Raw genomic sequence first — 66694 nt, forward strand, 5'->3', positions numbered from 1 at the left:
AAACGTGGTCTGCCTGAATTTAGATTTGTTAATTTCTAAGGAGGTTTTGGCTTTATGTCCCTCTAATTTGTTTCCTGTTTTCTCTTCTATATATAATATTTCGGTAGTCTAGCACTTTGCTAGCTACTCTTTTGGTTAAAAAGAAATTGAAAAATAATAACACATGAGATGCTAGCTCAACAATAAGAACTTATCTTTATAGCCTTTAAGGCTGAAGTTTAAACCCCATATACGAAAATTTTCAATGGATATTACAATCACCACTTTCAATTGGAATTATATTTTTACAAAAGTACTATATTTTCTATTTTATAGTACTTTCAAAACTATTAATCTTTACATTCCCAAAAAAAAAGTATTAATCTTTACATGATGAGAAACTACAAAAAAATATATCGCAGTGATTATAATATTAACTAACAATATCCTTCCAGATCACCAAACAATGAATTAATAAGAGAGATATCACAACCCGTCTATCTTCGATGATTAAATGATATACTATAACTAACAAGATTAATATGACAAAAGTAAAAACAAATGCCACATCAATCAACATCATAATAGATCTAAATCAATTTTTTTTCATTGAGCATAATAAAATATTCACATATTTTCATTTTGAATACATTAGTTAAAATATTTTAAAACTACAATCATAATTTGACTATAAATTAAGGTTTATATTTAAAGGTTTTCACAATTTTTAAATTTATTCATTTTATTCTTATCTAAAAAGAAAATTTACTTTTGTGTGAGTATTTAATTTTGAATAATTAATCAATGAGATTTCATATAAGTGGAAATAACTTGACTTTCAAGCTTCAAGTGAGGATTAAGATTTAAAATATGATACAGTCGAACAATGGTGATTTGTGGCACGGTCACTAATATGAATTTCCCGTTCTTCGGTTTAAAAGAATTCGAGAAAAAATAGTGCTTTCTTTAATAACATATAATGAGTATCAATTTCTTGTCAAAAAAAAAAAAGAAAAAATATAATGAGTATCAATTTATTGTTTTTAAACGATTATTACTTTTTTGTATGAATTATTCATACCCTTGTGTAGTTGTTAACGGTGCATAGTAATCTACTAATTTTATTAACGTTTGAAGAATGAGGGAACATGAGTATGAGAATAAATAAATTACTTTTAAAAGAATTTTGAGTACATTATCTTCTTACAATTTTTTATAGTTATACTTGATTGTCTTAATTATAAGTTTGACTATGAATATTGAAGGTAAAAACATTTCCTATTTATGTAAGAATAAAAAGGAATAAAATATGAAATCACCAACTAGACTTTTTTAACATTAAAAATTAATTAAAAAACGTAAAGAGTCACCCAAAAAATCGTAACAAGTTTTGCATATAAATTAAGCCATACTTGCAAAGACCAATCATTCTAAATATCCACAAAAACATCACACACGTACACATATTTAAATAAAAATGTTGAGGATGAAAATTATCTCTCTTTCTATGCTTGTGATGGTTTTAGGCATGTTCGTAACAACATTGGATGCAAGCCAAATTGATGACGTGAGCTGCTCTTCGGCTCTTTTTTCCTTGTTGCCATGTCTGCCTTTTTTGCAGGGAGTTGGCCCTGCTACACCAACTAGTTATTGTTGTGCAGGAGCAAATGATTTAAATCAAAAGGCTAACACCACTCAGATTCGTAGGGATGTGTGCAATTGTCTCAAACCCGCTGCATCAAGATTCGGAGTTAACCCTGATAGATCAAAACAACTACCACAACTTTGCAACATTACTCTAAGTGTTCCATTTGATCCAAGCATCGATTGCAACACGTAAGTTTTGCTTTCAAACTCACACATATGAATAAATTGTTTTTTACAATGTTTAAAGTTAGTTAATAATTGTTTTTAAATGGAACAAATTAAAACGATGAACTCCTTATAATCCAACCTGACATCTCTCCATGGAACGCAAAAAGGCTGATTATTATTTAATTGCTAGCACATTTGTATTTTGTTCTAATATTTTTTTTTCATTTTTGTGCAGGGTTCAATGATTCGACAAAATGGGACTTGAAGACCATAAAGAAACATTGAAGATTTACCAAGATAACAATAATTGTATCAATAAGCAACGCGACAAATTGTACCAACCATATAATGTTGGTTGAGTTTTATGAGTTTTATTATTAATTGAAAAAAATTATTGCCATAAGTTTCATTGTTTTTAAGTATAATACGTTGTTTCAGAGATTAAATCGTACAGAAAAAACTACGAACATATAATTATAAATATTTTATAAAATTGAACGATAACGATTTAATAAAAAAAGATTAAATTAACATTTACACTACTTATCTGAAGAGTTTTTACATTGTTCTCAATCCTATTCGTTACATCATTAAAAACATTTTTTTTTATAAGCAAGGAGAGAGGACAGGCATCAAGTGGCATCATTAAAAACATTTGTCATTAATTATAACTACTACTAAAGTCACATATATGATTTCTATGTGATTGACAATCTTAAAATTTATACACCGATAATAATGGTTAAAAGTTCTTGTTTAGTAGATTTTATTTAAATAAACTTAAATAAAATTATTATTTTTCTAACACTTTATCATGTCATTTTATTTTAACGTTTTATATGAGACTTAAAATATAGGTCAAGTTGTCTTCCCAAACAACATGGACATAAATATTTGAATCATCTATATGTTATAGATATGATCATTAAGATAACAGAAATGTTGATAAATGTTCGGACTATAAATTGAAAATTAAAACCATTATTAGAAGTATCATCATACTATTTATAACTCTTTGTTTAAACAAATCATGATCTTATATATAATTAAAATGATGAAATATCAATGAGACAAAACAATGTTTCTTTTTTTTGTAGAAGCTAAATTAGCCCACTCAAATTGGCGCCAGAGAGAATCGATCCTGAGACCTTGAGGAGGAGCACACTCCCAAAGCCTAAGCCAATACCACTAGGCCAACCCATGTGGGTTCAATACAATCTTTCCTAATATTAGATCAATTCAACAAGTTAAAATAACTGTTAACATGTAACACCCATACTAGACGTATCTAGAAAGTCTAGCACGTGCGTTGAATTTAGTATTGGATACATTAAGATATACAACATAAAAAAAAAAACTTCGAATGAATTTATATACAACAAAACACGTTCGTACAATAACAATACATCATATCTTATTTAAAATAAATACATCCTTGAGATCTATATTCTTCATGCTTCAGGTACGAACGAGCTCTTGCTGAAATATCCATCCGGCTACTACCTTTACGTCCATCCTGATATCTGAAACAAATAAGGATTGGGATGAGACATATTGTCTCAGTGAGTTCCACCTAATCCTAGGCTATAGGCAACCACGGGGGAAAACCTACGGTCACCACGTGTCTAATTTACAACCTGACGGTTGATTATACGTGTGTGGGGACTTGCATACTTAGACGGTAGTGCATACTAGAGCCGTCATAATCATAACTTAACTTGTTATAGGCTTCACTTCCTATACGTGTCGTGGCGGTTAAGGGGGAAACTAAAACCGCATTGCCAAGAATACACTCTATGTATCGAGGCCTAACCATATCATAATCATGGCACGATACTAAACCGGACGATTAGGGGAAACCTAAGATCGTCATCGGTATCATGTTCTTTAGTTACTCTAATCCATGCCTTGTACTTGTCATGTAACATCTAATGCTCTTATTCTTAATCATAAACTTGCATGGATTCACTCTTGCATACTCATGAACATAACGTAATCATAATCATATCATACATAAACGTATCTAAGTTCATTCATTATTATGTTAGCGTTGAACAAACAATTATCTTGGTTCATTTTACGGATAGTCCCGGGTTGAGTAACCCCGAGTACAATCCCATACATGACCGATGTACGTACATCGGACTCCCTCGGTGTCGTGCGGGTCCCTTGTGGCTTAAACCGTTCCCCTTAGGTCGAGAACCTCCCGTATCCCCCTAGCGTGGATAACAAGAGACACGAGCACCTACGTCTTGCTTATTTCGGTGACATGCGGGTCCCTTACGGCTTGAATCGTTCCCCTTAAATCGAGAACCTCTTGTATCCCCCTGATGTGGATAGCAAGAGACATGCCACCTACTTATATTAGTCATAGTCTTGTCGTTCATATAAAATAAACTTATACATACATACTTGCTTATTACCTCGGACCCTTGAGTCGATCCGATTAACGGTAAACTTATACTTGTTCATGCTTAAACTTAGTGGAGAGATTAACTAATCAAACCACAACTTAACTTGCTTGCTATCTTATTCTTAATCGTGTGCGAAGAGAATAACTTTGCGTCTTAACATTCTAAGAATTCATGCTAACTAGCTAGTTCTCGACAACTATGTCGAGGCTCTAGTTTTCCCTTGCTTAATGAGTAACTTACTACCCGATTTCTAACATGATTCTCTTGTATACCATGCCTTACTAACATGCATAATACTTGCCTCTTTAAAATAAGAATCTTGCTTTCCTTGATCATCATTTAGGACCTTGGTTTGAGGGGTTTACATTCGTTAAAAGACACCACAGAGAAAACTGCGTCGCGAATCCCCACGCCTGCCTGAAGCGAGCAAAACAATGGGATTTCTCCCTGTCTTACTCGCCTAGGCGAGTAGATTTGCTGGGGAGGCGAGCAGCAGCTCGCAGCTGCGAGTTGGGGGCGAGCAAAACCCCCCATTCGCAGTTCTAGCTCGCCGTGGCGAGTAATAGCTCGCCGTGGCGAGTTAGGACAGTCCAGAACACATAAAAATGATATTTTGAGCCCAACAACCTCAAATCAAGTGTCCCTAAGTGTTTTGAAACATAATTGATCATTGGAAACTTATAAAACATTCATTTGGCAAGTATAACATGTTTTGCATGCATGGCAAGAAAAGGGCAACTAAACCTTCACTTGAAAACCCTAGAAATATTCATGTTATTCATAATAATCTAACAAGTCATAAACATACTCCCAAAAGGTGGGAAAACTAACTATGGAACTCACCCAAACATGTTCTTGAAGCATCGTAAAGTTCCAATAAGCCCATTCAAGCCAAAACCCTAGCTTTTCTCCCTTTTTGCTTCCTTGCTCAAACCATTCAAACTTGTCATCCTTTTCTTGCAAACCAAGACACCATTCCAAGTTCAAAACCATACTCCAACATTACCATCAAACACATATTCAAAACTTGAAATCAAAAGGAATTCTTGGTAAGGAAGGATAGAGATATTAATCCACTCAAACTTAATATTATTACCTTGATCATGTGGAGGCCATACCTTGTACCAATTTAGAAACCATCTTCACCATACATCAAACCCTAGTTTTCCAATCTCTTCTTCAAAAGGAGAAAATAGAAGAATCAAACACAATACACACTTCCTTAATCTTAAGTGACCATAAAGGAACAAGTTGGGAACTTACCATGTGAGGATGGAGTGTCATGAAAGATTGGTGAAGAGAGAAAGAGATTCCAACAAAACTATAGCTTCTTGAGAGGTGATAGGGAAGAAATCAAGCATAATACAAGCTTCCCTTAACTTATAATATTCATGGAGGGACATACTTTAGAAGCTTGCCATGGGAGGAAGAAGATTTGAAAAGGATGATGGAGAGAAGGAGAGGATGTTGGCGTAAAAGAAGAGAGGGAAGGGAGAGAAGTTCCCAACTTCAACCCTAGAGAGAGAAAGAAAAAGGATTATGAAGATATTTTTGGTTCCAAAACATATAAATATCCTTTTCCGTGAAATTACCATTATGCCCTTGCCTTGAACGTGTTTAAATCCGACACTGATACTTAATCCGTATTATGCTGACATGTCATAAAATATTTTCCAGTAACTTACTTTTCCATAATTTAATTCCTCTGGCACGATTGACTGGTAATATACCGATGCTGACAGGCGGGATATTACATTCTACCCCCCTTAAAAAATTTCGTCCTCGAAATTTAGAGACTGACTACCAATCATCATGACAAAAACTTACCATTTATGGTCTGGGCCATACATTTCTTATTCATACATATCCAAAAAGTTCATCATTGTTTGTTTTTCGTCCTGTTTCTCGATTCACATACATAAGCATATAGCTTCCTTGTTATTAATACCACTCTTACATAGGGTTATCTTAGTACATCATGATTCAGAACTTACCTTGCTACACATAGATGTATTATTATATCGGACTCGTATCTTACCCGATTAGCATGAACCATTCATAAAGATATCTTATCATAAACATGAACACTCAGGATTTTCCTTTTAACTGGAATCCTACCGAAAACCAGGTTTGCCCTGCAATGCTTACTTGTAACTTTGAATCATCTTTCCATGCATACATAATCTTATCGGGTGAACGTATATTTCCTACATCAGTTTACTTACTGTACTTCTAGACACATGCTTCTTACTTGTATTACTCATGCAAATGATTTCATGAATCTTTTATCTCTTTTCAGAACCTTAGGAAATTTTTCGACTTCATTGCAATCTCATTGCATTCTTATCGTATCCAAACTAATGGGTAACTCATATTGCCTGACCTGAAAAAAAAATGAAATCAACTAGCCACTTCACTTGACAATCTAATAACCAACGTTGCGGTTCACATGCTTTTGAAACTTTCTAACATATCCACTTGCACATACATCGTATACTCTTAATACACTTCCGCGTATCCTACATGATATTGACTTCATACAAATATTGTCGTTCCAATAGCCTGGGCATTCTTTCAAGTGACGTCTCTTGTTAAATGATAACGATACGTGTTCTAAAATCTTTCTTAAAGAAATTTTTCTTAAACTTTGGTATTCGGGTTCTTGGAACGAATGTACACATGACTAAAAATAAAGTTTTATCATTTCCAAAACTGATTGTGTAATGGTACCACAGAACCACCAGACGAGTTTCTGTATTTTGAAAAAGATTTAACAATTCGCCCCAAACTTGTCCACGACAAGTTGGTTCTGAAGCTTGTACGTCTTAAGTGAGATTACTTACGACGTATCTTATCAGTTTTGAAAATGTAAAATTTCATGAGTTAAAAATAAGTATCGTTCCCAAGTTCCTAAATACCAATCTTAACTTTAAAAGTTATGAAATCATGGCTTGAAATGTCTTAACAAGTATCGTTTCCACTCAACAAGCATTTCGTACAAGAGTATGAATCTCATTGCACATCACTTAAAAGTTGCTTCTCTCTCATGATAACTTGCTTACATATCCGTAGGAAATCCTTGAACCTCTTCTTCGGAACACTAAACTTGATTCTTTACTTGAGTCGCAAGTCAAACCTTCTGAATCTTACAAGTTTTTCATATTTCATGATTACCGATTAACTTTCTTGGCGCTACTCTGATTCCCTCCGGTTGGCTTAAACAAATACTATAATCCATTAAAGCAATTAAGACTTCAATTCATGCTTATCACTTGATTACTTACTTCTTGAGAACTTCCATGTTGCATCCAACATCACCACCTTACACTTGCCTTGTAAATTCAAAACTTGTGATAACTTATCTTATGCTCATAATTCTTGACTTGGGGGTAAACCTTACGTTCTGTTGGTTGCATTTACCATACATATCATAATTGAACCTGTTTCCAAGCAACTCGAATTCCTTTGACAAACTCATATAACACTTGAACATATCCTTCATGAACATCTAATCCTTGTACCTTCGTATCCTCGCATACTATATTTTGCTGAACCATACCATTGCTTGCTCGTTAATTTTTTTTCCTTAAAGAAAACTTCATAAAATAGCGCATGGGTCATTGACGTTGATGATTTTCTACTTTATAAATATATATCAAGTTTAGGCCCCGGCCATTGCTTCGGGAATCATAGAACGAGTTGATAACACATACGTGTCACCAAACCTAGACTCTAATGAGTCTAGCCCGCTCTACAAGTGTCGTAGCAACCCGGTTCCTAGAAAATTTCCTATGAATTTTTCAAATGTCAACTTCAATCACCCATAGGCACAAATCTTTCTAAAATTATTTAATCTTTATATTTCAACATCATATCGAGCCTTAGCAAGTCTATTAAGAAAAACATAGATTCGAGAGATACGTCATAATTCTGAGAACCTTGTGTTTTCCATAACTTGCACCGCTTTAACTTCTTTCTTCATACCTTCACATCTATGACTTCCGTATCAATGCCGGAACTTCCAATCTCTTGGTCTGAGCTCTTTCTTGACTCTTGACACATTAACTTCCAAAGCTACCCTAAACCGTATCGATTTCGTTCATCGTTGCCTATGTCTTTTTCCTTGAAAATCTTAGAAGATGATATGCATTCGTTACTTGATGTCATAAAAGATTTTCATCACATAAAAGATTATTGTGAGGACATCTCACCAATAGTCGTTGCAAACCTTTGGAACGAACGGGTAAATTTCATAAAAATGGAAAATTTCGTTCCAAGTTCGCTATGGATGAGTTTCTCCAACTATATTTTTTTTTAAGTAACCAATGCACATCATTCATTCCTAGCATCGTAAAACATTCTATAACATTTGCATGGCAACATCACCCTTTTCAATACAATTCTTGGCACGTCGGAAATCAATGCCTTAATCCTGATTACATAAAACTTTCTCTTGAATCCTTAATTTCCTCCACTACGAATAGCTTACTTCTTTACGTTGCCACTTACGCAACTTGACAAACCTTCATGTTCTTAACTTCATTTACATATTGCTATTCCTGAGAGCCTGCTGACTCCGTCAACATATGTCGACCTCTTACTACCTTGTAGTCTTGTACTGACATTTCAAAATATCATAAACCCGTTCTAACAACAACTCTTACCGAAACTTCCGGTCATGGTTAGATACATATATCCAACTTCTTCTCTTTCAGGTACATGGAGTATTACTATCATCTTACCCGACATTGTCGGAACATTCCTTCTTAACATACCTTACATTCCCGGAGGATTCACACTTCTACTTGATTAGTTCACCGGCCACCTTTTGGCACGATCAACTACTTCATCCCATACTTCGTTCCTCCTGGGTCCTATTCAGCTCTCAGGCATCCATTCTAATCGTTGAATGCTAATTTGAGTTGATCAGGCTCAACTAACAACAACAACTAGAACATTTACCCGGAACCCAATGGTCCCACTACCTTAGTTGTAATTTAATGACCCAAGGCACGGTCTGAATCGACCTGCTCTGATACCAAACGTAACACCCATACTAGACGTATCTAGAAAGTCTAGCACGTGCGTTGAATTTAGTATTGGATACATTAAGATATACAACATAAAAAAAAACTTCGAATGAATTTATATACAACAAAACACGTTCGTACAATAACAATACATAATATCTTATTTAAAATAAATACATCCTTGAGATCCATATTCTTCATGCTTCAGGTACGAACGAGCTCTTGCTGAAATATCCATCCGGCTACTACCTTTACGTCCATCCTGATATCTGAAACAAATAAGGATTGGGATGAGACATATTGTCGCAGTGAGTTCCACCTAATCCTAGGCTATAGGCAACCACGGGGGAAAACCTACGGTCACCACGTGTCTAATTTACAACCTGACGGTTGATTATACGTGTGTGGGGACTTGCATACTTAGACGGTAGTGCATACTAGAGCCGTCATAATCATAACTTAACTTGTTATAGGCTTCACTTCCTATACGTGTCATGGCGGTTAAGGGGGAAACTAAAACCGCATTGCCAAGAATACACTCTATGTATCGAGGCCTAACCATATCATAATCATGGCACGATACTAAACCGGACGATTAGGGGAAACCTAAGATCGTCATCAGTATCATGTTCTTTAGTTACTCTAATCCATGCCTTGTACTTGTCATGTAGCATCTAATGCTCTTATTCTTAATCATAAACTTGCATGGATTCACTCTTGCATACTCATGAACATAACGTATTCATAATCATATCATACATAAACGTATCTAAGTTCATTCATTATTATGTTAGCGTTGAACAAAAAATTATCTTGGTTTATTTTACGGATAGTCCCGGGTGGAGTAACCCCGAGTACAATCCCATACATAACCGATGTACGTACATCGGACTCCCTCGGTGTCGTGCGGGTCCCTTGCGGCTTAAACCATTCCCCTTAGGTCGAGAACCTCCCGTATCCCCCTAGCGTGGATAACAAGAGACACGAGCACCTACGTCTTACTTATTTCGGTGACATGCGGGTCCCTTACGGCTTGAATCGTTCCCCTTAGATCGAGAACCTCTTGTATCCCCCTGATGTGGATAGCAAGAGACATGCCACCTACTTATATTAGTCATAGTCTTGTCGTTCATATAAAATAAACTTATACATACATACTTGCTTATTACCTCGGACCCTTGAGTCGATCCGATTAACGGTAAACTTATACTTGTTCATGCTTAAACTTAGTGGAGAGATTAACTAATCAAACCACAACTTAACTTGCTTGCTATCTTATTCTTAATCGTGTGCGAAGAGAATAACTTCACGTCTTAACATTCTAAGAATTCATGCTAACTAGCTAGTTCTCGACAACTATGTCGAGGCACTAGTTTTCCCTTGCTTAATGAGTAACTTACTACCCGATTTCTAACATGATTATCTTGTATACCATGCCTTACTAACATGCATAATACTTGCCTCTTTAACATAAGAATCTTTCTTTCCTTGATCATCATTTAGGACCTTGGTTTGAGGGGTTTACATTCGTTAAAAGACACCACAGAGAAAACTGCGTCGCGAATCCCCACGCCTGCCTGAAGCGAGCAAAACAATGGGATTTCTCCCTGTCTTACTCGCCTAGGCGAGTAGATTTGCTGGGGAGGTGAGCAGCAGCTCGCAGCTGCGAGTTGGGGGCGAGCAAAACCCCCCATTCGCAGTTCTAGCTCGCCGTGGCGAGTAATAGCTCGCCGTGGCGAGTTAGGACAGTCCAGAACACATAAAAAATGATATTTTGAGCCCAAAAACCTCAAATCAAGTGTCCCTAAGTGTTTTGAAACATAATTGATCATTGGAAACTTATAAAACATTCATTTGGCAAGTATAACATGTTTTGCATGCATGGCAAGAAAAGGGCAACTAAACCTTCACTTGAAAACCCTAGAAATATTCATGTTATTCATAATAATCTAACAAGTCATAAACATACTCCCAAAAGGTGGGAAAACTAACTATGGAACTCACCCAAACATGTTCTTGAAGCATCGTAAAGTTCCAATAAGCCCATTCAAGCCAAAACCCTAGCTTTTCTCCCTTTTTGCTTCCTTGCTCAAACCATTCAAACTTGTCATCCTTTTCTTGCAAACCAAGACACCATTCCAAGTTCAAAACCATACTCCAACATTACCATCAAACACATATTCAAAACTTGAAATCAAAAGGAATTCTTGGTAAGGAAGGATAGAGATATTAATCCACTCAAACTTAATATTATTACCTTGATCATGTGGAGGCCATACCTTGTACCAATTTAGAAACCATCTTCACCATACATCAAACCCTAGTTTTCCAATCTCTTCTTCAAAAGGAGAAAATAGAAGAATCAAACACAATACACACTTCCTTAATCTTAAGTGACCATAAAGGAACAAGTTGGGAACTTACCATGTGAGGATGGAGTGTCATGAAAGATTGGTGAAGAGAGAAAGAGATTCCAACAAAACTATAGCTTCTTGAGAGGTGATAGGGAAGAAATCAAGCATAATACAAGCTTCCCTTAACTTATAATATTCATGGAGGGACATACTTTAGAAGCTTGCCATGGGAGGAAGAAGATTTGAAAAGGATGATGGAGAGAAGGAGAGGATGTTGGCGTAAAAGAAGAGAGGGAAGGGAGAGAAGTTCCCAACTTCAACCCTAGAGAGAGAGAAAGAAAAAGGATTATGAAGATATTTTTGGTTCCAAAACATATAAATATCCTTTTCCGTGAAATTACCATTATGCCCTTGCCTTGAACGTGTTTAAATCCGACACTGATACTTAATCCGTATTATGCTGACATGTCATAAAATATTTTCCAGTAACTTACTTTTCCATAATTTAATTCCTCTGGCACGATTGACTGGTAATATACCGATGCTGACAGGCGGGATATTACATAACACATATTCATGAATGACATTAATTAGATTTGAGGTACTAGCTGAGTTTGTAAGAGTCAGTCTTGTAACCTTAAGGTGCTGAGTTCCAACCCCCTCGAGGACATTTGTAATGACCATAATTTCCATTGTAATTAATGAAATGTACATGTCCGTAATTTAAGATATTAGTTTCAAATCAAATATTTTTTTTATCTATAATTGGTTTTATTAGTTAAATGTTTTTTTAAATAATTAATTAATTTAAAAAAGAAAAAAATTTCATTTAAAATTTCAACTCATAAATTTATTTTAGCAATTTATATACTCTAATTTGATTCAATTCTTTTTTCTTCAAAATATATTTTTTAATAAGTGTGTGTGCGACAAATAATATTACTATAAAATGATTTTTATTTTAGGAAGGACATAAAACGTACCCAAGAAAAAAAAATAATTTTAGATTATTAGGAGGACCGGCCCACACCGTAGAGAGAGTGATTTAAAAAACCTAACGCAATGATTTCAGAAAATTTTAATTTTAAACTTACACAGGATATAAAACAATGTCTATTTCTCGAAAATATTTCAAAACACGCTGTAACACCCACAACGTGGCACAGTAACAGCGGCGGAGCCAGGCCGGCCCCGGACTTAAGCTGGATGAGTCGGACCACCGGGCTATTACAGGATGACCCCACGTTGATAGGAGGAACTGAATCACATCGGAATGAGAGGGATCCGGAGGCCGTGTAGGTATGGGACTACATCGTTGAAGGAAGGCTTATAAGAATTGTTAGGTACTACCCATATCAACAAGATGCATCTTCTTTTCGGGAGCTCAATCCATAGGAACTCCACAGTTAAGCGTGCTTGGCTTGGAGTAGTACTAGGATTGGTGACCTACCGGGAAGTTTCCCGGTAAGCATGTGAGTGACGACAAAGCATGCTGAAAAGACTCGTGTTGGTTTGTGGGGTTAGTCGGCAATCCTGTAAGCAGTCTGGGATGTTACACTTGGTATCAGAGCAGACCTCTCCCAGTACGGTGTGGTTCGGGGATGAACCAGGCGGAAGCTGGTGGGCATGTAACACCCACAACGTGGCACAATAACAGTGGCGGAGCCAGACCGGCCCCGGACTTAAGCGGGATGAGTTGGACCACAGGGCTGTTACAGGATGACCCCACGTTGATAGGAGGAACCGAATCACATCGGAATGAGAGGGATCCGGAGGCCGTGTAGGTATGGGACTACATGGTTGAAGGAAGACTTATAAGAATTGTTAGGTACTACCCATATCAACAAGATGCATCTTCTTTTCGGGAGCTCAATCCATAGGAACTCCACAGTTAAGCGTGCTTGGCTTGGAGTAGTACTAGGATGGGTGACCTACCGGGAAGTTTCCCGGTAAGCATGTGAGTGAGGACAAAGCTTGCTGAAAAGACTCGTGTTGGTTTGTGGGGTTAGTCGGCAATCCTGTAAGCAGTCTGGGATGTTACACACGTATACCAATGGAAAAATTTGAGTTAAGTATTTGACAAGTAGGAATTTAAATATCTTATTCACTAATTCCTTATATAACATCATCACGTAGAGAAAAATATTTTTTTGTTTGAAATTGAAATATATATAGTTTGATTTTTTGTTTAATTATGGGAAAAACAAACGTGGTCTGCCTGAATTTTGATTTGTTAATTTCTAAGGAGGTTTTGGCTTTATGTCCCTCTAATTTGTTTCCTGTTTTCTCTTTTATATATAATATTTCGGTAGTCTAGCACTTTGCTAGCTACTCTTTTGGTTAAAAAGAAAATGAAAAATAATAACAAATGAGATGCTAGCTCAACAATAAGAACTTATCTTTATAGCCTTTAAGGCTGAAGTTTAAACCCCATATACGAAAACTTTCAATGGATATTACAATCACCACTTTCAATTGGAATTATATTTTTTATAAAAGTACTATATTTTCTATTTTATAGTACTTTCAAAACTATTGATCTTTACATGATGAGAAACTACAAAAAAAATATCGCAGTGATTATAATATTAACTAACAATATCCTTCCAGATCACCAAACAATGAATTAATAAGAGAGATATCACAACCTGTAATATCCCGCCTGTCAGTATCGGAATATCAAAACCTAGAGAGAGGAAATAACATGAAAATGAAGATTCTTTGCCCAAACATGCTTAAATACCCCTTTTCGTGAAAATACTAAAGTGCCCTTGGTCTTGATCGTTCTTTCTCCGACACTGATGGTACAACCCGTATTTGACTGACATTACATAATAATAATATTTCGTCGTACTCAACATTCTTCATCACTTAACCTCTGATACGTCCGATAGCAAAATCCTTATTGCTGAAAAGCGGGATGTTACAAATAGGCCAATCCATGTGGGTTCAAAACAATCTTTCCTAATATTAGATCAATTCAACACGTTAAAATAACTGTTAACACATATTCATGAATGAAATTAATTAGATTTGAGGTACTAGCTCAGTTTGCAAGAGTCAGTCTTGTAACCTTAATGTGCTGACTTCCAACCCCCTCGAGGACATTTGTAATGACCATAATTTCCATTGTAATTAATGAAATGTACATGTCTGTAATTTAAGATATTAGTTTCAAATCAAATATTTTTTTATCTATAATTGGTTTTATTAATTAAATGTTTTTTTAAATAATTAATTAATTTAAAAAAGAAAAAAAAGTTTCATTTAAAATTGCAACTCATAAATTTATTTTAGTAATTTATATACTCTAATATTTGATTCAATTCTTTTTTCTTTAAAATATTTTTTAATAAGTGTGTGCGCAACAAATAATATTACTATAAAATGAATTTTATTTTAGGGAGGACATAAAACGTACCCATGAAAAAAACAATAATTTAAGAGTATTAGGAGGACCGGGCCACACCGTAGAGAGAGTGATTTAAAAAACCTAACACAATGATTTTAGAAAATTTTAATTTTAAACTTACACATGATATAAAACAATGTCTATTTCTCGAAAATATTTCAAAACACGCATACCATGAGCAAAATTTGAGTTAAGTATTTGACGAGTAGGAATTTAAATATCTTATTCACTAATTCCTTATATAACATCATCACGTAGAGAAAAATATTTTTTTGTTTGAAATTGAAATATATATAGTTTGATTTTTTGTTTAATTATGGAAAAAAAACAAACATGGTTTGCCAGAATTTAGATTTGTTACTTTCTAAGGAGGTTTTGGCTTTATTTCCCCCTCCTTTGTTTCTTGTTTTCTCTTCTATATATAATATTTCGGTAGTCTAGCACTTTGCTAGCTACTCTTTTGGTTAAAAAAAAATGGAAAATAATAACACATGAGTTGCTAGCTCAACAATAAGAACTTATCTTTGTACCCTTTAAGGCTGAAGTTTAAACCCCATATACGAAAACTTTCAATGGGTATTACAATCACCACTTTCAATTGGAATTATATTTTTATAAAAGTAGTATATTTTCTATTTTATAGTACTTTCAAAACTATTAATCTTTACATTCCAAAAAAAAACTATTAATCTTTACATGATGAGAAGCTACAAAAAAAATATATCGCAGTGATTATAATATTAACTAACAATACCTTCCAGATCACCAAACAATGAATTAATAAGAGAGATATCACAACCCGTCTATCTTCGATATCAAAACCCGTCTATCTTGATTAAATGATATACTATAACTAACAAGATTAATATGACAAAAGCAAAAACAAATGCCACATCAATCAACATCATAATAGATCTAAATCAATTTTTTTTTCATTGAGCATAATAAAATATGAAAATTGCTGTTGACACATTGCCGAGGAATCCTCAAACCCTTTTTTTTTTTTTTTACAAAAACCATTAATTCTTTTTATTCTTTTTTTTTTGATAAGGCAAGAGTCAATGACATAAAAAAGGAATAGAAAACAGTCCAAAAGTTGGAATGTTTTGCAGATTCCAGTTTATATGTCAGTGCTCATATATATTATTAAAAAATACAAAAAAAAAATACAAAAAAAAGAACTGGGGGGACATAAACCTAACCCAGTCGATCCACACAGTGTATGCCAAACCCAATCGGGTGATTCAAAAAAATAAAAACAACACCAGTGAATGTCTAACATGCGGTGTATGGACAAACCGTCAACACGGAATAGATCCAAGAACCAACAACTCCTTGCGACAGCAACAAGCATAACGTCTCTTTCGAGCCAAACAGTCCAACATCAGCATCAGTTTTGAAACTTCCCCAAGTTATATAGAGCCAAACTTCATGAAGGTGAGGGATTCTACCACCAACACGGATACAAAACCCCATGCCTACAACCCATTATGCTGCGACAGAAAGCTTCACGGCCATTTCTAGCCAAATCCAATAGGAAGCAACTCAAAACCAATTGAAGGCAAGATCGAGGGATGGTCAATCAACGGGTCTGAGCACCACGAGCACCGCCAACACGGTAACACTCGCACCCACTATTCGCAGCAACAACGGACAACAAGTGCATGACCATTTCTAGTCTATAAGACCTGTTACGAAGCACCTTGGAGAATCTGAAAAAACTCTTTTTTTTCCTGTGGCGTATTATTTTGGCGTATCAGCAGCTATGGATTTCACAAACCATAAAACCCAATGGCGATGGCAGCGGACAACCTAACCACCACCGTTGAAAAACACTGAAACAGCCCCACCACCATTTAATCCAACCGACGACGGCGACGGTAACCATAGAACAGAGAATTTGAACCAGATCAACAGATGATTATTGAAGCAGAAACCAACACCAGAAGGAACCACCGCTCAGGCGAAACCACGATGTAGGCTACGTGAACGTGACAGAGTAGTCCGCGGCGGCGCCGGCGACTACTTGAGCAACCCCGATCGGGGTTTTGAGTGGTGCAGCCAAGAAGTCGGCGAGAGCACCACCCCCTCTCCATGGCTACATAATAACTTTGAATATATAATTTCTTAAATTTCTTTTATATATAATTCTTTTTATTCTTTAAACTTAAATTTTCCTTAATTAAATTTAATTCTTTAATCCTTTTAAGGAATTCAACATAATTCTTTTCATGATTTCATTCATGTGATTTTGTTGCCATAAATGAAGAAATATGAATTTTGTTGCCATTAAATACACGATTCTTTTTATAAAGTTGTTGATTTCATTCATATGATTTTGTTGCCATAAATAAAAAAATATGAGATCATAGAATTACTACATATTCAATCACGTTTATTAATTAAAAAATGTTTTTTTTTTGAAGAATAGAAAAGTGGTTTTATTTGTACAAAAAAAGGTATTATTGATAGAATAATTACAAATATAATTATTTGAAAGAGAGATGAATAATATCTGAAATATTATAATTTGTGAACAAAAAAAAAAATATCTTAAATATTATAATTAATTACTAATAATTACAAATATAATTATTCTATCATTTGTAACGTTTTTTGTTGTTGCACTTTTTTTATTGAATTGTCATTTTAGGTCCATTAACTACCGAATATTATTCATCTCTCATATTTCTTCATTTATGGCAACAAAATCACATGAATGAAATCATAAAAAAAATTGTGTTTAATTCCTTAAAAGGATTAAAGAATTAAATTAAATTAAGGAAAATTTAGGTTTAAAGAATAAAAAAAATTAATGGTTTTTGTAAAAAAAAAAAAAGGTTTGAGGATTCCTCGGCAGTTAACTGCCGAAGTTTTCAATTTTCATCGGTAGTTAACTGCCGAAGTTTTCCTCGGCAGTTAACTGCAGCCGGTTTCACAATTCGGCAGTTAACTGCCGAGGGGGCAAAAACGTATTTTACATGTGTGCCACAGCCTTATCCAATGTATCAACAGCAATTTTCATAAAATATTCACATATTTTCATTTTGAATACATTAGTTAAAATATTTTAAAACTACATTCATAATTTGACTATAAATTAAGGTTTATATTTAAAGGTTTTCACAATTTTTAAATTTATTCATTTTATTCTTATCTAAAGAAAATTTACTTTCGTGTGAGTATTTAATTTTGAATAATTAATCAATGAGATTTCACATAGGTGAAAATAACTTGACTTTCAAGCTTCAAGTGATGATTAAGATTTAAAATATGATACAGTTGAACAATGGTGATTTGTGGCACGGTCACTAATATGAATTTCCCGTTCTCCGGTCTAAAAGAATTCGAGAAAAAATAGTACTTTCTTTAATAACATATAATGAGTATCAATTTCTTGTCAAAAAAAAGAAAAAAAATATAATAAGTATCAACTTATTGTTTTTAAACGATTATTACTTTTTTGTATTAATTATTCATACCCTTGTGTAGTTGTTAACAGTGCATAGTAATCTACTAATTTTATTAACGTTTGAAGAATGAGGGAACATGAGTATGAGAATAAATAAATTACTTTTAAAAGAATTTTGAATACATTATCTTCTTACAAATTTTTATAGTTATACTTGATTGTCTTAAGTATAAGTTTGACTATGAATATTGAAGGTAAAAACATTTCCTATTTATGTAAGAATAATAAGGAATAAAATATGAAATCACTAACAAGACTTTTTTAACATTAAAAATTAATAAAAAGAACTAAAGAGTCACCCAAAAAATCGTAACAGGTTTTGCATATAAATTAAGCCATACTTGCAAAGACCAATCATTCTAAATATCCACAAAAACATCATACACGTACACATATTTAAATAAAAATGTTGAGGATGAAAATTATCTCTCTTTCTATGCTTGTGATGGTTTTAGGCATGTTCGTAACAACATTGGATGCACGCCAAATTGATGACGTGAGCTGCTCTTCGGCTCTTTTTTCCTTGTTGCCATGTCTGCCTTTTTTGCAGGGAGTTGGCCCTGCTACACCAACTAGTTATTGTTGTGCAGGAGCAAATGATTTAAATCAAAAGGCTAACACCACTCAGATTCGTAGGGATGTGTGCAATTGTCTCAAACCCGCTGCATCAAGATTCGGAGTTAACCCTGATAGATCAAAACAACTACCACAACTTTGCAACATTACTCTAAGTGTTCCATTTGATCCAAGCATCGATTGCAACACGTAAGTTTTGCTTTCAAACTCACACATATGAATAAATTGTTTTTTACAATGGTTAAAGTTAGTTAATAATTGTTTTTAAATGGAACAAATTAAAACGATGAACTCCTTATAATCCAACCTGACATCTCTCCATGGAACGCAAAAAGCCTGATTATTATTTAATTGCTAGCACATTTGTATTTTGTGCAGGGTTCAATGATTCGACAAAATGGGACTTGAAGACCATAAAGAAACATTGAAGATTTTCCAAGATAACAATAATTGTATCAATAAGCAACGTGACAAATTGTACCAACCATATAATGCTGGTTGAGTTTTCTGAGTTTTATTATTAATTGAAAAAAAATTATTACCATATGTTTCATTGTTTTGAAGTATAATACGTTGTTTCAGAGATTAAATCGTACAGAAAAAAAAACTACGAACATATAATTATAAATATTTTATAAACTTGAACGATAACGATTTAATAAAAAAAAGATTAAATTAGCATTTACACTACTTATCTGAAGAGTTTTTACATTGTCATCAATCCTATTCGTTACATCATTAAAAACATTTGTCATTAATTATAACTACTACTAAAGTCACATATATGATTTCTATGTAATTGATTGACAATCTTAAACTTTATACACCGATAATGTATCAAATTAAGCTCTAATGGTTAAAAGTTCTTGTTTAGTAGACTTTATATAAATAAGCTTAAATAAAATTATTATTTTTCTAACACTTTATCATGTCATTTTATTCTAACGTTTTATATGAGACTTAAAATATAGGTCAAGTTGTCATCCCAAACAACATGGACGTAAATATTTGAATCATCTATATGTTTTAGATATGATCATTAAGATAACAGAAATGTTGATAAATGCTCGGACTATAAATTGAAATTTAAAACCATTATTAGAGGTATCATCATACTATTTATAACTCTTTGTTTAAACGTTTAAACAAATCATGATCTTATATATAATTAAAATGATGAAATATCAATGAGACAAAACAATGTTTCTTCTTTTTGTATATCTTATATATAATTAAAATGATGAAAAATCAATGAGACAAAATAATGTTTCTTCTTCAAATTGGCACCAGAGAAATTGAAATTTAAAACCATTATTAGAGGTATCATCATACTATTTATAACTCTTTGTTTAAACGTTTAAACAAATCATGATCTTATATATAATTAAAATGATGAAATATCAATGAGACAAAACAATGTTTCTTCTTTTTGTATATCTTATATATAATTAAAATGATGAAAAATCAATGAGACAAAATAATGTTTCTTCTTCAAATTGGCACCAGAGAGAATCGAACCTGAGACCCTGAGGAGGAGCACACTCCCAAAGCCCAAGCCAATACCACTAGGCCAACCCAAGTGGGTTCAAAACAATCTTTCTTAATATTAGATCAATTCAACAAGTTAAAATAACTGTTACCACATATTCATGAATGACATTAATTAGACTCGAGGTACAAGCTCAGTTTGTAAGAGTTGGTCTTGTAACCTTAAGGTGCTGAGTTCCAACCCCCTCGAGGACATTTGTAATGACCATAATTTCCATTTTAATTAATGAAATGTACATGTCCGTAATTTAAGATATTAGTTTCAACTCAATTTTTTTTTTTATCTATAATTGGTTTTAGTAATTAAATGTTTTTGAAATAATTAATTAATTTAAAAATGAAAAAAAGTTTCATTTAAAATTACAACTCATAAATTTATTTTAGTAATTTTTATACTCTAATATTTGATTCAATTCTTTTTTCTTTAAAATATTTTTTTTAATAAGTGTGTGTGCGACAAATAATATTACTATAAAATGAATATTATTTTAGGGAGGACATAAAACTTACCCAAGAAAAAAAAATTTAGAGTATCAGGAGGACCGGCCCACACCGTAGAGAGAGTGATTTAAAAAACGGAACACAATGATTTAGAAAATTTTAATTTTAAACTTACATATGATATAAAACAATGTCTATTTCTCGTAAATATTTCAAAACACGCATACCATGAGCAAAATTTGAGTTAAGTATTTGACCAGTAGGAATTTAAATATCTTATTCACTAATTTCTTATATAACATCATGACGTAGAGAACAATATTTTTTTTGTTTGAAATAGAAATATATATAGTTTGATTTTTTTTTTAATTATGGAAAATAATAGTTTTTTTTAATAGGCCAAGAGAAAGGTTGGGTATCCGGGCGAGTCTGAAGCATCCCAACTAGGTTGCCACCCAACAGAAACACCCATCCTCTACCGCCTTTCCATTACATAATTTTATTATGGAAAATAATAGCACTTGAGGTGTTAGCTCAACAATAAGAACATATCTTTATAGCCTTTAAGGCTGAAGTTTGAACCCCATATACGAAAACTTTCAATGGATATTACAATCACCACTATCAACCCTTTCAAAAAGAAACCACAACTACATACAACACTTACCCAAATTAATTTATAAAAGAAAAAACAAAATTAGTTTATTAAAGTTTATAGATAGCTTTGTAAAATTTCTATAAATTTCATCATATTGTTTTTTTTGCTAAGCTGGGAGAATGACATACATCAGGAGATAACACCGACATCCCAACTAGGTTGGCACCCTGAGAAACCTCCGTCCTCTGCCCGCCAAACTTTAAAAATTTATTAAACAAAGGGAAAAATATATACAAGGAGAGGGGTGACTGGGCCAAAACTGTAATATCCTACTCGTCAGTATTGGAATTATATCAGTTGAAGGTGCACCGGAGAGCAATGTTCATGAGACTCACTACGGTGAGGAATGTTTTACGATGCAGTGCCAGTATAACACGAGTTAATCATCAGAGTAGGTGCAAACACGTTTAAGACGAAGGGCATTTTGGTATTTGCACCAAGGGAGTATATAAGTGTGTTTGGAGCCAAATTATTCATAATTCCATGTTGTTTCTCTCTCTAGGGTTCAAGAAATGGAATTCTCTCCTCCTTCTCTCTAAGAAGTGGCGCCCTCCTTCCCTCTCTAACTCATCAATCTTCCAAACATAGTTCCTTTGAGTGATCATGCATGAAGTTTGATGATCTATTGTGCAAGAAGCAACTAGTAACTTTGGATTTATGCTTAAGCTTCAATTCTTCTCTCTTTGATCAAGCTAGGGTTTGATGTTGGGCAAGGTTGGAATTGGAACTTGAAGATTGATGTGTTTCTTTTGAGGTTAGTTCTATAGATAGTTTTCCCACCTTTGGGTTGTGGAGATTCTTGTGAGAATTATGAATTATGTTAAGATTAGAAAAGTATGATTTTAGTACCCTTGCCATTGATCTTGTTATGTTTATGTTAAAATTGCCATGCAAAATGTTTTATGATGTTTATATAAGTGGTTGGATGTGTATGATGCATTGAAGGATCAGATTGGATGATGTTTAGGTCAAAAATACAAAATATGCACTACAGACCCGAAGAAACTCGCTATTAGCGAAATATTTCACTAATAGCGAACTTTTCCAGAACTTGCCCAGATGCATTTCGCTAATAGCGAAACTCTCTGCCCTTACCAACTTCCTTTTGGCTTGTTGGCTCATCTTGGGGCCGGTGGTGCAGTCTGAATCCTTCCTTTCACCGATTTACAACTTTATAACCCCTAAACAACATTTAAGCAATGCACATAACATCAAATGATCCTTGAATTGAAAATCATGGCAATCTTAACATGTACGGCAAGAATGGCACAAGAGAGTTTATGCACGCTATTCGGGTAGCGATAACTAAGAACGGGAAAAACATAGAACCTCGACGTAGATCGTCGAGAACTAGATGTTAGCATGAACTCTAAGTATGAAAAGACATGAACGGGAAAGTATATGATATGAATAAATATGAACAAGTATGTAGTTTACCGCTAATCGGATCGATCACGGATCCGAGGTAAATGAGTAAGCATGTATAGGTTTAACCCTTCATGTATGTATGATCAAGATTTAATATAAGACGTAGGTGTCGTGTCTCTTGTGATCCACGCAAGGTTGGGATCTCAAGGGGCTCTAGCCAGGGGAACGGGATAAGCTCCGCAAGGGGGCCGCACGTCACTGAGGGAGCCCGATGTACCTTAGTTAGGCTTTCATCGGTCATGTATGGGATTGTTCAGGGTTACTCCACCCGGGGCTCTCCATAAAATGAATCAAGATAATAATGTTTGCTCAACGCTAACCTCTAACCTAATGAATGAATATGACTATGTATGATACGGTATGATCATGATCATTAATTGCAGCTATATATGTACAGGTTATGCATTAGAGCAAGCTATGAAGTTATACCGACGACGATCTTAGGTTTCCCTAATCGTCCGGTTTAGGATCGTGTCATGAATAAGTATGTTAAGTCTCGATGCGTTTAGCGTATCTTGAGCTAGCGGTCCTAGGATCCCTTGACCGCCATGACACGTATGATGTAAGCAAGACATATATGACAAGTTAAGAAGAACCTACGATGGATCTAGTATGCACGACCATCTAGGCAAGCATGATCCACACACGTATCAACCGTCAGGTTGTATTGTAGACACGTGGTGACCATAGGTTTTCCCCGAGGTTACCTATAGCCTAGGATTAGGTAGAACTCACTGAGACATTATTTCTCATCCCAATCCTTATTTGTTTCATATAAACAGGTTGGTATTGCAAGCTCGTAACCGGATGGATATTTCAGCAAGTGCTCGTTCGTACCCGCTGCAGGATGTCATGGATTTTAAGGATGTTTTTACTATGTTTTAGACGAGTAGTGTTGTATTGTTGATGTACGAACGCGTATTATTGTATAATATATTCATTTGATTGTTTTCAAGTTGTAAATTTTAATGTACAGTACTGAAGATAATGCACATGCTAAACTTTCTAGATACGTTTAGTGTGGGTGTTACAAAAACCCTCAAAAAAACAAAAGGAGAAAGCTATTCAAACGACTACGGAAATCCATAGTTGGGCAAGCCAATTTTGTCTCGATAGAAATCTGTATGGAACTCCACTGGAAGCGTGTCCAACCAAACATAACCCCGCACTCGGACATTGTAACACCCATACTAAATTTATCTAGAATATCTAGCATGTGTACTATACTTGGTACCGGATACAGTAAAATTACAATAATATAAAAATTTCTTCTGAACAAATTATAGAATTACTCGTCTTATACATTTGAAATAGTACCACAAGCATGTACAAAATACATATAAATGACAAGTAAACATATTCGTCCAGCTTCTTCTGCTTACTTCATCACGAACTATCCAGCTTGCGTGTAACTTGTGCCTCTGAAATAACATAAAGGGAATGGAGTGAGACAGGATGTCTCAGTGAGTTCCACCTATCCTAGGTTGTAGGCAATCTCAGGGAACCTATGATCGTCATCTGTCTCTACATATACCAGATTTAAAGGAGTAATTGTCATGTTTTGCATAACGTAGCGATCGAGGGAAAAGCTAGGATCGCTATCTGGATAACTATCATGATGTCTAATCATAATCAAAGCCATATTCATAATCTTAAACATAATCATATTCGTAATCATAATCATATTATCTTCCATATTGATGTTAGAAGGTTAGCGTTAAACAAACAATATTATATGAGTTCATTTTACGGAATGGACCCGAGTGGAGTAACCCGGGATACATTCCCATACATAACCGGTGAAATTCCTATCTGAGGCTAACACCAGACACCTCTTGTCGTCGTGCAGGACTGAATGCCTATCCACAACTAACGAGGAACCTCAACTCCACTACTAACGGGGAGCCAACTCCACTACTAACGGGGAGTTCGAGGGTCACGACTTAACAACTTTCTTATAAACATAAATAACCTCAACTCCACTACTGACGGGGAGTTATAGAGTCATGTCTTAACTTAATTGTTTTTCTTATAATTATAACATTTCTGAATCTGATAATAAAGACATAATAATTCCGTCTTTATCCTGAAATTAATTCTGATGCTACCCTATTCAGGTTCTGGGTATATCGTTGTCATATACCATTCTTAAAAGGTCATAAATAATTTCTCATACCTTGATAAACTTATATTGTCATAAGAAACTAACATATAATTTAATAAGCTAAAATAAATAAATATTTTTTTTTGATAAGCAAGGAAAGAGGACAGGCATCAGGAGACATCATCGACATCCCAACTAGGTTGGCACCCCGAGATACCTCCATCCTATGCCGCCAATCTCGAAAAATTTATTAAAAAAAGGGGAAAATAAATTTACAAAAGGAGGGGGGACTATACCAAAACCCTAAAAAAAACAGCTAAAAACAGAAAAAGAAACAGAAAAAACAACAAAACAGCCCAAAAATATATTAAGGGAATCTATAATTAGGTAACCCACATCTGACCCTAAAAAAAAAACCAAACTTTACCTCATCTGGAAGAAGAGTTCGAGAGAAAATTCATTGAGCAGACGGTTGAGTGTCACCCCGTGCACGAGATTTGGATGGTTGCTTTGATAAGATGGGTTGTACCTTAAGCTTCTGTTTTTGATTTCGTGTAAGAACAGGCATGAAACCATCAGTTGCTTCAGCTGCTGATATTGCATCATAAGCATGGACTCGTTCCCACAAATCTAAACCATGCTGGATATTCTTGCTAGGATGAACCTCTTGTCTTTGCAAAATGACCACATTTTGTTCCTTTGCCGTGGGCATACCCCCATCAACCACGCTTGATACTTCGGTAACCATAGGTGATTTCAAGGCTTCTGAAACAGCAAGAACATCATATATACCATCCAGAGACCCATCAGAGTACTCAAGTGTAACAATTGGAGGATCAATGAGAGATATATCGTGATGGTCTTCAAAACAAACATATACCTCATGCATGTCATCATGCTCAACTGGGGATGGTCGTGCAACACTTTCACGAGCACCCTTGGGACTCTCCACCAGCTCCCGTGGGCTCACATGATCATGTACCACACCATCCTGAAGTGGTTCAGAAAAATCATCGACCTTGGGGTTCTCCAACACCTCCCACGATGTCTGATTTGTCTGTGCCACTCCGTCGGGTCGTATGTCCTCACGCCTCACGTCGGGTCGTATCTGAGCTCAACATCAGTCATCTTGGGGTTCTCTAACACCTCCCGTGATGTCTGATATGACCTCCTCACTTCTACGGGTTGCACGTCATCGTGCGCTACAAGGGAAACAACCTCCTCCAACACAGTACTAGTCAAAGGTAACTCATTAGTCAGAATACGGTCAATACGGTCAAAAACAATATGAAGCGGAAAACTGAACGAATTTGAGGCAATGTCTGAAACCCGCACTACAGGTAAAGAAACCGGAATTGATTGAGTAATAGTGTTGACTGGAATCTGAGAAGATGTAGCCTGTGTTGTTTGAGGAATTGGGACCATAGTTCTGGAAGTGGTTGTAACTATGGAATTGACAGAAATAGGAATCCACGATCCATTACCTCCAATAGCCGAAGTAGAGGCACCCTCACCATTAAGCTTAGGGGGCGCCACAACAGATTCTTTGGCCGGTTGTTTCCCATGATCCACTTTCTCTTTGGCAGCTTGCGGATTTAACCATCTACAAGTGGTGATATTATGCCCAATTGAGATGGCAAAACAAAGGTCTCCGTTCATATTGTACCTCCACCATGAACGCAAAACCATCACGTTCCACAAGGACCTCATCATATGCTTTCTTAGATAAATCAATGTCCACTAAAATGCGAGCATAATGACCAAAGGAACGATTTCTAGTTGGTCTGTCGATATCTATAGAAGTACCAACTGCACTTGCAATTTCCATCAAGGTTCTCTCCCGCCAATACTCTTGTGGTAGCTCCACCAAACGAATCCAAAGCGAAGCATGAGTCTGTTTCTGCGTCAAAAGTTTAAAGTCTTTGGTCCATTGTGAAAATCTCAACAAACCAGGCTTGAGATTTACCGTGCCTGTTGCCCATATTTTCTTTAAATCCTCCGCCGAGTCAAAATGAAAGTCATAATACCCCTTGCCAAGAGGCACCATTTTCCATCCTGTCATTGTCTTCCAAGTCTTATCAATTTTAATACTGAGATCACGTGCCGAATAAGGTTTGTCTCCTTTGTTAAGAGTCAACCGAGCCCTTAACACCTTTCGACAATCTTCTACTCCCTTACGGTATTCCTCCTGGCATATTTTGATGCTCAACGCACCACCTTTAATGCACAGAGAAGGGAAGGGTTTGTCATCAATTACCTTCTTCCCCGCAAGACCTGCTGCAAAGGACATTGCTGGTGCTGAAACAGGTTGTTCTGTTATTGCCAAGTCCATTGTTGATGCTGGAACAGATTGGTGCACCATAGCTGACGTAGGTGCAGCTTCATAAACACATGGCCATTGGCACTCGTAGGCCATGGGGGCTGCCTTAGGCGATTCCACAAACAGTTGGTGGGCAGAAAACAACAACCAGCATATGGAGAATAGATGAAACAACGAACCAGTAGAGCAATCAATCGGAAGTATGATTGAGCCAGGCTAATGTAATTGAGTTATAAATAACTCCACACAATTGGTGGTGATGATGCACGCAAACCAACTCTCCTACAATGGTGTTTCTATTTAAAGGAACTCACCGTGAATCACTTCCGGAAATGGCAAAACAACTTATCCACAATCTGCATATTTTGCTATCTCCAAAACTCCATAATCTCTTTTCCAAAATAGCTTATCCCTTGATTTACAGGTCTTGCCTTTTCCGAACCAGTCCAACCCACTTGTGACATACTTCTACTTCATAAACCAGAATATACAAAAGTTCCCATTTCAGTCCCTGCACCAGAAGTTCACTGTTTGGCTATTTAAGTATTTCCAAAACAGCTTAATTATCATTTAAGCACTTTTATCATTAGTAGAACATATCTATCCTAAGTTTAACATATCTCTCCTAAGTTGTTCCGCACAAAATAATATCTGAAAAAACTCAATTTCCAACTTAAGCTCTTATCCAAACAGCTTATCTACCAACTTATGATTTCTATCAAATTAATTTAAACCCAAACTTTAACACAACAGTTCCAACATTAATAATCAGCCCTATGAATCACTTATACAGCAGTTTGAATTCACAACTTAGTCATTTAAGGCATTTTGCTCAAAACAGCTTAACTGACAGCTTATGTCCTCTAAACAATTCAATTTCAATACAAATTTTCCAGAAGCAAACTAAACATGTATACTCAACTCCTAAACCATTCCTACAGAAATTATAACATATTAATTCCAAAATCAATTATGGAAGCTTTTCGAACAACTTATGGCAACTTAACCACAACTTAAGCTATTAACCACTTGTACTTACATTTCAGTTTCAATCCAATTTCTATATCAGTATCCCAAACATGATCATGATTCATTTTACACACATAAATGATCATAATATCCCAAAGTGATTTTTCTTATGAGAAACTTACCATAAATAATCTCTTTTGGAACTTTAATCCCTTTTTATGCTTCAGCTCATAGCTTCCACTTCTTGGCAGCTCATGCTTCGTTTCCCAAGCTTCAGATCAAAAGTCCAAACCCTAGATCTTGTGTCCTGCTCCAACATGCTCAAACTTGCCTCTTATGCTCAAAACACCACATAAAGCTTCAATTGTCTCTACAAAGTCACCAACTCAACTCTTCGCTTTAAAATTCCAAGGATAAAGTAACTGATATTGAATTTTTTACAAGCGGGGTATTACAGACATTCCAATACAACAGATTCATTGGGCAGTTCGAGGAGGACCACCCCTTGCACGGGTTTTATAATGCGACTTTTCGAGGACTTGTTTTTTCCTAGCCTGCTGTTGCTTTTTTGTGAGTACTTGCGTGAATCCTTCTTCAGCAGTCTGTTGGTCGTATTCCCGAATTCTAGCCCATAATTCCAAACCACTCTGTATGTTTTTGCTAGTGTGTGTCTGCGCAATTGGAACCTGAGATGTTTGTGATTGATCCTTCAAAATTTGCACCTCTGCGTCCTCATTGTAATTAACTTCTGCGTGTTGTAAATTAATACTCTGGTGCGCTTCTAATTGGATTTGAAGAGGTGTTGGTGGTGTGTTATGCTCCATATCTGAGGACTGAAAATTAGCAGCAATACCTTGCACGTCATCTTGCACAACAAAAATCGGTTGTGAAACATCCACAAGTGGAATCTCGTGAACCTGAGATGCCAAATGCCTATGCTCCACTTCCTGGGATTGCACGTCAACATGCGCTTCATCAAAGATCTTTTCCAGAACATGAATTGATGTACTAGGCAGCCGGTCATGGGGAGTTTTATCAACATCATTTTGGAACTCAATACTGAAAGTTGCAATAGTAAGATCCTTGTCAATAGGCTGAAAAGCAGCCAACTGTGCAGTGTCCTCAATTGTTTCATTGTGCTGACTTGGAGCAGCTGTGGCACCTACCAAATCTTCCATATCATCATGTTGAGAATCTGCCAAATGTGAGGGTTCTACGCATGAAACATCTTGCTGAACGGGAACAACAATAGCATCATGTTGAGTGGACGCCATTGTTGCAAAGGCCTTGGATAGAAATGGTTTGAGCAAACGAAGCAAGTGGGACAAAAGCTAGGGTTTTGGCTTGTTTGAGCTTGGGACTTGGTGATGTTACAAGAACTTGTTTAGGTGAGTTCCTTAGATAGTTTTCTACCCTTGGGTTTATGTGATTTATTCTTGTAAGCAAACAATGGAATTTAGGGAGCACAAAAAACGTACCCAAGAAAAAAACAATAATTTTAGAGTATTAGGAGGAGCGGCCCGCACCGTCGAGAGAGTGATTTAAAAAACCAAACACAATGATTTTAGAAAATTTTAATTTTAAACTTACATATGATATAAAACAATATCTATTTCTCGAAAATATTTCAAAACACGCATACCATGAGCAAAAATTGAGTTAAGTATTTGAGCAGTAGGAATTTAAATATCTTATCCACTATCTCCTTATATAACATCATCACGTAGAGAAAAATATTTTTTTTTTTGAAATTGAAATATATATAGTTTAATTTTTTTTGTTTAATTATATAAAAAACAAACATGGTCTGCCTGAATTTAGATTTGTTAATTTCTAAGGAGGTTTTGGTTTTATGTTCCCCTCCTTTGTTTCTCGTTTTCTCTTCTATATATAATATTTCGGTAGACTAGCACTTTCCTGGCTACTCTTTTGGTTAAAAAAAATGGAAAATAATAACACATGAGGTGGTAGCTCAACAATAAGAACTTATCTTTATAGCCTTTAAGGCTGAAGTTTAAACCCCATATACAAAAACTTTCAATGGATATTACAATCACCACTATCAACACTTTCAAAAAAACCCACCACTACATACAACACTTACCCAAATTAATTTTTTAAAAGAAAATAACAAAATTAGTTTTATTAAAGTTTATAGATAGGTTTGTAAAATTTCTATAAATTTCATCATATTTAGATATTTTAATTTATCAATATTTTTAAAAAAATATATTTTATTTTTAAAAATATATTTAATTGGAATTATATTTTTATAAAAGTAGTATATTTTCAATTTTATAGTACTTTCAAAACTATTAATCTTTACATTCCCAAAAAAAAAAAACTATTAATCTTTACATGATGAGAAACTACAAAAAAATATATCGCATTGATTATAATATTAACTAACAATATCTTTCCAGATCACCAAACAATGAATTAAAAAGAGATATCATAACCCGTCTATCTTCGATGATTAAATGATATACTATAACTAACAAGATTAATATGACAAAAGTAAAAACAAATGCCACATCAATCAACGTCATAATAGATCTAAATCAATTTTTTTTCATTAAGCATAATAAAATATTCACATATTTTCATTTTGAATACATTAGTTAAAATATTTAAAAACTACAATCATAATTTGACTATAAATTAAGGTTTATATTTAATGGTTTTCACAATTTTTTAATTTATTCATTTTATTCTTATATAAAAAGAAAATTTATTTTGTGTGAGTATTTAATTTTGAATAATTAATCAATAAGATTTCATATAAGTGGAAATAACTTGACTTTCAAGCCTCAAGTGAGGATTAAGATTTAAAATATGGTACTGTCGAACAATGGTGATTTGAATATTAATTTCCCGTTCTCCGGTTTAAAAGAATTCGAGAAAAAATAGTACTTTCTTAAATAACATATAATGAGTATCAATTTACTGTTTTTAAACGATTATTAGTTTTTTGTATTAATTATTCATACCCTTGTATAGTTGTTAACAGTGCATAGTAATCTACTAATTTTATTAACGTTTGAAGAATGAGGGAACATTATCAAGAAATTAGTAATCTACTAATTTCTTGCATGTTAGACGGGAGGCTAACCAAGCTACTCATTATCTAGCTCAATACTCTCTTCATAATCCTGATTGTATATGGATTGAAGAGACCCCACCTTGTATTTCTGCAGTCTTGGCTTTTGATTTATTGCCAGACTATTGTTAATGAAATTTCATTTATCGTCAAAAAAAAAAAAGAAGAGGGAACATGAGTATGAAAATAAATAAATTACTTTTAAAAGAATTTTGAGTACATTATCTTCTTACAATTTTTTATAGTTATACTTGATTGTCTTAATTATAAGTTTGACCATGAATATTGAAGGTAAAAACATTTCCTATTTATGTAAGAATAATAAGGAATAAAATATGAAATCACTAACAAGACTTTTTTAACATTAAAAATTAATAAAAAAAACTAAAGAGTCACCCAAAAAATCGTAACAGGTTTTGCATATAAATTAAGACATACTTGCAAAGACCAATCATTCTAAATATCCACAAAAACATCATACACATACACTTATTTAAATAAAAATGTTGAGGATGAAAATTATCTCTCTTTCTATGCTTGTGATGGTTTTAGGCATGTTCGTAACAACATTGGATGCACGCCAAATTGATGACGTGAGCTGCTCTTCGGCTCTTTTTTCCTTGTTGCCATGTCTGCCTTTTTTGCAGGGAGTTGGCCCTGCTACACCAACTAGTTATTGTTGTGTAGGAGCAAATGATTTAAATCAAAAGGCTAACACCACTCAGATTCGTAGAGATGTGTGCAATTGTCTCAAACCCGCTGCATCAAGATTCGGAGTTAACCCTGATAGATCAAAACAACTACCACAACTTTGCAACATTACTCTAAGTGTTCCATTTGATCCAAGCATCGATTGCAACACGTAAGTTTTGCTTTCAAACTCACACATATGAATAAATTGTTTTTTACAATGTTTAAAGTTAGTTAATAATTGTTTTTTAAATGGAACGAATTAAAACGATGAACTCCTTATAATCTAACCTTACATCTCTCCAAGGAACGCAAAAAGCCTAATTATTATTTAATTGCTAGCACATTTGTATTTTGTTCTAATATTTTTTTTTCATTTTTGTGTAGGGTTCAATGATTCGACAAAATGGGACTTGAAGACCATAAACAAACATTGAAGATTTACCAAGATAACAATAATTGTATCAATAAGCAACGTGACAAATTGTACCAACCATATAATGTTGGTTGAGTTTTCTGAGTTTTATTATTAATTGAAAAAAAAATTATTACCATATGTTTCATTGTTTTGAAGTATAATACGTTGTTTCAGAGATTAAATCATACAGAAGAAAAAAAAAACTACGAACATATAATTATAAATATTTATAAAATTGAACGATAACGATTTAATAAGAAAAGATTAAATTAACATTTACACTACTTATCTGAAGAGTTTTTACATTGTCATCAATCCTATTCGTTACATCATTAAAAAAATTTGTCATTAACTATAACTACTACTAAAGTCACATATATATTGTAACAAAAAAAAAAGTCACAATATGATTTCTATGTGATTGATTGACAATCTTAAACTTTATACACCGATAATGTATCAAATTAAGCTCTAATGGTTAAAAGTTCTTGTTTAGTAGATTTTATATAAATAAACTTAGATAAAATTATTATTTTTCTAACACTTTATCATGTCATTTTATTTTAACGTTTTATATCAGACTTTTTTTTTTAAGCAATGGGGTGCAGAGGGAGAACCAACTGCAACACCCTAGATATATATAAAACAAGGGAACAAGAACAAAAAGAGAAGGGGGACATGAACCAAAACCTTCTCACAGACGATAAAAGCCAACAAAAAAAGGGGTGACAAATGCCATATCCAGAAAGAACAAGAAAAATAAAGCAAAACGAACAAAGGGAAAAACAAAAGAACAAAATAAGAAAAGTAAATGAGAGAAAATCCGTGAATCAATCTGGTAACCTTCCCGCAGAGCGAGTATTGTGAACCCGAAAACACCTTCTGCAAAAGATTGATAGTTGGTTCTCTCTCTCTCTTCCTCATCAGTGTAAAGTCGAGGCACAACTAAAGCATCACTACCCTTTGAAAAATGCTGCTGCAAAATCTCAAAGTCATGAGCGACAATTGGCTTTAAAACCTCGTTTCTTGAGGGAAGAGAGCCACACAATGGTGAGGAATCTTGAGTGTAATCCAAATCAGTGACAGCGTCACTCCAAGGACCAATAATGCGTAAATCAGGAAATTTGTCACTATGTTGATCCTCTCTTTATTTCTCAGCCAGATCAATGGTAAGATCATCAACTACCTGCTGCATAGGAACTATTCCCACAAAACTACCAGGAATAAGCTCATCCTCAAATATTATAAGATCTCTAATAAACTCATTAGGTGTTACCTCCTTAGACCTTATTATATCAAAAACAAGGGGATCCTCAAATGCCATGGGTTTTCTTTTGCCTTGCACTTGATCCACAATTCTTTTAGGAACATAATTCTGTTTAGGTTTTACAGGGTCAATTTTGGTGACAACCTTTTCAATAGCATTCTTATTGACAAGATCATTTTTACAATGATTAGAAGAATGACCAATAGAATTGCAATTGAAACAAAAGTATGGAGGGTTTGCATACTCAATCTCAATTTCAAAAGAATACTTTTCTCTTTCAACCCACAAAGAGTTTGGGAGAAAACCAGCCATATTAATATCAACTAGCACACACGCATAATGACCAAATGTGTGGTTCCTAGTGTTCTCGTCAATTGTTATAGGCATGCCGATGGCCCCAGTAATCTCAAATAAAGTAATAGGTTGCAAATACTCTAGAGGAAGATAATGAAAACGCACCCATACCTAACTATGAGTTTGTTTTTGACAAGAAGCGATAAAATCTGGAGACCAACGAGAGAGTCGCAGCAATCCCGGTTTCAAGTTCCAAGTACAATTTGACCAAACACTTCTAAGGTCATCTCCACTGGAGAATTGAAATTCAAAAAAACCCCGACCTAGGGGAACAATCTTCCATTGACCAATAGGTTTCCATAATTGCAAGAGTTTCTCGCTGTAACAGCCCGATTTTTAAAACACGAGTGCATTTTTTTTTCTTTTTAAACAATTCAATGTCATGTAATAAAGGATTCAGGATCATCTTTAATTTAAAAACAGAGTAAGTAAAATATTTGGAAAGCATTACCAACAAGACAATCTGAATCAAATGTCACATTTTATAAAACAATATTAGGCAATGAGCTTTTAATATCAAATCATGCACTACGAAAGCATAAAATAGTATTCGAGTAGTCATTTCTCATGGTAGTATCATTTACAGCGGTGCCAAAACAAAAGAAGTAAAAATACTTAAACATAAGACACCACAAGTAAAACATCTAAGTTGATCCTTAACTCTGAACTGGGATGACAGGGTACAAGATCCTTCCAATGGCATCAAGCCTGACTGCTACACCTCCAAAGCCTTTGCTATTCCTGCAAAGAACACTCCCTATTTGGATGTGGGGCAAAGCCCGATCCATGAATTAATGTAAAGGGCCACGATCTAAAAACAACATAATTACAAAAATACTGAAGGCATAACATACTAGCATATTAAATAGCATCAACATAAACATTCCTCAATTAAAATATAATGATGCACAATTAGCCTAGCAAATGCAGACTCAATATGAGTGTGACACCTATCACGGGTCGTCACATGAAACTGATTCCAGAATTGAATATCGCCACATTGGCCACCACAGGGGTGTTACATTCAAATGACTATAGGATTGAATATCACCACAAAGGCCACCACTAAGGTGTTATCACCACAAAGGCCACCACAGAGGTGTTTCATTCAAATGACTCTGGACTTTGAATACCACCACAAAGGCTACCACTAAGGTGTTATCACCACAAAGGCCACCACAGAGGTGTTTCATTCAAAATACTCCAGAATAGATCAAGCCATACAGGCTGAATAATGCCACAAAGGCTACACCACGAAGGCATGTATACCACAAAGGCTAGAAAAATGCCACACAGGCTAAACAATGCCACAAAGTCTATATAATGCCAAACAGGCTAAACCATGAGGATTACAACTTTTAACATATCAACAGACATTTCATATATTTATTCACATATCATATGAAAGCAAAGCACATCAACATATCATAATCACATTGAATGCAAACAAATCCCACATTGGGCAAACAGATTCACTTAACATATTATATTCACAATACACACAATAGCACGTACACCATCCAGGCATTTAAGTAACTATGAAGTTCCAAGAAAGTGCCCTTACCGGAGCAAAGCATTCCTTACAACGTATTGCTCTACAACTCGTAAGCATCTACAACAGGAACGTCTCTAAACCCTCGAGCTAAGTATCCTAACAGATACAATAACTTAGGTAAATATCGGCTCTAAAGATTTCTACCCATTCTAGGTGAAACCTTAACAACGCTAAAAAAAATACGATCAACATCGATACTTTCAAAAACTTGAATAAAATATTTTCCAACACGTCATTCGTCTCAAAATCCTTCAAAACACTTAACGACCATAAACTTGTCAAAAGTGAGTCTAAAGAACTTTTTCTCATCAAAAATTTTCTTTCAAACCTTTGACTACTCAAAACTTTTATTCTCTAAACAAATCTCAAAATAACAGTGTTTCTAAAATATTCTCAAATACTTCGACGACACTGAATAACATAACTTTTATCTTTAAAATACCCATGAAAACATTTTTCTCAATTACTTTAAGTCTATTAAGAGACCTTAAAGAAATCAACACAATTCATAAAATATTTTTCATTTTCAAATGAATCCAAACTTATTTTCCGTTTTGAAATATCTTTTCAAAACCAACCCATAACTAGGAAAATGATTCTGACGAATTTTCGACAGAGACTCCTTTGTGTTTACATCGTATACCAGAGCATCTAGCTCAGTCAATCTAACACAAATTCACAGACAAAATATTTTCACAACTTAACAGTTCAAACATTTAAAATTTGAATTATGAATGTGCAGCGGTCACTTCCAGCGCAAGCTCAAACACACTCTTTTCAGAAAATCACAATAAATTCATCCATCATCGAAACATCGCGAACCATAGGTCCATTTCGACCGTCTCGACGAGGCGAATCCATTGGTCAACATCTTTTAACTTTCAACAGTATTAAAATGACGAAATTACCCCTGAACAGTTCAGTCTTTTCGTCCGAACAACATTTTAAAAAAAACTAATCGGTTGAATCAACTCATTTCCTCGTCTAAAGCATATATATCAAATAAAATTTACATTTCAACACTTTTCTAAAAACACTAAAACTTTAAAAATGATCCGATCAGCAGCTGCTTCTGGAGTTGCTTCAGAGGCCTTTTCTGAGGTAAACTCAACATTTTCTGGAGGAATCATGTTGAGAGGTTGAATGTTAAGGGGTTGAGGGTTAAGGCGAAAGATAGTCTCAATGACTCTTTCTCTCTGCACAGCCATTTCAGCCAACTTCTCATTAATTATGTGACCAACTGGTTCATAAGTAGTTGACTGAGAGGGCTTTTTGTTGGTTTTGGTTGATGTTGGCTGGCTTTTTACTGGTTTTTGAAAGAGTTGGGCTAAGGGTATATCATCATCAGAATCATCAGAATCTGATAATGGTGAGGATGCGGAATCTGATGATATATTAATTACCTTCTCTGGTTCAGGATCAGAATCCTCTTTAACAGACTCACTGGTCATCAGCAACAGTTGCTTGGCTTCTGAAACTACAGACTCTTGTAGCTCAGCAGCAATCTCCATAGCTTTTCCAATAGCTTCTGACACAATAGTAGCAACTTCAGTCTTCTTAGAAACATGAGGGAAGTTCTTGGTCCTCCTTACTGCTTGCTTCCTTTTCTTCTTTGGTATTGCAGGTTGATCAAGAGTAATGCCAACATCCATGATCATCCTGGAATCCATGTCTTCAATGGCTTCTTCAATAGAAGGTACTGATGAACTACCAATTTTGAGCTTGTCAGTAGCAACTTTTGCCTTTTTAGCAGATTGTTCAACCTCTAGATATTGCTCTGCAGTCATCTTTCTTTTTGACTTTCTGCCTCTGGCTCGTGGCAGAGCACCACCATACATTTCCTCTGGAATATCTTCCAATCTGATTCTCTCATTGGTTGCCTCAAAATGTTCCTTTATATAGTACATCTGCACTTCAATGGGATCCTTCTTGCAGATGGGTGGAAAGTCCTTCATAAGATCAGACTTAACAAGTGATTCACTCAAATCTGTATGAAGCTTGGTGACAGCAGGGATCAACTTCATATTCTTGAGGGTTTGTGCATTAATGAACTTTCCAGTTTTAGTATCAAGCAACTCGTCTGTGAAGGCTTCAGCACTGCTTAGCTTGTCTAAGACTCCTCCTTGATAGAATATTTCTGACAAGAGTCTTCCATAAGGTACCCAGGTTCTATTCTGCAGCTGACTCTGTTTCAGACACTCTATCAAGTATTTGAACATATATTTTGGCACGTTCACTTTCTCCTTCTTAATGAAGTGTTGAAGAAAGACCTTTTGTGCCAAATTGGGTTTCTCACTTCCACCACATGGAAGTAAGTCCTCATTCTGAATCTTCAGAAGCAGCTTCTTATCCATGCTTAGATCAGCATACTTTCCTGCTTGTGTTGAGTTGTACAGGGCCAAGTTTACTTTCTCTTTCCAGAGGCGTTCTTCAGCTGTATTTGAGAGATCAATTCCAGAGTATTTTCCAGAGGCCTCTCTACAGAGTACAGCTTCTATCTGCCATTCCGCAATTCTTACTGGAATACCACAAATACTTGACCTGATTTCAATACCTGTAAATGGCTCAAGACCCATTTCTTCTCTGGTCTTCCCTTCCAGTTCGGGATAAATCAACACCATTTGACTTTCTTCAGTTATAGACGCAGCTTTGTCATAAACCTTAGCCCTCACCCAGAAGTGTCTTACCAATGCTTCGTATGTTGGTCCATTCAACATCTTGAAGTAATGCATAAGTTCCTGCTTTTCATAGTAGCTTCTGATCCAACACTCATGGAAGGCGAGTGATTCAAAATCCACCGGATTTTCTATTTGAACCTGTAGTTCCCATTCTTCCAATTTCATGCTTCTTCCTTTGTAGTCATATTCAGGGATCATTCGTGAAGTAGATACTGAAACTTCTCGTTGCGAGCTTGATGATGCCATTTGATGATTGACGAAGATTTGAAGAAGATGAAGATTTTAGGGTTCTAAGGTTGAGAGAATGCGCTTACTTCGCAAGAGGTTTGAGAGCAAATGTGTTTGTTGTGAGTGAGTAGTGTGTGAATTGTCAAAGTGTTAAAAGTAAAACGATTGCAATTCAAAAGAGACAAACAAACATAACATTAATGACAAAATTGGGGGCGCGTGAAAAGTACTTTCAAAGCTATTAAATCATCATTGCCCTTTTAGTTATACACCAACACATACAGGCCACGTAAGAAGTTCACAGAGTGACTACCAAGTTAGTGGGCCAGAAGTTACTTTTTAAAAGGTAACTTCCAACGTTTCCACTAATTCAACTATTCAGAAGCAACAAATCCAGCTTCTGGACTTCAGATGCTGACGTCATCATCAGAAGCGAGTTTTCCTCAGAACCTCAATAAAGAGCTTCTGATGGACTACCGCTTCTGAACTAACTTCAGAACCTAAAATCCTATTCAGGAGCAAGCAAGCATTTAATCAGATACAAAGTGCATGTTCAAATTTTTCTTTATAAAATCAAATCTTTCAACAGTTAAAGGCTTAGTAAATATATCAGCCCATTGATTTTCAGTATCAATGAATTGTATATCTAAAATTCCTTTTTGAACATAATCTCTGATAAAATGGTGTTTGATTTCAATGTGCTTCGCTCTTGAATGCAAAATTGGATTTTTAGACAAACAAATAGCAGCAGTATTATCACAATAAATGGGAATACTGTTAGCAGTCATCTGATAATCTTCCAACTGATGTTTCATCCAGAGTAGTTGTGTACAACAACTTGCAGCTGAAATGTATTCTGCTTCTGCTGTAGACATAGCAATAGTTGTTTGTCTTTTGCTAGCCCAGGATATAAGATTATCACCCAGAAATTGACAGTTGCCACTGGTTGACTTTCTTTCAATCCTATCACCAGCATAATCAGCATCACAGAATCCAATTAGCTTATAATCTAAGGATTTCCTATAAAGGAGTCCAAGATTAGTTGTTCCTTTCAAATACCTGAAGATTCTCTTGACAGAAGTCATATGAGATTCTCTAGGATCTGATTGGAATCTTGCACACAAGCATACACTGAATAAAATATCTGGCCTAGATGCAGTGAGGTATAACAAAGAACCAATCATACCTCTATACAGCTTCTGATCTACTTTAGCTCCTTCATCTTCTTTGCTTAAGTTGCACGTGGGGTGCATTGGAGTGTTCATCACTTTACAATCTTCAAGTTTGAACTTCTTCAGAAGCTCCTTTGTGTACTTTGATTGATGAACATAGACTCCATCTTTGCATTGATTGATTTGAATGCCAAGGAAGAACTTCAGCTCTCCCATCATGCTCATTTCAAATTCATCATGCATCAACTCAGAAAATTCCTTGCAAAGAGATGCATTAGTAGAACCAAATATTATATCATCAACATATATTTGCACAACAAGAATATCTTTCCCAAGGGTCCTTCTGAAGAGTGTAGTATCAACCTGTCCTCTTTTAAAATCATTTTTGATTAAGAAATTACTTAGTCTATCATACCAAGCTCTGGGAGCTTGTTTCAAGCCATATAGTGATTTCTTCAGTTTAAAAAACATGGTCAGGATATTTAATATCCTCAAATCCAGGAGGTTGCTTGACATACACTTCTTCTTCTATGACACCATTTAGAAAAGCACTCTTGACATCCATTTGATATAATATTATGCCATGATTAACTGCATAGGAAAGAAGTAACCTGATTGCTTCCAATCTTGCAACTGGAGCAAACGTTTCAGTGTAATCAATGCCTTCTTGTTGACTATACCCTTGTGCAACAAGCCTGGCTTTGTTTCTTGTTACTTCACCTTGCTCATTCAGCTTGTTTCTGAATACCCATTTTGTTCCAATAATGTTCTTGTGCTGAGGTTTGGGTACCAGATCCCACACATCATTTCTTTGAAATTGATTCAACTCTTCTTGCATAGCTAGGATCCATCCATCATCTGAAAGTGCTTCATCAACTGTTGTAGGTTCAATCATTGAGATTAGTCCAATCATTGACTCCTCTTGTCTGAAATGTGATCTTGTTCTTCTTGGACTATCCTTGTTTCCAATGATTAGCTCCTCAGGATGTGAAGACTTGTGTTTGAATGTATTTCTGGGAGGATCTGCTTGATGTGAGCCATCTTGTGCTTCATCAGAAGCAGCTTCATCTTGTGCTTCTGATGTGGGTTCAGCTTCTGGACTATCTTCAGACTCAGCTATCTGATCAGGTTCTGGAGTAGCTTCAGGAACCTGTATCTCTGCAGAACTTTCACCTTGCTTTGAAGTTTTATCTTCAAGCTCCTTGTCATCAAACTTAACGTGCATAGATTCTTCAACACAAAGTGTTTCTGAATTATACACTCTGTATGCCTTTGACCTTTCAGAGTAACCTAAAAAGATTCCCCTTTGGGCCTTGGCATCAAATTTCTTTAGGTAGAGCTTGTTGTTCAGAATGTAACATGTACATCCAAATTGATGAAAGTAAGAGATATTGGGTTTTCTTCCTTTAAAGAGTTCATATGCTGTTTTCTCCAAAATAGGTCTAATATAGATCCTGTTCTGAACATAGCATGCTGTATTCACTGCTTCTGCCCAAAAATGTTTTGGTAAATTGTTTTCATGAATCATGGTTCTGGCCATTTCTTGTAAAGTTCTATTCTTTCTCTCTACAACCCCATTTTGTTGTGGTGTTCTAGGAGAAGAGAACTCATGGAAAATTCCATGTTTTTCACAAAAAGCTTCAAATGGCTCATTTTCAAATTCTCCACCATGATCACTTCTGACTTTCAAAATTTTTGATTCTTTTTCAGATTGAATTTGAGTGCAGAAGCTACTGAATACATCACACGCAACATCTTTACTCTTTATGAATTTCACCCAAGTCCATCTGCTGTAATCATCAACAATGACTAATCCATATCTACTTCCATATAGGGATGCAGTACTCACTGGTCCAAATAAATCAATATGGAGTAATTCTATAGGTCTTGAGGTTGAAACAATGTCTTTGGTTTTAAAAGATGATTTCACAATTTTCCCTCTCTGACATGCACCACAGAGTGCATCTGAATGATAGTCAATGTCTGGTAGCCCTTTCACAAGTTGTAACTTACTAAGCTTAGAGATTAACCTCCAGTTAGCATGTCCCAACCTTCTGTGCCACATCCATTTCTTATCATTCACTGATAGTAGGCAAACCATCTTCTGATCAGCCAGTTCAGAAAAATTGATTTTATAGACATTGTCAACTCTCTTTCCCTTGAACATAATGGATTTGTCTTTCTTGTTGATTACTGTACAGTTGGGTTTTTCAAAAAGCACATCATAACCATTATCACAAAATTGACTAATGATCAAAAGGTTATGTTCAAGACCATCTACCAACCATACATTATTAATTGAGGTAGAGGAATTACCAATAATTCCTGTACCTATGATCTTGCCTGACTGGTTGCCCCCAAATTTCACACTTCCTCCCTCTTTCATTGTTAGGCTGAGGAACATGGACTTGTCTCCTGTCATGTGTCTTGAGCAACCGCTGTCTAGGTACCATGATCTTTGCTTTGGCACTGCTCTTAGACATACCTGCATCATTGACATTTTTAGATTTAGGTACCCATTGTTCTATGGGTCCTGGAAGGTTAGTACTTAAGGCTTTACTCTTCACTTCTTGTACCTTGTGCTGTGAGTTGGGTTGCTTCTGATTAACCATCACCTTAGGTTTTGGTACTTCAGAAGCAGTAACTATCTTCTTCTGAAACTTAGACTTCAGAACCCCAGATTTTGGTTTCACCAGACTCTGAGGAATAGGTTCTGATCTTTTCAGGATCCTGACCTTTGAAGTCTTGGAATCAGATTTGATCATAGCCTTTGACTTAGAGTTCTTTGGCGTTGAAGTAATCTTAGCCTTAGGACTAGAAGCTTCAGGTTCTGATTGAACAACAGTTTCCAACTCAGCCCCTTCTGGTACAAAGAATGTTTTCAGACCTTCCTTGATGCATTCACAACAAGATTTTAGATTGGTTTTCTCAAGTTTCACTTCTGGAAAACCAATTCCTCTGCCATTGTTCTTGTAAATGCTATAAATCATAGAAGCTACTCTGCTTCTGTCAATGCCAGATATAATAAAATCTTCAAGAGCAATTTCATGGTTACTTAAAGGTTTTTCATTACACTTTTCTTGTAGCTTCTGACATAAGAACCTGAGCTGATCTTCATATGTTTTACACATGAAGTCAAAGCCCCTAAGTCCTTGTTCAGAAGCTTTCAGATCCAATAGAGTTGATTTTTGCTGTTGTACCAAATCAGCATATTTTTCTTTTAAATCCTTCAACTCATTGGTTCTTACTTCAAAATGTGTAAGAAGTTCTTTAAGTGACTCAACAAGTTCATCTCTGGGAATTTTGGAATATACCTCGTTTTCATCTTCTGAGTCTGAATCTGATCCAGCTTCTGAAGTTGCTGTTGCTACCAACCCAACAGCTACCTTTGCATCTTCATCAGCTTCCTCTTTATCAGATCCAGATTCACTACCCAAATCATCCCAGGTTGCCATTAAACTCTGCTTAATCTGCTTCTTGAGTTTGCTTGGTTTAAATGTAGACCTCTTTGACTTGTCCTTTGACTTTTCTCTTTGAAGATCAGGGCATTCAGCAATGAAGTGTCCAGGCTTCTTACAGTTGAAGCATCCCTTCTGATCTTCTTTCTTTGAGCTTCTGGAGTTACCCCTTCTGGAGAGAAACTTTCTGTTCTTCTTGGCCAGATATTGAAGTCTGTTTGAGAGCATGGCCATTTCAGCAGCATCTGGTTCAGAATCTGAACTTGACTGTTCTTCCTCTTCAGATTCAACTACTTTGAGAGCTTTTGATGACTTGCCTTTGGATGGAAGAGCTATTGATTTACTCTTCTTAGTAGACTCATGTTCATTAAGACTTAACTCATGAACTTTGAGAGAACTAACAAGATCTTCGACACTTAAAGTGTTTAAATCTTTAGCTTCCTCAATGGCAGTCACTTTTGGTCTCCATCTGGCAGGTAAGCTTCTGAGTATCTTGCTTACATGATCAGAAGCAACATAGCTCTTCTTTAGAATCTGTAGCCCAGAAACTAAGGTTTGAAACCTTGAGTACATCTCCTCAATAGTTTCATCATCCTTCATCTTGAATAACTCATACTGATGTACAAGCAGGAGAGCCTTTGCTTCTTTGACCTTCTTGCTCCCTTCATAATTTGAACAGAGAGAAGCAAACATAGCTTTAGCAGTGGATTTGTCACTCATCTTCATATACTCTGCTTTGGGTATGGCAGTGACAAGGGCTCCTCTGATAATATGATGCTTCTTGTAAAGTTTCCTCAGTTCTGGAGTATGTTTCTTTCTATCCACAGCAGCTCCTTCTTCATCAAGGACTAAATCACCAACACCATCTTCCAGAATATCCCATAATTCTTCATCCAGGCTCATGATGTAACTGTAAAAGTTGGTCTTCCACCAAGAGAACTCTTCAGCATCTCCATTGAACTTTGGAACTTTTCCAACACTGGTTTTCTTACTATCACTATAATCATGTGAGACATGTTTATAGCTAGTATCACTAGGACCAGTAGGAGGAGGAGTAGACATGTTTTTCTCAGATCTTTGACTGTTGCACGGTTAAGTGATACACAACAGACCAAGGCTCTAGATACCAATTGAAGGTGAGAAAAACACAAGAAGGGGGGTTGAATTGTGTTTTGAAAAATTCTTCGTTTCTCCTAAAAACTGAACACACTGATCAGAAGCTAGGTGAGACAGCTTCTGAAGTGATAATCAGAATCTAAATGCAGCGGAATAAAACAGAGAGAGAGAAGAAGAACGACACAAAGCAATTATACTGGTTCCTTCCACAATCCGGAAGTAGTCCAGTCCCCCTTGCACTTCCAAGGAGATTTCACTATGAGTAATATCTGATTACAAATGCTCAAGCACACAAGCAAGAGACTTCCTTTGCTCAAGCACACAAGCTAGAGACTTCCTTTGCTCAAGAACACAATCAAGAGACTTCCTGCTCAAGCACAACTGCAAGAGACTTCCTAACTAAACAAAATTACACAGAAAATTGTTTAAGGTTGAACACTTGATATACAATCAGAGGTGCTCACAATACAAATCAGATACAGACTCAATGAACTTAAGAATTTCTAAGATATGACTTTGAGACACAGAAATTCTAAGTGAATGCAGAACAATTTCAGCAGAGGTTTGGTACTTGTGAAAATCTTGTGAGTCTTTAGTTTAGCGTTCTTGCATTACCAATTCTCTAGGTCTTCACTCCTTTATATAGAGGTGTGAAAGAGACGTTATGAAATTGCCAGCACACCAAAGAGTCGTTAGTGAAGCTTGATCTTTCACCAATGATCTTTTGCCTGATTTGGTTGTTGTCCTATGAAGAACCAATTTGAAATCCATTCCTTATCCAAAGGAACATATATGCAGGCGAGACCGTATTCTGGAGCTGTTTTCTTGTCTTGAAGCGTGGACACAAAACAGAGTAGTGGAGAACGTGGTTGTACAATTCGTACAAAGTACAATGTCAACGCTTTCGTCCAAAATGCAAGCACAAGCCTTCAAACACCTTTGAAATGACCGTTGCAAAATTCCACTAATCCTTTGTTTGTGTTTTCGAATCCAATGGACAGCTTTTGCATTGATAATTCTTCAATTCTTGAATCTTTTGCAAATCCAGTTGAGATTCAGCTTCTGGTGAAATAGCTTCTGATGAGGCAGCTTCTAATGATGCAGCTTCTGATGATATGACTTCTGCAGCTTCTGATGACGCAGCTTCTGATGATGTGGCTTCTGGACCTCTTGTCTTCAGAAGCACTATTCTTCAGGAGTGGCTTACTTCAGGAGCGCTATTTCTTCAGGAGCAGCTTGACTTCAGGAGCGCTTTGCCTTCAGAATCATCTAAGCTTCATTTTCTTTTGCTCTTTATTTGCTCATTCAGAACCAATGATGATGTGACTTTATAATTATGGTCCTGTACACTTGAACAAATATTAGCTAGTCCAATTTACAATTTTTAATACCTTGTTATCATCAAAACTCTTTAAGGTTCATTGTTAAACACATTTTGTTCCAACACAGTAGTCACTTGAGGCATAGAGGCAGATGTAGGAGTAAAAGTTGTCACAGGAATCTGTCCTTGATTGCCAATACCAGAAATACTGGCCGCAGTATTAGGAGCATAGAAAGCTGAGAGTCCATAAGGGCGTCCATTGGGCATAACGAACCGAGCATCAGAGACCACAGTGGACAGTGGGATAGATGGAATCACTTCAGTAGAAGCTGGAACAGATGTGGTTGGTTGTTCTTGTGCAGCCATCATGGTAGACATAGCGTCATGAGCCTTAGCCAAGTCTTCTTTTATAGCAGCCAATTCAGCACGGAGCTGAGCATTTTCTTCTTCAAAGTTAGCCATGTTTCTTCTCCTGTAAAATCTTGTTTGATGAACCCTATCTGGTTGGTAAACTTTACGAGCACGAGCCACTTTTCAGACTGCGGCAGAAGAACCAGGAGGCAATGAGCACGAGAGAAGTTTTTTGTGCCCAATGAATGCATATGATGCATGAGATGTGTTAATGCATATGCAAAAAGACTCTTCTGTTATCGAAGGGTTTTAAACAAATTAGAAACTTGTAAACATTACTAAACAATTGAAACATCAAACCCATACGAAACAATCAAACATCATAGAGTCTTACAAGATGATTCCCTTTGAAATACTAAGCCAAGGGATAAACTTTGAAATGTAAAACATCAATAACAACTGGAAATAACAGTAGGAGATAGATGTCCTCAAGCATAGGAAGTGGAAGCATCATCCTCAGACTCAGACTCATAGATGCAGTATCGGGCATAGAAGTTACGGGCACCCCTAGCCCTCTTGGAGTCCCTCATAAGCAACCTATCCTTTTCTTCAATTTCCTTCCGAGCTTTAGCCAGCTCTTTCTTCAATGTCAGAACCTCATGAGTCTTCTGTTCATCTTTTCCATCCAAAGTCATGATCAAGTTCTCCGCCTCATAGTATCTAGTCTTCAACTGATGCTTCTCTCGGCTCTCCATAGCAAGATGCTCCTGATACATCTCCTGAGTAGGTGGAAGTAGAGACAAAGGTATGGTTGGAATAGATGCAGACACAAATCTCATGGCGGGGTAAGGCATACCAATCTTCTCAGCTTGGTTTATCACCCACTGTGTATAGGCCTCATGAGCAACGCCGGACCTTACACCCATATGCTTCACCTCTTTCTTCCGAAGCTTAGACCAAGCCTCCATGAAATCTTCTCTTATTCCCGTGGGAGCATTGGAGTAATGGAAGAAGTAAGGAGATGTAGCAAGATGGATGGGCTTTTCTTTCATCGAGAAACCAAATTGTCGCACGGCGAGCTCCGGGTTATAGTTGATTCCACCCAGGGTACCAAGAAGAGGTACATTAAGAAACTTTCCACCACCAAGGATAATTTCTTTGAATCTAGCAGCGGGAGTGAGCCAAACCACTTCATTGGGGGTGAGAGCCATGATCCTCTGTGAAATAGTCCAATTCTCTGGATTATCATGGAAAGACTTCGGGAGGTGCGAAATAAACCACCTATAGAGAAGAGGTACACAACAAAGAATGTATCCACGACCTTTGCCGGATCGATCGTGAATAGCATGGTATGTGTCAACTAGCAAAGTAGGAACTGGATTCTTGGAGTGGAAGATCATAATAGCATTCATATCCACGAAGTCATCAAGATTTGGAAAGAGAATAAGCCCATAGATGAGGAGTGCAAGAATAGCCTCAAGAGTGTCTTGACAAGTAGTTTTGAGGTTGGCTTCTCAAGTAGATACTTCGAAGTGAACCCTCGGATGTGAGCCTTAGTGACAAGATTCTTGGAGACATCGGAAGTCTTGAGATGAAGATCACGGGCAATAACCAAAGGAGTAGGAGGATTCTCAAGTCCCGCGAAGGGTACCCCCTTAGCAATAGATAGATCCATCAAGCAAGAATAAGCCTCGAGTGTGGGCACTAACTGAAAATCGGGAAAAGTGAAGCACTGATAGTCCCGATCATAGAATTGCACTAGAGTGTGCACAAGCTTCTCATCCACATTAGTCCGGAGAATGGTAAGTAAATCCCCATAACGGTGTCGGAAACCAGTCGGATCCTCGATCTTGAGTGCCAAATCTCTCAAACTAGCCAAATCCACTTCCTTGAACTTGTAGGACTTAGTCTTCCCCATTCCTACAATGTTTACAAATTCAATTGGTCTAAGCCCTTCTATAAATGCATGGAAAAAGTTTATGCATGTATGCATGTATGTATGTATGCATGATTATGTTCAAGTACGGAGAAAACATGGTGGGTTGAAATTCAAAGTCAAGGAGTCATGGGTGGACACGGTGTCCAGTGAAACTAGGGCTTTGGATAATAGTAACCAGGTTCTAAAAAGGTTCCCAAGTTGCAACCTCTCCGACGTATATCATGGTGCCACGAGACAGACACTCGCTCCATGATTATCCGTAAGAAGGTCTAACTTGAGTGTAGTATCGCGTGACAACTAAAACTCGAGACAACACTCGGTTTAGCCTCCGCACTACATCCTAGAAAATGGCCATGGATGGGTTTGGTTATCTACGGTTCATAGCGTCATAGAACAATTAGAAGTAAAGTGCCTAAACGCGACAAACACGCGCCGACAACATCACCCCCAAAATGCCTCAGCTATGTGGGATTGATCGCATAATCCAATACACGAGGCAACCCTCGGAATGAATTGTTGATTATATCCCTCCTAAATCCTAAGTTCACTCAGCCCGGGTGAAGGACTTTTGATATTCTCACCCCACACGTTTGCAAGAATTTAAACATTTATTCACATAAGAAAACAAAAAGACGCAAGTAAAAACGAAAGCGCAAGCGTGGAAATAAAGACTAGGCGTAACTCTCGAATCTCCCCAGTGAAGTCGCCAGGTTTTATCTTGGTTTTTGGGTGTCAAACATTGATTACGTTTGAACCTTTTTAACCGTTGATATCTCATTTTTTCTTGGGAAGAGAAAAAATAAGCAAAACCCTTGAGAATCGAGGTCCGGGAGTTGTTTTCGCTACGGGAAGGTGTTAGGCACCCATAACGACTATAGTATCCTATAGGAACCGTCTTTACTTTCTACGCGAGCGCTTTATTTTTAAATGCTATTTGAAAAGTGATATTTACACCTAAAAGTTTACTAAGTCAAGAATTGGAGGGAGAAGAAGATGTTTGAATTTTTATTTTATTTGAATTGAAGGAATATTGGTTCCTTGCCTACGTACCCTTTTAAGGGATCAAATCCACCGTAGTTCTCTTCCAAAAAGGTTTTTGTTTTTTGTTGGTTGATTTTAAGTTTAAAAATTGGAATTTTGAAGAGTGAGAGAGAGAGGCCTCAAGGGCATAAGATTGTGAAATTGTGAGGTTGGATTAGTTATTTTGCAAAAGAAAGTCAAAGTATGATTAAAATTCATTAAGATTTTATTTAAGAAAAGAAAGGGAAAATCAATGGGAATTTGGATCCCAAAGTTTATTAGGAAAAAGATTTGAGTGATGTTGCTCATGTTTTTTGGAAAAAGGATTTTTGCCTAAGTTTCAAAGTTCCTAGACATACATCTAAGCATACATTCCCTAAACATACATCTAAGGCATGCATACCCCAAACATACATCTAAAGTATCTATGTGATGTGTGTGCATGTGTCGGTGCTTGTGTCGGTGTACATCATTAGAGTCCATTGTCCTTTACATCATTGGCCTAGATACATGCTATGGTCTTGCAAGAATTTAAAAGCATAAGGTAAAGTACAAGAATTCCTAGGTGTTACACTCTAACTTTTGCATGAATTTAAACGGCAAGAAATTAAAATGCAAGAAATAAGAGATGAAAGTATGATGTGAAATGCTATGGGAATGAGACATGAAACAAGAAGGGTTAGTAGCATGAGTGAAATAGAAACTAGCAACAAAATGCATAGTAAAGCTATTATAACTTGCAAGAAAAGTAAACCAACAAGCTTGACAAAAAGTGATAAAAGAACTTGAAATTTAATGCAAAACTAAAACTAGATTGAAGCCTAGATTCTCATAATATTGGAGAAATTTTGAATGACTTGTTTCAAGAAAACCAACATGAGAATCTAAGGATTTAACTATGCCAAAGTTTACAAGATTTTCAAGTTCTTTATGCACTTTTATTTCACATTATTTACCAAACACAAGGTTCACAAAAAACTATACCAAAACAGCAAGTATACATCACACTTAATAGGCAAATTCACTCCACAAAGTCACATATCCAAGGCCACAATTATGTGCCAATATCCAAGCTCAAAATCATATCACAATTTCACAAGAACACTAACAAAAAGGAAGGAAAAACAAGAATATATCCTACACATTTTGGGAATGAATTCTTACATGTAATTGCTTTCCAAAAGATAGGTCTCAAATGCTAAAATTACTCACGCAAAAACTCACACAAACTTTTAGAAGCTTTTTTAACAAGATTTTTATCAAGAAATGGAAAAGAATTGAATCCACAAGGAACAAATTATTTTCATGTATTTTCTATCAAGATTAACATGTAAAACACATCAACATTTATTGAAAATAACAAGAAAATATTGAACAAATTTTTTAGGAATTTTTATCAAAGTTTTTAAGCAAACAGTGGTGCAAACAGCAAGAAACAGTATACATATAGCGAGAAAATGGGGAAAAAGTAGTAACAAAAGTCCAGGCCCAAACACACAAGATCCACATCCAAACAGAAAGCATCAGGGACCGTAGGATTGATCCAATTGGATCAATCCCAAATCCAACGGTCACAAAAGCATAGGGAGCATGGAATTATGGTGCTCTGGCACTCATGGAATTAAATGGAAGAATAATGGCAATAAAAGCAATCACGTGGAAAGGAAAACAACAACAACACATCTTTCTTTCTCTTTACAAAACGTTTTGCTCTCTTCTCTCACATGAAAGCTTCATCTTCTTCACAAAGCCTCGCCGGAAACTTCATAGAGTTCGCCGGAATCTTCAAAGGTTCGCCGGAAAATTCATAACTCCGGCGACACTTCCGGATTCCGGCGAGCTCCGATTCGAATTTTTTTTACACTTTTAAAACCGGATCGTTATCCTCTTTTCGAATATGAACTCGGAAACATTCAAAACACAATCAATCCACCTAAATCTAAAGCTACAGCCGCGCAAATTTGAGGCAAAAGAATGGAATAAAAAGCTTGGATCAAGAACAATACCGTGATGCTTGACGAAGCTTTGAATGGCTCCGGATTCTTCTTATGTATTCGGATTTGGTACTGTTTATCTTCTCCCTTTGCTTCGATTGGATTCCTTTCCTTCGTCCGATTCCGGTTCGTTGTTGTTGAGTTCGGTCACAATGGAATTGATTGAAGGTTGTTGTTCATGGATGTGATTTTTGTGGAGTTGAAGGTTTGTGTTGATGAGTGTTTTGGATGAATCCGTGAATTTGGTGATGGATTTGTGGAGGTTTGAGGTTAATTGTGGTGGTTGAAGTTTGTTAGAGATGAAGATTGTGGTGGTTGAAGTTTGTTAGAGATGAAGATTGTGGTGGTTATGGAGGTTTTGTGGTGAATTTTAATGGTGGATGTTGTTGATGATGATGGTGGAGGAAGAAGATTGTGGTGGAAGAAGTTAGTTAGGGTGGTTAGAGGTGGTGGAAAGAGTTTTTTATGGAGGTTAGAGGTGGTGGAAAAAGTTTGTTATGGTGGTGATGGAGGTGGTCACGTTAGAGAAGAAAGAGGGAAGAAGGAAAAAATGATTTTTGTGATTTTTGTGTATTTGTGAAAAAATGAATAGTGTGTTGACTCTTTGACCATGGGACCCATTATATAGGTGATGTGTGAATTTTTGGACCAATAGGAGTAGGACATGTGGCGTAACTAACTTCTTGGACAAAAAATGAACTAAAATGCAATTTTAACAACTTGAGGACTAAAATGCAAAATTAACTAAAGTTGCATTAAAAAAGTAATTTGAAAATTAACGTAAAGTGAAACGATTAAAAATAACAAAACGGACTAAAATGAACCAACTACTAAATGAGGTACTTTAAAGTAACCTCTCTCTGTCAAAACTTTATGTGAAATGACCAAAATGCCCCTAGGGACTAAAATGACTCGAAATGACTCAAATGCAATTTTTAAAATGGTTTTTTAACAGGGAATTAAAGCAAGAGTTTATACAAGCAAATTAAAAGACTCAGAGACAATTTTTAGAGATCAAACAGAGCTTTAACACTGGAAATGACTAAAATGCCGTTGAGGACTAAATTGACTTAAAATGACTCAAATGTAATTTTTGAAATGGACTTTAACATGAGATTGAAACAAGGGCTTATACAAACCAAATGAAAAGTCACAAACAATTTTCAAGGACTAAAATGAATTTGGATGCTGGAAATGACTAAAATACCCTTTTTCATGAATTTTGTAAACAATATTGAAATAAAATGCAGAGAAAGATGCAATTGATCAGAGACAAATCAAATGACTTGAAATGCAAGAAAAATGTTTTTGGATGACTTGAAATGCAAGGAAACATAGACAAATACACAGTTGAAAAGATTTTTAAAGCTAAATTGAGAGATAAAGCAGGGTAAAATGTCAGTGTAAACAATGGCAAGTTGGCAATTCTTCAAGAGTAATAGACATATATTCAAGATAGAAGAAATGTTTTGAATAAGTATTTTTAGGTCCAAAATTAGGGTATAACAACGTATATAATAAGATGTTTGTTATGTACAAGTTTATAAAGCAAGAGAAAATCAATAAGTTATGACGACGACAATCTTAGGTTTTCTCCTAATTGTCCGTCTTAGAATCGTGTCATGATTAAGCCTTGTTAGGCCTCGGTGCATCGACTGTATCTTGGCATAGCGGTTTAGTTTTCCCCTAACCGCAATGACACATATAAAAAGTGAGACCTATAACAAGTTAAGATGAGCCTATGACGGATCTAGTATGCACAACCGTCTAGGAAAGCAAATCCACGCACGTATAATCAACCGTCAGGTTGTATCTTAGACACGTGGTAACCATAGGTTTTCCCCCGAGGTTATCACTAGCCTAGGGCTAGAAAGAACTCATTGAGGCATTATGTCTCATCCAACTCCTTATTTGTTCAGGTTCACAGGGTTCTCGAGGAAAAGGTAAAGAAAAAGCTTTGGAATGACCGTGCTTATGTGGAATCAACTTGGTGTTGGACTAGTTGATGCATATGTTATATACAAGTTGTGTTGTTATGAACATTCGTAGTTAGACTTGTAAAGCAAACTTTGGTGCGTAATATTGTAACATATGACTTTGGATGTCGTTGTATCTAAACTCTCGACTTGAAGTTGTTTCTGTATTGTGTACTTGATGTATCCAATATTAGTTTTAGCGCACTTTTGAATATTCTAGATATTTTCAAAATGGGCGTTACAGTTTGCACCTCAGCCTGCCTCGCAATGTTTGATTGGCAGGCTGAACTTGCGGTGCCGGCAACGGTTACAATAACTACGCAGACTCATCCTTTCACGGCAGGTTTTTGTTGAGGCAAAATCCCTAGTTAATTTGTTAATTTTAAAGATAATAATGGACTTTGATTAGTTTCTTGGTATTTAATTTGTGCTCTTGAGTGTTTTACTAACAAGGTTTAATTAATACCATTTGACCCAAGTCTGTCGATTGCAACACGTAAGTTTTTCTTTCAAACTCACACATATGCATAAATTGTTTTTTAAAATGTTTAAAGTTTGTTAATAATTGTTTTTTAAATGGAACGAGTTAAAACGATGAACTCCTTATAATCTAACCTTACATATCTCCATGAAACGCACAAAGCCTGAATATTATTTAATGCTCGCACGTTTGTATTTTGTTCTAATTTTTTTTTTTGTTGAGCAGGGTTCAATGATTCGACAAAATGGGATTTGAAGACCGTAAAGAAACATTGAAGATTTACCAAGATAACAATAATTGTATCAATAAGCGAAGTGACAAATTGTACCAACCATTTAATGTTGGTTAACTTTTCTGAGTTTTATAATTAATTGAAAAAAAATTATTATCATCTGTTTCATTGTTTGAAGTATAATACGTTGTTTCAGAGATTAAATCGTACAGAAAAAAACTACGAACATATAATCTATATATACATGTATCCTAAGGTGCATTGTGATGATGTGTCTCCTCATCAAAGCTCTCTATTTTCTAACTAATATCTCATACTTATGCCTAGTGGCTCTCTTTTCCATTTTTTTCTTACATCTATATACTACATATTTATTTATATAAAAACTCATTCATATTCATGGAGTTTTTTATTATGTAACTTCCAATTAATTTGTGTAACTCCTTCCACTACTCATTGTTTTTAATTTATAACCTACAAATTGTAAAACTTTAGTGCATGATTTTTCACATTCACTCTCATCCTTTATAACCACCACTTACTCCACATTCATTTTCAACTCATTTCTACCCATTTTGACAATTATACTAAATTTTAGAGTGTTTCCATCATGGCATTGCTACTGTATTCACATGTATTGAAGTTTTATTTTGGTTGTTTATTTGTGCTAAAGTTTTTTGATCCATTTGCTCTAAAGTTATTGTATATTCTTTGTTTTCCTATGATGAAGGAATCTTTCCTCTTTTCACTAGAAATGTGATGCTTATCTATCTATATAAAGGTATATCTATATATACATGTATTTTAAGGTGCAATTTGCTTATGTGTTAGCTCACCAATACCCTATTTTTAATCTTAGCTATGCAAACAAAAAGTTTTTATATTTACTATGACATGAATCATTACCTATGGATTTCATAGTATATATTGTATCTTCTCCAAGAGGAACATGGTTTTGGTTGGTGTGCAATTAACAGTATATTTTTTTAGTTTACTCTCTCTATGTTGTAACCAGACGAGTAAAAGGAAGCATTTTTAAAAATTGTTCTTTTAATCCTTTCTTTTGCTACCCACACAGAGACTAAGAATATTGAATTATTCTTGGAAATTTTTCATGCAAAGAGTAGGATAAGGAAAAGCTAACAACTTCATCACGCATGCATCTCAATCAACAATGTAAGACGGTCACATGATTTTTTTTTCATCACATGTTTTATTTATACCATATGTATAATTTGAACAATAATAATTTTTAAGCTTTAATTTTCAAGTTTGGATCTCATTCTTCAATCGATAAAATTGGGACTGAGAATCTCTTAATCATGATATTACCAACCCTTGATAAACACACATTCATCCTATCATGTGTAACAATTTTGTGAAACTTATGTTTAACTTGTTTTTTTTATTGTTAAAAAAATTAAACTAATGTTTAACTCTATCACAGGTGTGCCATCTCATGGGTTACTCTTTATGCTTAATGTATGTTAATGTATATTCTTTTGACTAATATATGATAGAAAGGAAATCCTACATCAACAATGAATTAATCCAAGTGGTAAGTGATTTGAACGCCTTAAACAATTTAGTGATATATTTTTGTTATAGAATTTTTTTGATGGGATTTTTGTCATAGAATTATTAATTGGTTAGGAAAATAAAAAATGCAATGTGATTGCCAAATGAGTCAATCATACATGCCATTGAAACATATTTATTTTAATGAACAGTTCAATTTTTTTTTTGATAAGCATGGAGAGTGGACAAGCATCAAGCGGTATCATCGACATCCCAACTAGGTTGGTACCCCGAGACACCTCAATCCTATACCGCCACACTCAAAAAAATTTATAAGAAAAAGGGAAAAAATAATTACAAAAAGAGGGGGGGCTAGACCAAAACCCTCAAAAGGAAACAACATAAGCAAACATAAAAATAAACAGAAACAATAGACCCCGAAAAACCAGACAAGGGAATCTGTAATTCGGAAGTCCACATTTAACCCTAAATAAGACAAGACCCACACCCGTGGGAAGGGTGTCTATCCAAACTTCACCAGTTATGGTGTGACCCATAATTGCCAACTTATCCGTGCAACTGATTCCTCTAACATTCCAAAAGAATATTCATTGATCAATGGATTTGTTGTCTCCCCGTGCACGGGATTTAGAAGGCTGCTTTGACATTACTTGTCGTACCTTAATTTTCTGTTTCTGGTTTCTTGTAAGAACATGTAGGGATGTGTCAGACTGAGCTGCTTCCGCTGCTGTCCTTGCATCATACTCTCGGACTCTCTCCCACAAGTCAAGACCATGCTGGATATTTTTGCTAGGATGAACCTCTTGCCGTTGCATACCAACCACCTCATTTGCAGTAACTGTAGATAAATTATTTACCTCCAAAGATGATGTTTTCGTGACAGTAGGTACAATGTCCTTCAAAGTATTAACAGGATCCTCTTGCATGTCATCATGCTCAACATTGGATGGCCTTGTAACAATCTCACGAGCACCCTTGGGACTCTCCTCCAGCTCCCGTGGGCTCACATGATCTTGTCCCACATCATCCTGAAGTGGTTCAGATACATCATCAGTCACTGGGGTCACCAACGACGTCTGAGTTGTCTGTTCCACCCCGTTAGGTCGTATGTCCTCATGCCCAAGAGGGGATGAGTGTGTACCACGCACATTAGACTCCTTGGTACTCTCCCCCAGCTCCCGCGGACTCATATGATTGTGTTCCACACTATCCAGAAGCGATTCCGTATTTTCAGTTACCAAGGGGTTCACCTCCACCTCCCTCGGTACCTTAGTCAACCTCCTCACTTCTACAGGGTGCATGTCATCGTTCTCTACAGGGGAAACAAGCTCAAGCACTGGGCTTTGGAGTGGTAACTCACTCGGAGTAATTAAATCAAACACATTTTGTAGTGGTATACTGAAATTATTAGACCTATCAAATCCAGGAGCAGCCACAGTAGATGAAACAACCGGACCCATCTGAGGGGTAGGAAAGGAAGCCGGTAATGCCAGTGACAGTGAGACCGAAGATGTAGAAATAGGTGCAGTAGTAGCGGCAACTAGAACTCTCTGAGTTGTAGTAACAGTCGAGGCAACCGGGATAGGAACCCATGTCCCATTGTTACCATTGTTCGATGTTGAAGCACCTACATCATTGCTGACTTTGTTTTGCCGAGGAGGTTGTTCCGGGGCTGCCTCAGCAACAACAATCTGTTTCCCACGATCATTCTTGTCCTTCGGAGGTTGCGGGTGTAACCAACGACATGATGAGACATTGTGTCCAATAGAATAACAATGATGGCAAAATAATGGAAGCCTCTCATATTGCACCTCAACTTTGAAGGCGAAGCCTTCTCTTTCGACAAGAATTTCTTCAAAAATTCGCTTGGAAAGGTCTATGTCAACAAGAATTCTAGCAAAATGCCCAAAGGTGCGGTTTCTAGTTGGTCCATCAATATCAATTGGGGTCCCAACCGCACTTGCAATTTCCTTCAACGTTCTCTCCCTCCAATACTCTTGCGGCAACTCCATTAATCGTATCCAAATCGACACATGTGTCTGCTTTTGTGTTTGATATTTGAAGTCTTTAGTCCACTGTGAAAACCGTAGCAAACACGGCTTTAAATTAATTGTGCCTACTGCCCATATTTTTCTATAATCATCCGCCGAATCAAAGAGAAAATCATAGTACCCTTACCAAGAGGTACCATTTTCCAACCAGTCGTCGTCTTCCATAATTTTCCAATTTTAGAACTTAAGTCACGTGCCGAGTACGGTTTATCTCATTTGTTAAGGGTCAGACGAGCCCTCAACGCATTCCTACAGTCTTCTAAACCCTTACGGTATTCCTCCTGACAAATTTTGATGCTCAATGCATCGCCTTTAATGCACGGTGAGGGAAATGGCATGTCCTCTGTTAAAGACGTAAAAGATGTACCCGCTAGAGCTGCTGCAAAAGACTTTGGTGCTTGTGGCACATTCTGAACCGGTGCAGTAGGTGCTGCAGTTTGAACCATTGCTGAGACAGATGGTACTGAATCAGACACACACGGCCAGTGGCACGTGTATGTCATCTGTGGTCCGTTAACAATTCACCAGAACAAAGTATAACACCGTCGATTGTTGAAGAAATAGGTTCAATGAAAACAATAACCACAACCGAATGGAATTCGCAGTTCGTGGATCAATTACCACAACCGAATGGATTGTAGAAACAAGAACAATTTCCAATTAATATCAGAATCCCACCACCACGATTGAAATTCACAAATGGACAAAAGTAAATAATGATGGCAGCAACCTTACGTGATGCATATATTAATTCAAAGGTTATACAATTAGCAAAAGAATCAACAAAACCTGATGAAGCGTATCTGTTTGGGCAAATTGATTCCACCCCATGAACAGTTCAATTTGTGTATCCTTCAAAATCAGAAATAAAATCCACTATATTAAGTATTAATCCTTCAAATTCTCTAATTGGGCAAGGATAGACATTTCACTCACAGGTTAAACTTGAGTTCGTCCATGTATGAATTTCTCTAATTCGTAGCTAAACTATCTTCTTACTTATGTGTCATCTTTAAAAAACTTTACTGCTTTTTGTTTTTAGAGATAAAACTCTATTACTTATATATCTACTCTATAAGACTCCTTAGTTTTATTATAAATTATAAACTCTTATGTTTACTTTATAATAAGAAAGTAACTTCCAAATAATTTTCTCATTAAAAATCTTAAATGATTATGTCTAATAATCAAGGAAATGTGGTAATGATGTAAACGTTTCAAAAATTTCCATGCAAATATGCCAAATAATAAATAAATTGATTAGTGTTGTGTGGATATAATTTAAAGTCCAAAACTCTAAACATTACAACGTATGGCTTAGACACAACCGAAGAGATAGTCAATCATAATTTTAAAATTTATTTAATCGAAATTGTGGCCTTTGAATATCAACACACACTATTTTAGTTTATTTTCTCCATTCAAGAAGAATAAGGTATATGATTTTGAGATTATTTTTTCCGTCCATATAATACCAATTTTCTTAATGATTTCAGCAAATATTAGAAGACTAAAATGCAGAATTGTGTATATCCTATGGGTTTTCTCTCACCAGAGAGTGTCCAATTGTTCCCACACTCTTCACTTCTCTTTGACTCATGTGGTAGTCACAAATTAGTGGTTTTTGACACAATCCTTAACTATGTTTATTCTCACCCTTCATTATATTTCTATTCATTCAACTATGAAATTCTACAGACCATTGGTAAGATAAAGAGTTGAGAGATATAGAGAATAATGCCCCTAAAATATGATATATAGAAGGGTAAAGGAAATTATCGAAGTTACCAGTAGTAGTTTGCTTAGGATCCTAAAAAAAAAGTAGTTTGCATTGGAAAAACACTAAATAAATTTATATAATATAACATAAAATTTCTTGCAAGTCAAGCTTAAGACAGTTCATTAAGAAAAATAATTCAACCAAAATAAATTAAAACCATTAACTACAATCTCTATTTCTAAATCTAGCTTTCTAAAAAAATTGGTATCTAACTATTTATCTGCTGTATATAAAGTAAACTTTAGTCATTTGTAGGCTTCAACTATACCTATATGTAAGCTATAAACAGTGATCGTTTGTTTTTAAGATTGAGGAATTATTGTAATTAAAGATGGATAGATTGAATTTCATTCGAATAATCCATCTATTATGGAAAACAAATTGGCCGTTCTTCCTATTAGTATCACAGAACCTGTTATATATGAGGATTCATCAATCTTTGAGAAGGAAATTCCTTATGAGTATTTAAGGAATAGGAAGTCTAAAATTAAATTCACTATGAGTATTCATTAGTAGGTCTCTTTGGAGAAATCCAATAAATGTTTCATTGGGGTAGTTTTGTTCAAAACCAAGATGGTGAGACAATTTACGTGCACGAAATGAATTTGGGGATATTTAATTTCAAGATTGTTTTTTCAACATTTTATTTCCTTCCCCTATCAGATGTATCTAATGGTTTGTTCATTAGATTGAGAGGCTGCTGCATAGATGACAGAGGGAGAGGATCCGCTTGCTTTTTTTCCACACTCTATCTCTCCAATAAAATTGAGGGGTCTTATGTCTTCCCGTCTTTCTTATTTTTTGAACACTCATGAAGTCTTTTCTTTTTTCGTCAGAATTGTTCTTCTATTTTGTACTTTAAATTTTTAACAATATTAGTGATCTTATTTATAGAATTTGAGCACTTTATGGAATTATTATTGTAGGTAACAAAATTTTATTTCCTGAAAGTTTAGATATTAAGTATTAATCCTTCAAATTCTCAAATTGATCGAGGATAGACATTTCATTTACATGTTATACTTGAGTTCATTCATGTATGGATTTCTCTAATCCGTAGCCAAACCCTCTTCTTACTTATGTGGCATCTTTACAAAACTATACTGTTTTTCTTTTTTAGAGATGAAATTCTACTACTTATATGTCAACTCTATAAAACTCCTTATTTTTGTTATAAATTATAAACTTTTATATTTACTTTATAATAATCAAACATCAAACAACACTTAAAAAGGGAGAGAGTAATATTTTTACTAAAAACAATGCAATGATACATATTTAATTTTTTAAATAAAATCATTTATTCCACTCAAGTTAGAATAAAAATTTTATAATATCAAATTATAATTCAATATCGACAATTTTTTTTCTTCTAAAATCTAAAATATGTTCAAATAAAGGAGAAAAGGAAGATATAAACTAAACCAGAGAAAAAGATATAATAATTCTACTAATTTCTAACACAGATGGGTGACCCATTATTTATATTCGATATTCACTTGATGTGTGAAAAGTTTTACAAATATTTTGACAGTCTTTTTTTAATAAAAAAAGTTCAATAGACCAATAAAATTTGTTATTTTCAATATATTAAAGAAATATTTCTAATCAAACCCGTGCAACGCACGGGTCATATACCTAGTTATATATATTTTATAAAATTGAATGATAACAATTCAATAAAGAAAGATTAAGTTAATATTTACACTACCTATATGAAGAGTTTTTACAATGTCAATCAACCCTATTCATTACATCATTAAAAACATTTGTCTTTAATTATAACTACTACTAAAGTCACATATATGATTTTTATGTGATTGATTAACAATCTTAAACTTTATACACCGATAGTGTATCAAATTAAACTCTAATGAGGAGGTTAAGCAGGCAGTGTCGGATTGTGATTTTTAATAGTCCAAGGTCAGATGGTATTAATTTTGGCTTCACCAAGGATTTTGAGTTAACCTAAAAGGATGATTTTATGAGATTTATCAAGAGGGATCAACAACAAATTTATAGCTCTTATTCCTAAAGTTTAAAGTCCTCAGCAACTTGGGATTTTAGGCCAATTTTCATGGTAGGCCACATGTATAAAGTTTTATCAAAAGTCTTACCTAACAAATTAAGGAAAGTTATAGGAAGTGTAATTTTCAATTCTCAGTTAGCTTTCATCAATGGAAGACAGATCCTGTATAGTATTCTTATAGCTAATAAGGTAGTGGACGATGCCCGAAAGCTAAAAAAGGAGTTGTTGTTATTCAAAGTTGATTTTGAGAAAGCTTTTAATTCGGTGAATTGGAAATATCTTGAAACAATGATGGTTAAAATGAAATTCATACCATTTGAAGGAAATGGATCATGGAATGTGTTACTAAAACTTCATCTTTTGTTCTGATTAATGAGAGTCCAACCAATGAGTTCAAATTTGAAAGAGGTCTTTGACAAGGCGACCTCTGTCACCATTTCTTTTCTTAATAGAAGCTGAAGGTATTAATGTCCATATGAAAGCTAGTATGGAGGTTGGGCTCTTCACCAGGTAGTTAGTCAGACGCTTAGGTAGCATCTTTGTCTCTCACTTACAATTTTCTGATGACACTATTGTTGGGAATCAATAGTTGGGCTAATGTTCGATCCGTGAAACTATTTTAATTTTTTTTAAGGCAATTTTTTGCCATAAGTTTAATTTTCAATAAGAGTATGTTGGTTCCTGTTAATGTGACTGCTTCTTGGTTGGCTGATGCTACTTTTATTTTGAATTGTAAAATTGAGCACATTCCTTTCCTTTATCTAGGTCTTTCTATAGGTTGTGATTCCTGTAAGTTGAATTTTTGGAAACCTATCCTTGACCGTATTAAATCTAGATTGTCGTGTAGGAAAACTAGAAACCTATCTTTGGGTGTCAATTGGTTCTTCTGAAGTCTGTCATGGTTGGAAGGAGTAACATTGAAAGATAGGTTAAAACAATTGCTGACATGGATCTTTTAGTTTGAGGTGAGGGTGGTGAGGCCTGAAAGTGACGTAGAAGGTTATGGGCGTGGGAGGAGGAGCAATTAAGGGAGTGTAGTGATATGTTGAACTCTATTTTGTTGTAGGATGATGTTAATGACATGTGGATATGAAATTTGTATTCTTAATAAATTTACACTGTCAGCAGTTCTTATAATTTTCTTCATTAATCAACTCAACATAACATTGCAGTTGACGACCCTATAGTTTTTCATAAATATGTTCCTCTAAAAGTCAATCCTTCTGTACAGTGTCATTTTCTCAACCGCCTTCCAACAAATGATAATTTTTTCAAGCGAGGGGGTGATTCTAGCTACTTCTCAATCTTATGTGGGAGGGTGTGGTGATCTATAGGACACAACTCACCTTTTTCTTCACTGACATGACTGTGACTTTTTCTGTCAAATCTGGATCGTTGTTTTCGATTGGTTATACTTCTTCACGATTACTGCATTTTGTGTTTCATATCATTTAGATAAGTTCAGGTCATTCAAAGGTTTCTTGATGGATGAAATCCACAAGTACACCAAATCGTAACAAGTAATAATGTAGTAAGTTTATCGTTTCCACATGGATCGTCATTCAACTTAGCAATCAACAAAACTTATTTTTAAATAGTGAAATTAAAAGAGATTAAGAAAACGGTTTCAGGGTTTAATTGTGTTGGCCAATGTGAGATTAAGTTTGTGACTCAAATATTTAACTATGATTAGGGAATCTTTGAATCCCCCTTCATCTTTGTTGGAATTAACTTAGTAAAACATAAATTATGTGGTGTCTACTTATGATTCAAGAAACCATTTTTAGAACTCCTATTAACCCTAATGACAACATGTGCGGTAAGTTAACCTAATTAAAGTTACGGCGTTCTCAGAACGAAGAATTAGAAAACATGAGGCTTCATACTTAATTTCATTAACTAGAATTAAGAAATAAGCAATTAGAACTGCCGTGAACAGAAGAAGAATGTTTGAAAGGGTCTGTATTTATAACATATGATTACTTAGGGTTTAAGAGAAGAAAACTGAGCTTTTTCCACCGATTAAGCTTAGAAAGCATGCAAATAGTGATTTTAACCCACATAAAAGCACAATTGTGCATCCCTGGGGGTCATGATGCGCATGAGGCATTGGTAAACACTGCCCCATGTGCAGTGGCACACGAGACAACCCCTCATGTGCGAATTATTGCGTTTTTGTCCCGTTTTCTATCTTTCTTCCGTCTAGAAACTCCTAGGAATGTGAAATGAATTTTCTTTACTTTGTATTGTCTTCAAAACCTTATAAGAACCATTGATCTTCAAACTTCATATCTTTGATTCTCCATGTGATGTCTTGGTTTGTCGATTTACATGATTCCTCACTACAAAACATTCAAAACACATATGAAGTTGCATGATTTATGATAAAAGTGAATTACAACGACTCGAGGGAAAACTATACAATATGTTCCTGAAACCTACGACAACTCCTTTAACTCTCATCTTATTTATCTTCAAATGCAAAGAAAAGTACTAAAAAGATAGCTAAAAAATTTATATGATGCTCTGTCATCATTTCTCTATACGCAAGCGTAACATTATTCACTTAATTTGGTTTTATACGGTTTGGGTGTTATGGAAAGAAAGAAATGCAAGAATCTTCAATAACAAAAATGGAAATATCCACCACTTGCTTGACAACATAAAGGCGCAATCTTTTGGATGGTTGAAAGCGAAACACAATAACCTTGCTTTTAACTAACACATGTGATGGCTAAATCCTTTTAATTTCTTGTAATGGTTCTTTTTGTTTTCTTTTTGGTGTATCGTACATGTGTATGATGTAACTTTGCTTTTCTCTTTGTTTCACTCTAGCACTCCTTGTGCGGGGTAAGTAAAGAAGATTTGTTAATATAATTCCATTTTATCTTCTTAAAAAAAAAAAATTTCCAAGGTAGAAGCTACAATTACAAGCTTCTAATTGTAGCTTATTACAAGCTTCTAATTGTAGCTTTTTGCCGACCATGTTTAAGTTTTTGCCAAAATAAGTGCAATATGATAAAAAAAAATTCTTTATTTCTATTGAAAAAGAAACTTTTTTTTTTTTTTGCACCAATTGTATATCATAGTTACAAAAAACTAGTATATCACACAATTATTTAATGGGTTAAGCTAACAAGTGTTCTAAAAATATTAGTTTTCTTTTTGACACATTCAAAAGATTAAAAAATTGAACTTTGCACTAGAAAGAAGAATTTTTAAAATGTTGAATTCACCATTTTTCAACAAAATATTTCCAAATTATTTTCCTTAACAATTGACGAATTCTAAAGAGATTAGTTAAGAAAGTAAAAAAATTGAAATTTGCATTAGAAAGAATAATTTTTAACATTAAAAAAAAATCTGAATTCATCATTTTTCAACAAAATATTCCTTAACAATTGACACATTTTACTAATACTAGTTAAGAAAGTAAAAAGTTAAAATTTGCATTAGAAAGAATAATTTTTAAATTTTAAAAATGTTGAATTCACCATTTTTCAACAAAATATTTCTATGTTATTTTCCTTAACAATTGATGAATTCTAAAGATATTAGTTAAGAAAGTGAAAAACTGAAATTTACATTAGAAAGAAAATGTTTAAATTTTAAAAATATTGAATGCACCGTTTTTCGACAAAATATTTCCTTATTATTTTCCTTACTCTTTAACATTTTCTTATTTAATTATCACAATAGAATCACACATCCCATTTACCATTATCTTTTTCTATTACGTTTCATTTAGATAATACAAACAAATGAAATTCTCAAATCTTATAAACAGACTGAAACACTCAATTAAATTGGTCATATCTTTGAATGCATCTCAATCTCAATTGATTAGTATAAATTGAAATTTGATCCTGTAAAATATACAGGGCCGGACCCTAGGGGGTGCAAGCAGCGCTATAGCACCGAGCCTCCCCTGGGTATGGGCCTAAAAAAAAATTTATAACCCAGTACCCCCCACTAAAAAAAAAAACTCTTTCTCTGATACATACCAACGAGCGTTCCATTCCTCTCACCATCAGTGTTTCGTTTTTCTTTTTCCTTCATGGTTCAAACGCGATTGTCGACTACTCAAACGTTTCCTCCGACTGCATCTCTCAACCAATTCGATTTCTGACCATACCATCATCATCATCGGCCATCCAATTGATGTTTTCCCCTTTCCAAAACAACACTTACACTGTTCTTTTAAAAAAAATACATCTTTATTTTATTATGGGCCTCATTTCAATTCCAGCACCGAGCCTCCATATTCGTAGGAACGGCCCTGAAAATATACCTACTAACACTGTCAAAATCATGAGATGCTTACAGATTACAATTTGAGTCCATTGAGATTAAATAAGATTTGGAACATCCTTTTCGTGTAAATATATCTCATAAAGCAAAAAGAAGAGGAAAAAGAAGGAAGAAAGAAGAACAAAAGGTCCTTATTAGTCCACCCAAAAAGTTTGACAATGACCCTTTCTTACCCTCAAATACTTAAGTGGGCACGGCATCTCTCTCACCCGCCACCATGAAAGACAAGCACTCAGAAAGTTTTTGATTAAAGAAAAAGAACAAAAATATTACTTGCCTTATTTTTAGTATAAGAAAAAAGAAAAAGAAAATATGAGCTGCACTTTTTTTTTGGTGTTAACCTTCAAGTTCTCATAAAAAAAAACTATAATAATTAAAATTCCATTGAGAGGTAAATAAAATTTGATAAAAAGTTATTGTATTTATGAATCGAATTTAAGTTCTTGAATAATTCATTTCTGATAGAATTCATTAATCATTTAAGCTCAATTAATTTGTTATGTGTTGCCTTATTTTAATAGACAAATTCGACGAACGAGAATGATTAAAAACATATGAAATTCTTACAACTCTTTAATCATCAAAAACCATAATTTTCAACATTAATAATTACATTTTTCAAGTTTATATTTAAACATAAATTAAATAATTGCTTCTCTCAAAAAACAAATTAAATAATTGTTTTTTTAGGTTTTTCGGTTATATTTAAACACAAGTTTAGATTTAAACACAAATTAAATAATTGCTTAACTCTCCAAACACACCCTTAGTGATAAATGATGGTAGTTAGTTTTTCGGTTATATTTATTTATTTGTTCCTGTTTGAACCAAAAACCTAAAACACTTTTAACTCATATCAATTGAGCTACTTAACACTTTTAACTCATATCGTTTGAGCCATTTATTCACCTTAGAAAACTGAATTCATGTCCGATGATTAAGTAAAGAATATTTTGTTATTTTTTGAAAAAAAAAATATTACTCAATCCCATAAGTCCTTCGGTCACATTATAGACCACATACATCATTTAATGAATGAATATAAAATGCAAAGTTTTGCTTATAATAGTGACCTTATAATAGTGACAGGAAGATATATTTATTAGTCAATCAA

The 66694-nt window shown here is 35.1% G+C and overlaps 5 protein-coding genes, 3 long non-coding RNA genes and 1 pseudogene across 9 annotated transcripts; 3 read left to right on the forward strand and 6 right to left on the reverse strand.

Moving 5' to 3' along the window:
* Positions 1-1418: 1418 nt before the first annotated feature.
* LOC146939028 (non-specific lipid-transfer protein 1-like) lies at positions 1419-2197 on the forward strand. The gene is made up of 2 exons (XM_085757894.1): positions 1419-1815; positions 2030-2197. The coding sequence occupies exons 1-2, from the start codon at positions 1457-1459 to the stop codon at positions 2037-2039; spliced, it is 369 nt and encodes a 122-aa protein (XP_085614020.1). The 5' UTR covers positions 1419-1456; the 3' UTR covers positions 2040-2197.
* A 2891-nt stretch (positions 2198-5088) lies between these two features.
* On the reverse strand, positions 5089-5663 carry LOC146939029 (uncharacterized). The gene is made up of 3 exons (XR_015033422.1): positions 5472-5663; positions 5305-5385; positions 5089-5159 (listed from the first exon to the last, which is right to left on the reverse strand). It is a non-coding gene; the product is annotated as an uncharacterized LOC146939029 (long non-coding RNA).
* A 5616-nt stretch (positions 5664-11279) lies between these two features.
* LOC146939030 (uncharacterized) lies at positions 11280-11844 on the reverse strand. Its single transcript, XR_015033423.1, has 3 exons — positions 11663-11844; positions 11496-11576; positions 11280-11350 (listed from the first exon to the last, which is right to left on the reverse strand). It is a non-coding gene; the product is annotated as an uncharacterized LOC146939030 (long non-coding RNA).
* A 6999-nt stretch (positions 11845-18843) lies between these two features.
* Positions 18844-19598, forward strand: LOC146939031 (non-specific lipid-transfer protein 1-like). Its single transcript, XM_085757896.1, has 2 exons — positions 18844-19241; positions 19431-19598. Exons 1-2 carry the CDS (start codon positions 18883-18885, stop codon positions 19438-19440), a joined length of 369 nt encoding a protein of 122 aa, XP_085614022.1. The 5' UTR covers positions 18844-18882; the 3' UTR covers positions 19441-19598.
* A 6090-nt stretch (positions 19599-25688) lies between these two features.
* Positions 25689-27647, reverse strand: LOC146939032 (uncharacterized). The gene is made up of 3 exons (XM_085749722.1): positions 26911-27647; positions 26450-26834; positions 25689-26339 (listed from the first exon to the last, which is right to left on the reverse strand). Exons 1-3 carry the CDS (start codon positions 27645-27647, stop codon positions 25689-25691), a joined length of 1773 nt encoding a protein of 590 aa, XP_085605848.1.
* A 4461-nt stretch (positions 27648-32108) lies between these two features.
* Positions 32109-32910, forward strand: LOC146939033 (non-specific lipid-transfer protein 1-like). The gene is made up of 2 exons (XM_085757897.1): positions 32109-32482; positions 32698-32910. Exons 1-2 carry the CDS (start codon positions 32124-32126, stop codon positions 32705-32707), a joined length of 369 nt encoding a protein of 122 aa, XP_085614023.1. The 5' UTR covers positions 32109-32123; the 3' UTR covers positions 32708-32910.
* A 965-nt stretch (positions 32911-33875) lies between these two features.
* On the reverse strand, positions 33876-34382 carry LOC146939034 (uncharacterized). Its single transcript, XM_085749723.1, has one exon. It carries the CDS (start codon positions 34380-34382, stop codon positions 33876-33878), a length of 507 nt encoding a protein of 168 aa, XP_085605849.1.
* Positions 34383-34813: 431 nt separating this feature from the next.
* LOC146939035 (uncharacterized) lies at positions 34814-36870 on the reverse strand. Of its 2 annotated transcripts, none has more exons than XR_015033425.1 (2): positions 35914-36870; positions 34814-35106 (listed from the first exon to the last, which is right to left on the reverse strand). It is a non-coding gene; the product is annotated as an uncharacterized LOC146939035 (long non-coding RNA). The 2 variants fall into 2 exon arrangements; XR_015033424.1 differs by having other exon boundaries at positions 34814-35160.
* An 18751-nt stretch (positions 36871-55621) lies between these two features.
* On the reverse strand, positions 55622-58281 carry LOC146939036 (uncharacterized; annotated as a pseudogene).
* Positions 58282-66694: the final 8413 nt, after the last annotated feature.

This window comes from Medicago sativa, chromosome 3 (genome assembly GCF_051527215.1).
Source record: "Medicago sativa cultivar Bolivia chromosome 3, Bolivia_mono, whole genome shotgun sequence".
Classification (NCBI taxonomy): domain Eukaryota; kingdom Viridiplantae; phylum Streptophyta; class Magnoliopsida; order Fabales; family Fabaceae; genus Medicago; species Medicago sativa.

Excerpts from the sequence above, each read along its gene's own strand:
- LOC146939028 (XM_085757894.1), top strand. The coding sequence starts at position 1,457 with ATGTTGAGGATGAAAATTATCTCTCTTTCTATGCTTGTGATGGTTTTA.
- LOC146939031 (XM_085757896.1), top strand. The coding sequence starts at position 18,883 with ATGTTGAGGATGAAAATTATCTCTCTTTCTATGCTTGTGATGGTTTTA.
- LOC146939032 (XM_085749722.1), bottom strand. The coding sequence starts at position 27,647 with ATGGCCTACGAGTGCCAATGGCCATGTGTTTATGAAGCTGCACCTACG. Across the intron at positions 26,835-26,910 it reads GTGGAACGTGATGGTTTTGC|ATGGTTAAATCCGCAAGCTG; the intron begins GTTCATGGTGGA and ends CACCACTTGTAG. Across the intron at positions 26,340-26,449 it reads CTAGTACTGTGTTGGAGGAG|ATACGACCCGACGTGAGGCG; the intron begins GTTGTTTCCCTT and ends TGTTGAGCTCAG.
- LOC146939033 (XM_085757897.1), top strand. The coding sequence starts at position 32,124 with ATGTTGAGGATGAAAATTATCTCTCTTTCTATGCTTGTGATGGTTTTA.
- LOC146939034 (XM_085749723.1), bottom strand. The coding sequence starts at position 34,382 with ATGCCTATAACAATTGACGAGAACACTAGGAACCACACATTTGGTCAT.